Below are 72,089 nucleotides of genomic sequence, written 5' to 3'. Positions count from 1 at the left end.
ATATATATATATATATGTACATACTTATAAGTATATGCAAAAGAGGGAGACAGTCCCTTTGCTCAAATTGCTTACAATCTAATTGGGAAAAGCAACATGCAGAAATTGAAAAGAAGGGGAGGAAGGAGAATGTATCCAATGCAGAGGTATTTGCTGAACTCCAAACATATTAGTTTTAAAGATAAAAAAGACAAAAATGAAAATATTCCCAACTTCTCTCCTCTATAGAAAACAAAACAAAGCAAAGCTTTCTACATACATACTTCATTGAAAAAATTGAGGCTATTTGCCATGAATCTTCCTGATTTCCTGACTCTGTTCTCTATACCTAATTGCCTTTTCCCCTCATTTTACAGATGAAGAAATTGAGGCTCAACTCAATTCTACTTCAAACATTGACTAGCTGTGTTAAATTGGAAACATTACTGCATTATTCACTGCCTGTTTCCTCAATTAGAAATTGAGGAGGATAATATTTCTACCATCTTTCAAAGTTTTCAGTGAAGGAAAGTCCTTGGTTAACCTTCAGCTGCTTTAGAAATGTAAGCTAATATTGATAAACTTATCAGTCATGAATATGAACAATACTCATACTCAAGGTTGTGAAGCTAGATCCTGATTGATGTGAGGGACTTGAAAAACACAGGATTCAATTCTCAGTTCACAACTTTTCACAATTCCTTGCTTCTGAAGATTCAGTTTATCCCTAGCATCAAATTAAATTGGACATTGTTGTTATCCTTCATATTAGAAGAGAAACAAAATAACATCACAATGATGGGGGCAAAATGTCTGACTGATCAGTTTAATATGAGTTCAGAAGGCTCTAATGTAAATAGAGTCGAAACAGTCCATGTGAACATTTAGTCTCTAAATTTATGCAGCTCACATTTTTTTTTGAGCTACTATAATTCTACTTTGCTCATAGAGCACAGCACCTTCTTTGATGCAGGCATACCATTCTGGGCAGTCCTGTGCCAGTGAGTCCAATGTCTCACAATCAATGCCACTGTTCTTCAGAGTATCCTTATTATCTCCTCTTCTGACCTCCTTGTGATAAGTTGCCTTGTGTGAGTTCACTGTAAAATAATTTTTTAAGCAAATCTACATTTGGCATTTGAACCCATTGGAGTTGAACTCTTTGCAGTACAGTTTGAATACATGGCAGTTTAGCTTGAAAAAGGACCTCAGTGTCCAGTATCTTATCTTGCCAGGTGATTTTCAGAATTTTCTGAAGATAATTTAAATGGAAATGACATGGTTTCCTGGTATGGCACTGGCATATTATTCAAGTTTCACAGGCATTGAAGTTTCACAGCCATATAATAATGAGGTCAGCATATGGTTCTATAGACCTTCAATTGGATAGGTAGTCTATTATCTCCTCTCTCCCACTCTTTTGGAGTTTTCCAAATACTGAGCTAGCTTTGGCAATGTGTGTGTGTGTGTCAATCTCATCACTCATGTGTGTGTCCCTGAAAGATATGTTGACAAGATAAATGAACTTATCCATAGCATTCAAAATTTCTCCATTTACTGTAACCAATGGATCCACATATGGATAATGTGGCACTGGTGAGTGGAGAACTTGTGTTTTCTTGATTGTTAATTGTTAGGTCAAATTGAATGCAAGAGGTGATAATCTGATCTATATTCTGTTGCTTTGCAGCCTCAGAAGCTGCACAATCATCTAAGAACAAAGATCATGTACCAACTCTCTTTATACTTTAATCTCAGCTTGTAACCTTTGCAAATTAAATAATTTATCATCAGTAAAACATCAATGTGGTAGCTAATGTTAATGTTATTTTTATCCTCTTTTAAGGTGTCTGACAACATTGCAGAAAGCACCATGCCAAAAAGCATAGGAGCAAGCACATAGACCTGCTGCACTCCATTGTTGATTGAGAACATCATCCTTTATCCAGAATCCATGTAAGCATACCTTCATGAAAGTCATGTACAACACTGATGAACAACTCTGGGCAAGCAAATTTCCCCATGATTTTCCATAAACCGTCATGACTAACAGTATCAAAGGATTTGATCAGATTAATGAAGATTGAATACAGACCTCCATTCTGCTCCTGGCATTTCTCCTGGAGTTATTGGGCAGCAAACACCATATAGACAATCCATTAACCCTTTCTGAAGCTGCACTTGTTCTCAGGGAGGTGATCACTTTCCAAGTGATGGATCAGCTTATGAAGGAGGACTCTGGCAAGCATCTTTCCTGCAACAACTAAAAGAAAGTTCCCATGATTGTCATAGGACAAACTATTTCCTTTTTCTTTACAGAGATTGGACAATGAAAGAATCCTCAATCTCCTAGTGTCATATAACCTGGAATATTTCTGTCAACTTTTGTATGAGCAATGGACCCCTACTTTGTAGATCACTGTTGAAATGAAATCAGCACCAAGTGCTTTGTCACAGGAAAGGACCCTAATGGCATTCAAACTTCTTCAGTTGGAACTTCAGCTGGGAGGGATTGATTTTAACCTGAGGTATATGATTATTGACTTCAGCATTGGTTGATGATGGTCTGCTGAGAACACTGTGGAAGTCTTCAAACTATCTCTCCAGTATCATGTCCTTATCACTGAGCAATGTGATTTCATCAGTGCTGAGGAGTTGAGATATGCCATCAGTCTTTAACCATAAATAGCCTTCAGGATATGATAAAAGCACTTTGGATTGTTACTATCTGTGTAAAACTGAATTTCATTTGGCTTCCAACTGAACCAAGAGTCCTGCTTCTCCTATTTTTTGAGCCTACTGGTAAGCTCTGTGAAGTTTTTATTTGTTTAGTAATTTCTGAACTAACCCAAAGGCCTCAAATCTATTAGTGAGTTAGGGGGTATCTATCCCCAAATATCTGAAGATTTCCCCTGGCATAATAGGCAGATGAAAACAATTTGTTCCAAAAGGCATGAAGGTGGCTGTGATGTGCTTAGAGCTTGGTTAGACATTGAAGATCCCAAGTCATTCACTGCATCCTGGGCAATCACTAGTTATCCTAACTTTTGTCTTTCCATGAGACTTCAATGGCTCTCGAAGAGAGAGTGAGGCTGATGGCTTTGTATCACTTTGCCTCACTTAAATCCAACTCAAGTCATGACATCACCTATGATGTCAATGATCCTCTTCAATTATGAAGGATGAATAACAGCACTCTTAAAAGGGCAGATCAATCAAGTGCTCTATAACACTATTGATTACCTGTGATTTAGCTTGTCTTATTTGGACATCACTTTTTTGGCTTGTTTTTCTCTTCCATTCGACTGTGAATTCCTTGAGGGCCTTTCCGTGTATCTCCAGTAAAGCACTTCCTTTGGTGGAATGGCTGTATGAGAATAATTGGTTCCAATGGTCATAAAGGCACTCTTAAAGGTTGGTTAGCCATCAAAAGATAACTAGAGGGGCGGCTAGGTGGAGTAGTGGATAAAGCACCAGCCCTGGAGTCAGGAGTACCTGGGTTCAAATCCGGTCTCAGATACTTAATAATTACCTAGCTGTGTGGCCTTGGGCAAGCCACTTAACTCTGTTTGCCTTGCAAAAACCTAAATAATAATAATAATAATAATAATAATAATAATAATAATAATAACTAAGTCATTCACTTCTTCTAGAGGCATCACCAGTTTTCTTGACTGTCTTGCCATTGAACTATGATGGGAGGATGATGACTTCATGCAATTCTGTCTCACTTAAATCCAATTTACACACAAAGCAAAAGCCACCATACCATTTTACCACTTTGTCTTGTGGTGACAGACAAGTGATGAAGCAGCAGATGTTGAGACTGGGAACTGGCAGCCCAGGCCTTAGGGTCATCTCACTGGAAGCAGCAATGGGATTCTGCAGTTCCTTAGGTGTCTGAGCCACCTTTTAAGGACCACATTGCTTATCTCCTGGTATGAGGAAGGGGCCAGAAAAGGTTCCCTAAAAATTGTCTGCTTGCCCAACCATGCCCTGATTACTATAGCAGGCAGACATCCTACCCATGGTCAAAACACAAAAAAAGTACAGAAACTTCTGCAAAAATGATTACAATTACCATCAGTACATGGAATGTGCACACACTCATAGATCACACAAGATTCAATAGACACATAAGATGAACAACTCTTATTTGAGAGAATTCAGCTGACATCACATCCAAATAGTAATCCTGAATCAAACAATATTGGCAAATGTAGGTTAACTTATTGATATAGATACAAATTTTTCCGGGGAGATTGCAGTAAAGGGGAGCACTGTAAAGCTAGAGTAGGTTTTACAATCAAGACTAATGCAGTCCAGGCAGAGCCAAGATGGTGGAGTGAAGGCAGCATTTCCCAAAAACTCTGACTCCCCCAAACCCCCAAAAAACAAAGGATGGCTCTAGCCAAAATGTAGAGGGGCAGAACCCACAGAAAGACTGAGTGATACATTTTCCCAATCCAAGATAACTTAGAAGTTCCGTGGGAAAGGTGTGTTTCACCAGGACCAAGGGCTGGGGGAAAAAGCCAAGGTGCAGCCCAGCCCAGCTCAGCCCAGCCCAGAGGTCACCAGCAACAGCTTGAAGGGGCCATGAGAGAACTCTGCTGCACCTGGGTGAATGTGCAGTGAGAAGCCCTGGCTGCAGAATCTGCAGCGAGAATTGGGAGAAAGCAGCCTGCACCCCCAGAGATGGTAAGGGAACTCTGCAGAGGTTTCTCTGCTCTCCCTGGGGTAGGACTCTGCAGTTTGCCTACACTCAGATATTGCAGTTTGGGCTTCCATACTAAATAACCAAGCTGGATCCCTCCTTATAGCTCCAGGGCAGAGTTAAGTCCCAGGGCCATCTACATATCAAAGCACAGACTAGAGAACATAAAACCTTGGAGGAATAAAGGTCCCAGTGGGGTGACCAAAAAGAAAAAAATCCCAAAGCCTTGGAAGTACTATAAATTAGTCTTGGGCTGAGGAAATGAGTAAACAACAGTAAAAGAAGAATCTGACCATAAAGAATTACTTTAGTCGCATGGAAGATCAAAACACATACTCAGATGATGACAAAATTGAAGCTTCCATATCCAAAACCTCCAAGAGAAATAGAAAATGGGCTCAGACTATGGATGAGCTCAAAACAGACTTTGAAAAGCAATTAAGGGAGATGGGGGAAAAACTGGGAGGAGAAATGAGAGCAATGCAGAAAAATCATGAAAACCAAATCAAAAGCTTGGTGAAAGATATACAAAAAAAATACTAAAGAAAATAATATGTTAAAAACCAGTTTAGGCCTAATGGAAAAAGCAAAACAAAAGGCAAATGAGGAGAAGAATGCCTTAAAAAAGCAGAATTGCCCAGCTGGAAAAGGAGATAAAAAAGCTCTTTGGAGAAAATAACTCCTTCAAATGCAGAATGGAACTAAAGGAAACTGATGACTTTGCAAGAAAGCAAGGAAGAAATAAAACTCTTCAAAAAAATCCAAAAATTAGAAGAAAATGTGAAATATCTCATTGGAAAAACAACTGACCTCGAAAACAGATCTAGAAGAAATAATTTAAAAATCATTGGGCTATCTGAAAGCCACAATCAGGAGAATAGCCTAGATTTCATTTTTTCAAGAAATAATACAGCAAAATTGCCCTGAGATCCTAGAAGCTGAGGGTAAAAATAGAAATCAAGAGAATTCACTAGTCAGCTCCTGAAAGAGATCCCCAAAGAAAAACTTCCAGGAATATTATAGCCAAATTCCAAAATTCCCAAATCAAAGTGAAAATTCTAAAAGCTGCCAGAAACAAACAATTCAACTACTGAGGCTCCATAGTCAGGATTACACAGGATCTAGTAGCATCTACATTAAGGGCTTGTAGGGATTGGAATATGATATTCTGGAAAGCAAAAGATCTTGGTTTACAACCAAGAATCAACTACCCAGCAAAAATGTACATCCTCTTTCAGGGGGAAAAGATGGACTTTCAATGAAACAACCAGAACTGAACAGAAAGTTTGATCTCCAAGTACAGGACTCTGGTGAACCATAGAGGGAGTGGAAGAGAAAGACTAATTATGAGGAACTTAATGATATTGAACTGTTTGTATTCCTGCAAGGGAAGAAGATACTGATAACTCATATGAACTTTCTCATTTATAAGAGCTGTTAGAAAAAGCATATATAGACAGGACATAGGAAAGAGCAGAATATAATGTTATGATATGGTAAAGGGATGGAGTCAATGGGTGATGGAGGAAGGAAACAGAGATGAAGAAGAAGATAAGAAATTTCACATAAGAGTCAAGAAAAAGCTTTTTCAATGGAGTGAGGTGGGGAGGCAAGGGGGAATGAGTGAGCCTTCATTCTCATCAGAAATGGCTCAGGGAAGAAATGACATACACACTTAATAGGGTGAGGAAATCTGTCTTGCCCTGAAGAAAGATGGGAGGAAAAGGATGGAATAAGGAGGGAATGGGGGGAGGGGAAAGGGGAATAGGTGATAGAAGAGAGGGAAGGCCAAGGAAGAGGATACTCAGATTCAACACACTTTTGGACAGGGCCAGGGTGAAAGAAGAGAGAGAGAGAGAATAGAATAAATGAGAGTAGGGAGAAATAGAGTGGAGGTACAGCTAGTAATTTCAACTGAGGGAAAAATATTGAAGCAACTTCTCTGGTGGACTTATGATAAAGAAAACAACTCACTCCAGAGACAGAGCCATTGAAATATGAACACAGACAAGTACATTTCTCTCTCTCTCTCTCTCTCTCTCTCTCTCTCTCTCTCTCTCTCCCCCCCCCCCCTCTCCTTGAGGTTTCTCATCTTCTTGGGGGGAGGGGGTCTATGTTTATTCTTATGTTTACTCTTATAACATTCAATTTACATCAATGTCTGACATGGAAACAATGTAGAGACTGTCAGACAGCCTTCTGGGGGGATGGAAGGGAGGAGGGGGTAAAATTGTAGTATTCAGAGCCTTGCAAAAAATGATGGGGTACATATTACTATTATATATAATTGGAAAACAAATAAAATGTCAAAAGTAAAAAAAAAGACTAATGCAGTCCAGGATAGCTAGGCAGTGCAGTGGATAGAGCACCTAGAGCAGGGCCCTAAAGTCAGGAGGACCTGAGTTCAAATCCGGTCTCAGACACTTAATAGTTACCTAGCTGTGTGACCTTCAGCAAGCCACTTAATCCCATAGAGTGCAAAAAAAGAAGATTAATGCAATCAACAGGGTGTGTGGCTATTGAAAGAAGAGAACAACAGGCTCTTGACACTTGTAGGAAAATACCACACCTATGCTCCTGTCATAACAAACTCTGATGAAGCCACAGAAAAGTTTTATGAAAACCTGGAGACCCTTATCATCCAAAAGATGATAAAAAGAGACAAGCTCATAATTCTGAGTAACTTTAATGCTAAAGTAGGTTCAGACCACCAGACATGACAAGGAGTCCTTGGGGAAAATGGAACTGTAAATAGAAACAGCAGTGGCACTTTCTACTGAAGACTTATGCAATTAATGACCTTCTCATCATCAATACTGTCTTCAATTTACCTAAAAGCAATAAAATTTTGTAGATGCCCCTTGTAGCTAACATTGGCATTTAATAGATTATGTGATTGTAAGGAGAAAAGATACAAGATGTGAGGGTGATAAAGGCAATGTGTGGTGCAGAGGACTGGACTGACCACAGATTTATCTTCTCTAAGCTAAATATGCACACTCAATATTTTGCCCCATGGCAAAATGACTACCACAAGAATTAATGTCAACAGATTAGAGTGCTTCTCTGAGCAGAAAATTTATTGTTAACTTGGAGGGAAATAGTTGACAACGGTGGAATATAAAAAGAGTGGACAGTTTTTTAGAGATTTGATATATAGGATTGCATTTACTCATCTGAAATATCAAGACTGATTTACCAAAAATGATGACAAAATTCAGAAACTGCTAAACAAAAACACAGGAACTTCACAAGGGTTTATCAATAGGATAGTCCATCCAACTCTAAGAAAGCAGAATTTAATTCCTAGAGAAAGCAACATTTAATTCCATCAAAAGTAAAGTGCAAGGGAACTTAGAGAGATGTAGGATTCTTGACTCTGTAAGAAGGAAGATGAAATGTCAGTTTTACACTAATAGTAACTTTTATGACACCCTGAAGGCTATTTATGGGCCAAAGACATATGGTACATCTTAGTGCTAATGGAGCCACATTGATTGGTGATAGGAAGATGATCCTAGAAAGACTGAACCCTTCCTATTATCTGCTGTTTTCAGCAGTCCATCATCTAAACAGACCAATGGCAGAAGCCATTGACCACATACCTCTGACTGAAGTCGATCCCTCCCTAGCTAAAGTTCCAAGTGAAGCAGAAATTTTGAATGCAAATAGACTCTTTTTGTGTGGCAATGGTGCTTATTCTATTCCAACTGTTACATACAAGGAGGGAGAGTACATTGCTCTTATTGAAAATTTCCAGGTTATATGACAAGTAGAGGTTGTCCCCTAGGAGTTCAAGGATGCTTCCATTGTCCATCTCTATAAAGGTAAAGGGAATAGATTGTCCTGTGACAATCACAGGGGTTTTTATCTCTTAGCCATTGAGAGCAAGATTCTCATCAGAGTCCTCCTTAATAGACCAATCTTTCACTTGGCAGGTGGTCCTCTTCCTGAGAGCCAGTGTGACTTCAGAAAGAGTCAAAGAATGGTCAAATTGGTGTTTGCTGCCTCACAATTCCAGGAAAAATAGCAGGAGTAGACCAGAGATCTGTACATAACATTTGTAGATCTGACCAAGGCTTTTGATATTGTCAGTCATGAGGCCTTATGGAAAATATCAAAATCTGATTTCCCAGAAAACTTCATCACTATTGCACATCCATTTCAGAATGGCATACTTGCCCAAGTTCTGGATAACGACAGATGCTTTTGTGCTTTCCCAGGCACCAGTGGAGTGAATCAAGGCTATGTCCTTGTTCCCATCCTTTTTAGTATGATATTTTCTGTCATGTTGTGAAAGTCTTCGATGAGGATGAATATGGCATCAAAGTCATCTATTACATTGATGACAAATTCTTCAATCAAAAAGGGCTACATCCAAGACCAAAGTGGAAAGAATGTTGGTGCATCATTTTCTGTATTCACAAATGATTGTGCACTCAATGCACTCTCTCTGAAACTGAGATGCAACCAAGTATGGACAGATTTTGAAAATCTGCTGATTGTGCTAATTTTGGCCTAACAATCAACACCAAGAAAATATAGGGGCTCTATCCATATGTGGAACCATCAATTATAGCAAATGGAGAAGTTTTGAATATAATGGATAAAGCCTCTTATCCTGGAAGTATGACAATGAGGTTGGAACATGCATTGTCAGAACTAGCTCAGGGTTTGGGAGGCTCTGAAAGAAAGTGTGGTGGAGTGGAGGTATTGGAATGACTGCCAAACTGAAAGTCTACAGGGCCATTGTGCTGACTTCATTGCTATATGCCTGTGAAACCTGGAAGCCTACCAGAGCCATGTCGAGGAACAAAATCACTTCCATTTGAATTGTCTTAGAAAGATTCTGAAGATCACCTGGCAGGCTAAAGTAACAGGCAATGAGGTCCTTTTTTGGAAGTAAACTGCCAAGCATTCAAATACTACTATAGAAAGCACAATTCTGATGGGCCGGACACATTGTTTGAATGCCAAATGTGCCCATGCCAAAAAGACTGTTGACTTTATGGAGAACTCCACAGGGCAAGTGTTTACATGTGGTCAGAAAAAGTGATACAAGGTTTCTCTTAAGAACTTTGGAATTGGAGGCGGGTAGGTGGCACAGTGGGGTGGGAGGTTAGGTGGCACAGTGGATAGAGCACTGGCCCTGGAGTCAGGAGTACCTGGGTTCAAATCTGGTCTCAGACATTTAATAATTACCTAGCTGTGTGGCCTTGGGCAAGCCACTTAACCCCGTTTGCCTTGCAAAAACCTAAAAGAAAAGAACTTTGGAATTGGGGGTGGCTAGGTGGCACAGTGGGGGGGGGGGTTAGGTGGCACAGTGGATAGAGCCCTAGAGTCAGGAATACCTGAATTCAAATCTGGCTTCAGACACTTAATAATGACCTAGCTGTGTGGCCTTGGGCAAGCCATTTAATCCCCAATGCCTTGCAAAAACTAAAAAAAGCACAAAACAAAACCCACAACTTTGGAATTCATTATGGAACATGGGAGACACTGGTGCAAGACTTCTCCTCATGGCATAACCTCATTAGAGAGGGTGCTGTGCTCTATGAAGAAAACAGAATTGTAGTACCTTAAAAGAAATAAAAGATGTGCATATTTAGAGAATCCACCCCAAATGTTCAATTGGCCAATTTGTGCCCAATCTGTGTTAGAGCATTATTCTGATCAGCAACAGGGGAACACATTGCAACTTGACCTAACATAGTGATGTCATTTTGGTCCTGTGAAAACAAAGGACAACAACCAACCAACCAACCAACCAACTCCAATGCACAGTTCCTAGAATATAGTAGGAGTTCAATAAATTATTATTGACTGACTCCACTCATCATCCTTGTGGCTTCCCTAACCAAAACTTTCTTCCTCCCCACTTGATTATATATGTTGTCTTCCTCTATTAAATCAACTTTGAGAACCTGAGAAGTCTGTTTATGAGAGAAAGGGGATGATGTATAAGGGAAAAATAGACTGTGGAAAATGTGTAGACATCCTCTAACTGCTTTCTGTTGACCAACCATGTGCTGAAAGGATAGCTCTTTAATTGACTTTTGGAAACATTTGAAAAGGGCTGCCATTTCAGTTACTGCTTCAGCACCTTTTGAGATAACTTGGTGACTCGTAAAGGGAGAGATGTTTCTAATCTTAGGAGTTCAGAAGGAGAACTCCTTTTCACCACAATCAAGATCAGCAACCAGGGCATCATTGATGCCTTGAGGGGCAAGCAATCATCTTTGAGACCCAGTCCAGTGGGAACTGAAGTGAGGCTTCATCTTAATCATGTCACCTATGCACATATACTTGGTGGGACTAAGGCTATGTAGGAAATGAACTAAGGATGTTCCTGAGCTGTTGGGGAAAATATTAATTCTTTGTTCTTGCTATACCTTTGAAAATAAATGTCTCTTTGTGAGAGCTAATTGATCTTAGGATGTTAACTGCTAATCATAGACTCCTCCCATTAGGAAGAATTAGGAAAAAAGTGAATGAGGCTTGACTTGATGGTTGTAGAGAGACACCCCAAGCCTGGAGAGTCATCCTCCAGCAACCTGGCTCTGGGAGAAACCTGGAGAAACACACCAAAGAACTGTCGGTCTGTAGCTGGAAGAGACCTCAGAGGCTGAATGAGCCAATTCCTTCTTTTTCATTTTTACAGAGGAGAGGCCCCAAGTGGAATGGATCTGCCCAAGTTCTCTTGTGTATTAAGTATGAGAACCCATAATTTAAACTCATTCTCTGACTAAATTGTACAATTTGTAATATTGTAAACTCAAAAATTCTTTTTCTGTTATTTTAAAAGTTTGATCCCAAGATATGCATTTTCTCTTACAGCAGGTTATCTATAGTATCATTATCTAGGGGGTTAGGGAAATGTTTAGACATTTTAAAGTCATCTATGTCTAATGCGTCTACTTTATCCATAAGGAAACTAAGGCTTGTTGATAATAAGCAACATGCCCAACTCATCACATAACTCATCAGTTAAACTAGAAACAGTTTTCCTGACCACCACGACCACCTGACCACCACGAATGTGAATTTCCCACTTCACTGGGGTACTCACCGCACACACCCCCCCCCACAGGCTCTAGACCCTTTTCAGAACACTCTAATGCATGATGTGTAGAGAGACCCAGCACTTTCATTGCCAAATTTCCTGTATCAAAATGCAACTGGCAGAGGTGGAGGTATAGGGTCACCAACAGAAAAACTGTTTTCTTTCAACTTTATTAACTTTTGAGCCATTTCCTGTTTTCCTGTTGGGGCCAAAATCACCCTCCTGGCTGATTGGAAAACCTGAAAACTTGAATTAGATTCCTGACTATGGAGTCATCCAGATCCATGTCTCAGCAAAGGAAATGCTCCAGTGGCAGTCAGAGCAGAATGATCTGGAAATAAACTGGAGAGGAAGCTATCTAATGCACATCCTAATTCTAGTCTGATCCCAGGATATTCGAGTATCTCCCTTCCTCCACATCACTGACTTTTTGAATCCTTTTTGTCCTTCATGGCTCAACCCAAATATATCTGATTTCTTGATTCTCTCTTGATCCCTGAAAAGTCTCTGTTTCTCTATATCTCTTTCTGTCTCTCTTTTTCTCTGTCACTGTCAGTCTCTCCTTATCTTTCTATCTGCCTCCCTCATTTTCTGTGTCTCCCTCTCTGCTTCTATCTCTATTTTCCTGTATTTGTATCTCAACTCCTTCTCTCCCTCTCCCTCTCCCTCTCCCTCTCCCTCTCCCTCTCCCTCTCCCTCTCCCTCTCCCTCTCCCTCTCCCTCTATCTCCATCCATCTCTGTTTCTGACTATCTCTCTCTTTACCTTTCTATCGCTGTCTTTTTGTCTGTCTTCCTCCTTCTGTCTCTCTCCCTTTCTGCTTTTCTGAGTGTGTCTGTCACCTTCCCTCCCTGGCTTGCCTCTCTTTCAGCATATCTCTCTCTCTCTCTCTCTCTCTCTCTCTCTCTCTCTCTCTCTCTCTCTCTCTCTCTCTCCCTCCCTCCCTCCCTCCCTCTTTCCCTATCTTTTGTCACGATCCTTCTAGTGAGAGATAGATGCCCATTGTACAGACATGGAAACTCAAACTCTTGGAGATTGAGTAATTTGTCCTGACTTACCAACTTACCAAGTAGTCTTAGAGCCCTCAGCCTGACTCTTTTCTTTAGCTTTCACTCCATCTCTAGCTTAATGATTTTCTAGGTCCGTTCCATACCCCTTTTAGTACAACGAGAGCTCCTTGAGAGCAAAGACTTTTTATCTTTCTCTCTCCAGACCCTGGCACGGTGGCTGACATACATAGTCACTTAATAAATGACTGATGAATTGAATTGGGGCTAAACATTAGACCAGAAGGATGATCTTAAGCTGCTATCAGCTCTAGGGAGTTTTTATCATTGGGATCATTTTGTCTCATTATGAGACAGGTTAACTTTGCCATAAAATACATACTGATGCTCTGCCCAATGTTACTATGACACTTCAGTTCCTCAGTGACATGGAAAAACCCTTTATCTATGGGACCAAGGTCTCCCACTGTATCCAGACTGAGACCAGAAGTCCTGTTTTCTATATTATCAGATCACTGTGTTAAGACAGTTCTGGAAGAGGCAGTTGAGAAAGATGTCTTTGTACAATATTCCCCTCACTTTAATCAACATAATGTGCATATCATAGCACCATTCACTTGATGTCTTGGTCTTCTTTAATTACAAAAGACAACACTCAGTCCCAACTTCTGCCTGACCCAAATTTCATATTTTTTTAAACAAACCAAAATATTTATTGAGAAAAAAATTTGCCAGAGACTGGAGTGGTTGGTTGGATGGATATAGGGAGAGGAGGAAATGTTTACTATGATGCTTGTCCTTTATTCTCAAAGAAGACCATGACATCAAGGAGGTGATGCCATGACAAGCAAGTAGATTGGATTTGAGTGAGGGGGTACAGTGTGGTTATCAGTCTCACTTTCTCCTCTGAAACCATCTGGGTTCAGAGGCCAGATATGAATCAGGATGACTGGAGATGGCCCTGGATGCCAGGCAGTCAGGGTTACGTGATTCACCCAAGGTCTTACATCTAATAAGTCTTAGGCCAGATTTGAAATCAGTATTCCAGCTTCAAAATAGGTGACACAAATGTACAAGAATGACTGTGTGGGCAGGAAAAAGACAACTAACATGGCTAAGGACAAATTCCAGGAGAAGAAACTTGTGACAAAGTCCTCTCAGAAATCATTGGTTTTAAGGTCAGGAACTGAGGGAGGGTAAGAACCCAAGATCATCAATCAGCTCTGGCTGGAGGGCCAGGCAGGCCAAGCGGCTCCGTTCTAAGGCCATGACCTCCACCGAGTGTTTGAATTTTTCAGAACCACATTGACAGGTGAAATACTTGTTCTTAGTGTCCCAGAACCAGTCACCATAGTCACACCCTATCTCCTCGCTCATTCAGATTGTCTTGAGAACTGAAGCAGGTGATTTGCGGAACATGAGATCTTGGAGCAGCATGAAGATTCAAATTTCAAACAATTTCATGTGTTTTTTTTTTTCAAAACACCAATTCCCTAGCATATATACACAAAATATGAAGTCATATAATAATGGTTATTGACCAGATTTTTCAGTTCTAGCACAGGCATCATGTTTAGAGATCACCTATCCTTCCTCCCTATGCCCACCCCCCAACTCTAGAGCCAGGAGGACTCAAGTCATTCCTCTGGTATATAGCAGCCATGTGATCCTGGGCAAGTCACTTAACTTTTCAATGCTGCAGAAATATTCTCAGATTCTAAATGACAGACAAGTTATCAACCTGCTCTGGTGGAGGGAATTTTCCCCTCCTAGAAGTTCTCCATACCAGTGAGAGCCTAGATCCAGTCCCTCTCCTGAATACCAGTGATCTACTACAACATACATGTATACACATACACACACACACACACACCACACACACACACACACACACACACACACACACACGAATAAGTTGAGGTCCAATAATGTTTTCAAGGTCATAGTACCCTCATTGCAAGATGGAAGGCTAGGTTGTTTGGCCTCCTCATTTCAGGTGTAAATCTTTCTCTGTCTGTCTGTCTGTCTGTCTGTCTGTCTGTCTCTCTCTCTCTTTCTGTCTCTCTCTCTCTCTCTCTCTCTCTCTCTCTCTCTCTCTCTCTCTCTCACTTTCCCTCTCTGTCCCTACTTGACTTTTCAAAGCTCCTTCCACACTGAACAGCATTCATTCAGATTGTTTTCTGAGGCAGAAGGCTGGGTCTTCCTAATGAAGGGGTTTTCTGAAAACACCCATGAAAGGACCCTTCTGTGTGCAGTGGGGCCTCCATGGCTTAACTTGAGAAAAAGAGCCACCTCCCCCAACCTTGGTTTATCCATTTAATGCTTGACCTGGATAAAAATGATTCCCCAGCTACTCGGCCCCTTTGAGGCCTAGGGCCCCTGGTAGGTGTCACCGTTTGCATGAGTTGACCCAAACAATAGTCCATTTGGTGGTAGAGAAAACCAGAATGATCTCATGTCACATCAACAAAGTGATTTCAATAGACCCAGGGCCTTAGAAATATGAGCCCTGACCCCCCCCCCCCCATCCCTTATACTAGTTCAGAAATGACCCTGGGTGAGAAAAGTCTGTTCCAGCAGACCCCAGTCCCTCACACCATAGTCAACCAAGCTGAAAGTCTTCAAATACAGACTGGTGACAGATGGTGGCTATCAATGGTAGACAAATTTAAATAATAATTTTTTGTAAACCCACATTATGTGATCTTGGACTATAATTGCTTCTACTCTGGGCCTTAGTTTTCTCAATTGTAGGATAGGTGGCCTAGATTAAATGGCCTAGGTCCCTTTCCAAAAGCTAGGATTCTATTATTTTTTTATTACCTTTCTTTCAATTGAACCAGTATTTACTGAATGATTGTTATGGGCCAGATATGATACTAGACTCCCGAGACACAAATAAGATTCAAACAATCTTTGACTTCAGTGAGGTGATTTGTGATTCAGAAAATACTTCAGCTATCTTATCTCATTAATGATCACAACTCAATAAGATATGTATCGATGACATTATCACCCCCATTTTACAGATGATGAAACTGAGGGTCAAATAGGTTAAGTCACTAACTTTGTTCAGTAACTCATCTCCCCTCACCTGGACTATTTATATAGTGTCTCCCGTTCCAGTGTCTTCATCCTCCATTCAGCTATCAGTAGCTAAAACACAGGACTGACCATCCCCACTTCAAAAATCCTTAGTAGCTATCTAATACTCCTAGAATAAAATGCCAACTCCTTAGCCTGGATCTTAAAGCTTTCCCCAATTTGGTTTCAATCTGTCTTTTTAGCCTTATTTTATCTTATTCCCTTGTTGTACTCCATGTCACAACCAAGCTAGATTATTAGAAAGCACTGAATTTGGAGCCAAGGGATCTGAGTTTGAATCCTGGCTCTGTCACTTACTACCTCTTGAAAAGTAGGTGGTGCCAATGGATAGAGTGCTGGACCAGGAGTCAGGAAGACCTGAGTTCAAATCCAGTCTCAGACACTTATTAACTGTGTGACCTTGGGCAAGTCACTTCATCCTATTTGCCTCAGTTTCCTCATCTGAAAAAGGAGCTGGAGAAGGATATGGGAAAAAAAAGTCTTTGCCAAGAAGACTCCAGAGTTAGCCACAACTGAAATGACTAAATAACTCTGTGATCTAGGATAAGTCTTTTGATTCTCTCTCTCTCTCTCTCTCTCTCTCTCTCTCTCTCTCTCTCTGTCTCTCTCTCTCTCTCTATATATATATATATGTGTGTGTGTGTGTGTGTGTGTATACACACATGTATATATACATGCATACATATAAATACCAGCATCCAGAAAATGAGGGATTTCTAATAGATAACCTCTAACATCCCTTCCAGCTCAAAAATCAATGGTCCTGTTATCCCAATCCCTCCCATCATTCACGGTACTGTATTTGTAGGAGACAGTGCATTTGGTAGGGAAGAGACACACACTCTCTATATGGACTCTGATACAAAGAGCAACATTCAAGAAACTCCAGAGTGAGATCTCTGGTAGCAAAGAAGAAAAGCAGTTCAAGAGGGAGCTGGAATATACATTTAGCAAGGAGCAGATTCTGAAAGCCCTACTGAGTAAACCGTTCTGCAGAGAACCTTAATGAAGACTTCAATAAAAGATAAAAAGGTCCTGGATACAAAGTGATGAGTTGCTTTGTTCATATGTAACATATATATGTATTAGCTTTGCTATCATTGAACTATCTGTACTATTCTTTTCATGGATGCTGTGTGTAATTGTAGAAAAATCTACCCCAATATCTTGATGGGAATGATTTGTAGCTACTGTCCTGACTATGATATTTTAGTAAATATTTTTTAACATGAATTAAATGTGCTCACTGGCATAACTATCAATGGGAAACATACTAGTGGGGGCTTATGACTTATCATTTAGGAGTATATCTTCATAGACTATACTTTGAATCCAAGGAAGTAGAAATGACCCTCTAAAAACTCAACCTGTAAGTATGAGAGCAAATTGAGAGAGAAAATACAAAGGGTCACTGTCAGAATGCCTGAATACACAATCCATAGGTAAATACTAACTCTATCTATACATATGGCCATCTCTGCTGCTTATGTAATGAGTATCTAATCAATGAAAATAGCTTCAGAGGTAACTGGATGGGATGGTCAAGAATGTTCCAAGAAGCATGCCACTGTGGGACACAGGACAGACTCCTGAGGCAAGAGTCATACACCTGAGTTCTAGACCTAACTCTGCTCTGATTAACCTAGGATTAGACCCTACCCCAGGTTTCAGTTTCCTAATCTGTAAAAGAAAAGAATTGAGCTAGATGCTCACAGGTTTTTGATCTAAAAGGCATCTCAAAGACAAATCTATTTTATAGATGAAGAAACTGAGACCCTCAAGAAATGAAACCAAGTCAACAAGCATTTATTAAATGTACCATTCACTATGCTAAGTGTTGGGTTACAAAGAAAGGTTTAAAACAGTCCCTCCTATCAAGGATTTCATGGTCTAATGGGGGGGGGGGAGACAGCACACAGATGACTATTGGCAAACTAGCTATATACAGAATAAATTGAAAATGAGAGAGAAGGCAATAACATTAACATGGATCCTACAGAAAGGACTTAGATGGGACTTGAAGGAAGCTAAAGAAACCAGGAGGTAGAGAAAAGGAGGAAAATCATTCCAGTCATTGGGGACATCCAGAGAAAATGCCCAGAGTTGGGTGATAGAGGGTCATAAAGATGAAAAGTAGGAGAGACTGAATTCAAACCCAGATATTCTGGGTTCAAATCCAAATCTCTTCCTACCAAACTACTGAATTTTCCATGGGAAAAAACCTTGTGCCCAGATACCCTCGTGACTAGGGGTTTGATCATGTAGTCTAGTTCTAGGTCTGATCGACACAGGACTGGAATGCATACTGAATTTGAAGTCACATGTGAGACAGCTTTGATTCTAAGGAAACATATTCCCAACAAGCTGAAGAGGACGGACCCAGTCAAAGATTTTTATGTCTGTCATCCGAGGATTAACAACAAGTCTGTCAAGGTCTATCACCACATTGGGTTCCAGGTGAGAGATTTGGTGACCCAATGTTATTCCTTTTTTTTTTTTTTGAATAATACTTTCATTTCCCAAGGCACAGCTAAATAAAGGAGGCCACTAGGTGGCTCAGTGAAAAAAGCACGAATTCTGGAGTTCAAAAGACCTGAATTCAAATCTAGACTTAGACCCTTCTTAACTGTGAGATCCAGGGAAGTCATATAAGTTCTGTTGCCTCAGTTTCCTCATATTGGAATAATAATAGTATCTATCTCCCAAGGATGCCGTGAAGATCAAATGAGATAATGTTGGAACCTGATAAGTATAATGCCTGGCTCCTCCATAAATGTTAACCATTATGGTTATGAACCTGTAGTCCCCCACCTCTAAACTGAAAAGAAGAATGTATATGATTATTGTTCTTTCACTGAAGCCATAATAAGTTGCTGAATTTATCAAAATACTAATACCCTTTAATGTCCACAGCAACACTCAACAATCTTCTATTGTCATAAGGTAAGAAAGTGGCACAGTGGATAGAGTAGAACCAGAATCAGGAAGACTTGAATGTAAAACCTGCCTCCATCACTTACTAGCTGTGCGACTCTGGGCAAGTCATGTAACCTCTGTTTACCTCAACTTCCTCATCTGTAAAATAGGAATATTGAGAGCACCTCTATTCAAGGATTATACCTATAAATATTTATATACCCATTTATTAAAAAAAGCATTTTACAGCATTACAGAAACCCTAGCTATTGCTGTTATCATTATCAATAGCTTACATTGATGGAAAGAGAATCATACTGACAAAAATCAGAATGTTGAAGTCAGTACCTTCTTATCAGGCTAGTTGCAAAACTCAAATGAGATAATAATAGACATGAAATCCATGGTCCAAGGCTGCCCTTATCCAAAACTCTGGTGTCACATGAACCAGATTAAGTCCTGGGCAATGTTTCAAAAGGTCAATTTATCTCTGCCTCCTTGTCTCTGCTCAGAGCTTACTCTCAAGAAATTTCCAGAATTGCTTGCGTCTACATTTCCACAAATGTCTAAAGCAAGGGTTTCTATCTCTCATCCAAGCACGCAAGATAGCAAAAGGGGATAAGTGAAGAAGAGCCTTTATTTTTACAAATGCTGAAGATCAAAAAGATTCACAGAAGTCCAATAAATAGAAACAGAAAACTCATGAGGGGTTCAGAATAACTTCCTTCAACAGAATCTGGGCTTGCCTTTAACATTCTGGTGAAAACCTCTCATTTACATTCCTTCTGAGACTTGAAGACAAACCCACTACGGATAAGCAATCCCCTTCACATCAGACCCATATTGTTCAGATAAAACCTCTTCAACAACAGGGGATAAGAAAGTCCTGATCTCTTTCCCAATGTCACCCTTCCCTACCCCATCCCCCAAGTTATGACTTGAGCCTTTAATGCTATTCCTCTGATTGCAGGAGGAAAGGAAATAAACATTTTTAAAGTGCTTCACAAATATTCTCTCATTTAATCCTCACCACAATCCTGAGAAATAGATGCTATTATTATCCTCATTATACATCTGAAGAAACTGAGGCAAAAAAAAGAGCTAAATGGCTTGCCCAGGATCACACAGCTAGTAAAGTGTCTGAAACCAGATTTGGACCCAGATCTTCTTGATTCCAGGCCTATTTCTCCAATAGGCAAATTGCTTCTATTGATTGATTGATTGATCCCTGAATACTTTGTAAGACAATTCTAGGCTAACCCTGCTTAAGAGGTCTTTCAGCTCTAGTTAAAAGGATAGATTCTGGGATTCCATCGCCTGAAAAAAATCAAAGAATATCTACCTTTTGCTCTTGAGGTTGGAATTCAGACCATTCAGAAAGTTCCCTCTTAACAGGGGATTCATAACAGGATCTCATAACCTGGCAACAGTAATAAAGGCAGTAAGTAGACCATTTCCCCTTTATTTCTTTTTCCCCCTTCACTTTTTTTTGTAACTGGATTTCTTTTGCATATAGCATATGGGAGGAATACACATCTGGCTTTTGCCATGTATTTTTATAGAAACTAACTTTACGGGATGGCTAGGTGGTGTAGTGGATAAAGCACCAGCCCTGGAGTCAGGAGTACCTGGGTTCAAATCCGGTCTCAGACACTTAATAATTACCTAGCTGTGTGGCCTTGGGCAAGCCACTTAACCCTGTTTGACTTGCAAAAAAGAAAAAAAAAGAAACTACCTTTTACTCAGACTGCTTCTATCTTCTGGGTTTGAAAAATTTGTTAACAGGATCTCATAAACAATGTAAAGACTAATAGACTGCCTTCTGTGGAGGGGGGAGTGAGATTAGGGGAAAAATTGTAAAACTCAAAATAAATAAATTAAAGATAAAAAAAACCTAGGGTCTCATAGCAACAGTAACAGTGGTAATAATGGCTAAAACTCAAACAAAGCTTTATATGTGATCTCATTTGGTCTTTAACAACCTGGGAAGTAAACTCGATTCTTATACCCATTTTACAGATGAGGAAACTGAAATGGAGAGAGGATATATTACTTACCCAAGGACATACAGCTAGTCAGTGTCTGTGGTAGGACTCCAGCTCCAATACTATCCTCTAGGCCATCTTTGCTATGAGCTAGCACTTATTTCCATCACATGCATTTTCCTCAATATTCTTATTGATGGTCCATGGGTTGGGGTTCAGGATCCAGGGAGAAAAATGAACACATGTATGTTAGTGCAGCTTCGCTCCAGTCTGACTCTGAATAGGGAAATGGAAGGGAGAGAAAGCAGAATTGGATCTATGATTATATTAGTCTAGGGAACTCCCAGGTGGGGAAATTCCTTCTACCAGTGCAAAGTGGCACCTTCTTTAGAGTCAGAGATTTATCAGAGCATCAAAAGGCTAAATAATTTTAGGGACCACACAGGAGGTAATGAGGGGCAAGATTGGGGCCCAGATTTTAGACTATGCCAGAGAGGAAAAGGGAAAAAAAAAGAGTGAGGAAAGTGATCAGGTCTGTCTCCTCTCTTTTATAGGCCAACAGAGAGAGCCACTTCTGTTGCTCACATTTTCCCTCAAGATCCCAGCAAACCAATCATTTTAGAAGAAGCACTGATTCCTAAAACCTAATTAGATGATTCGCCTGTCCTTTCCATGAAAGCCATCATCTTGTAAATGGGTAAGCCTTCACACTCTGTCCATCTGATGCCTCCAGAGACTTGCCACTCCAGGAGCTCAGTCAATGGATGGAGGTTCTTTAGATCACTATCCTCTTCTAGAAAGATAGCTATTTTCAAAGTGTAAAACTCTATCAATGCCGGTTATTATCTAGTCTGATCCCCTCAATTTTTCGGAAAAGGAAACAGAGGCAATAGGATATGGTGAAATGAGTTTCGTTTTTGAATTCCAGGATGTACTTCTGATATTTACTATTTGGGTGATTTTGTGCCAGTGGCATAACCTCTCTGAGTCTCAGTTTCTTCCCCACCCCCACCGTAAGATGAAGGTCTTTGACATCTCTAGATTTAGGATCCTATGAAGCTCAGAAAGGAAAAATAACCTGACAACAGTAATAAAGGCAGTAAGTAGACCATTTTCCCTTTATTTCTTTTTCTCCCTTCACTTTTTTTTTGTAACTGGAATTCTTTTGCACATAACATATATTTTCTTTTTTCTTTTTTAATTAATTAATTTTTATTCATATGCACATGTATGTTTTTAAATTACAAAAGTACCTTCCTCCCTCCCTTTCCCCCAGTCAGATTAGCATTTTATGTACATATTTTAATAAACATGTTTACAGATTAGTCATTTTTGGTATGAGAATTAGGATTAAGGGAAAGAGATCATTTTTATAAGGTGTTCATCAGATTCTGAAGAGTTTGTTTTGTTTTGTTTTTCTTCCTCTGGATGGGGATAGCATTGTCCATAGCTGGTCTAATATGGTTGTTCTAGCTCTCTGAGCTGCTGAGAGGAGCTGCTTCCATCAAGGTTGTTCATCTTACAATGTTGTTGTTAATGTGTACATTGTTCTCTTGGTTCTACTCCCTTCGCTCAGCATCAGATCCCATAAGTCATTCGATGCTTCTCTAGAGTCCAACCATTTATGGTGTCTTAAAGAACAATAGTATTTCATAGTATTCATGTACCATAACTTGTTTAGCCATTCCCCAATTGAAGGGCATCCTCTCAATTTCTAGTTCGTTGTCACTACATAAAGAACTGCTATGAATATTTGGAAACATAAAAGACTTTTCCCATTTTTTATAATTTCTTCTGATACAGACCTAGAATTGGAGTTGCTGGGTCAAAGGGTATGAACAGTTTTATTGCTCTTTGGGCATAGTTCCATATTGCCCTCCAGAAAGGTTGGATCATTCACAACTCCACTAGTAATGCATTAATGTCCCAATCCCCATAACCTCTCCAACACTGATCATTTTCCCTTTTTCTCATCTTGGCCAGTCTAATGGGGGTGAAGTGACACTTCGTTGTTATTTTAATTTGCATTTCTCTAATCAATAATGATTCCCCCCCTTCACTTTGGCCATGTGTTTTCATATACCCCATCCCTGCCCCATACTCTGTAATTTTGACACTGATTGGCTGCCTTCCCTTTCCCCAATAATTGCCTACAAATCTGCTCTCAGAAAAGACTCTGCTATGTCATTTACAACTTAGTATGAATTTTTGGTTCATCTGAAAGCCAGCCCCTAATTCCCACCGCTTTATCAGGTAAAGATGGCTTACCATTGGAATTATAGGATCTCATAAATAGAAGGACCACTGCAATTTTAGGGTTTGTCCCATCAACAGGACAAAGAAGGCTGATGACTCTTTTAAAGCTCTGACCATCATAGAACCTAGGAGCTTTTCTGAACTCTTTAGAGCTGATTCTAAGAATGAGTCCTTGCCAGAACTCAACTATACTTAATTAGAACGTTAAGGTCTGGCAGCTTTTCCATGGGCCCACCCAAATGTTCAGAGCAAACAAATCCAAATTTTAAAATAACCCCAAAAATATATGACATTTACAAGGAAAAATAAATGCCAAATTTAAAAAATTGTCTTCATGGGATCCAGTGAACCTAATTAGGGATCCTATCGAGTAAGTCTCTCATTTTGAAAATGAGGAAACTGAGGCTTAGAGAAGTTCAGAACTGGCCAAAAGCCACTCAGATAACAAGCATCAGAGTTAAGAGGTGAAGCAGCCCTCTTCCTCTGTACCCACCACCCATCCACGGCCATGGTAATGCCCATTTTCCCTAGGGCCAATCCCTGAAAAACAAAATCAGAATTTCAATCTTAGCCTCCGGTTGGTCATCTGTAAAATCTCGGGGGGGCAGACATGTGATATCATTGCTCTAGTGAAAATCCCTCCACCAAACCTTAGTCTTAAACAGAGGAGTGCGACAGACTTCCTAAGGCAAGACCTTGCCCGGCCCACACCACTGGCCCAGACACCGGCAGACAAAAGCAGATCAAATCCTCCTCAATCTAAGGGCCCTCGGCTCCCTTCAGACCCACGCAGTGCAGCTGCAGCCCTGTAACTTTAAACCTGCTCTGAGCTCATAGTTTTTCCACACTGGCCAAACAGAAGAGAGGGCGGTCCTAGTGTTCCTCCCTCCCAGAGACCACCTTACGCACCATTGCTCCCTCCCCTAGCTGGAAAGGGGCTCCGAGCGCCTTGTTGATTGCTACAACTTTGGAAAGTTTGGGCCCCGGGCCGATCGGCCCCCACTCTCTCTTTATCTCTCTCTCTCTCTTTCTGGGAGGCAGAGACCCACCCATCAGGGGAATCCTCGGAGGCTGGACGCCCTCTGACTCCCCTCCCTCTTCCCACTCTCTCCTTCCCTCCTCTCAGCTGGTAGGATTTGGACTAATCCGAACTGGAGACGAGACCCCTTTGGAGTTCTCCCGAAAGTAAGCATCCCCCTGGCCTGCACTACCCAGGCAGAAGAAGATGTGGCAATTTCAAATTCTGCTGTTGGTCTTGGGGAGCTCGCCCCTCTGGGTGATGACAGAAGGTAAGGGTCGCTCAGGAGCAGAGACTTGCCTTTTTGAGGGGGTGCAGGATTGTTTGCTGGCTTTTGTCGCCCTGGCGATCGGGGGGGGGAGTTGGAGGAGGAAATAAGGTTAAGGGTCTGAACACTTTGGAGCGGAGGAAGAAGAGCTCGGGGTCAGGGAGAAGCTCGTTCCGGAGAGAGGGTGGATAAACCGTACAAAGGCTTTGTATCCTCCGAATCCCGCAGAGAAGAGACAGCTGGGAGTGGTGAGAGGGTGGGAGGGAAGGGTAGCCTTGGGGGAGCATCTCTTCAGGCACCTTGTGTGACCTCTCTCCGCTGTTGGGTGAACAAAACGGTTTGGAATTTGCTAATAAGATGTTGGCCTCCTCATTGACCCAGGCAGCCTAGCTCTCCCAGGAGGCAGAGCCTGGAAGATAAACAGTCCCGTTAATAATGATAGGGATGGAGGATGGCAGGTTAGATTTGTGCCAGGATCCATCCAGGGTGCAGAGGTACCAGACACCAGCCTTGACTCTCTCCACCTCCATGAATCTGAAGTCAGAAAAGACAGGTTCAAATCTTGCCTTTGCAGTTGATTGCAATCACTCACTTAAATGAGTGGTCTCTGAGGTCCTTTTTTCTCAAGATCTGTGATCTATGCATCTTCTCAGGGTTCTCCAGATTTCTCACCATCATCATCATCATCATCATCACCACTACCATAAAATAGTCTGTGGAGCAAGCTGTGGAAATGCTAGAAGGTTGCTATCACTGTACAGTAATTATAATTGTAATTGTAAGAGGTAGCTTCTCTTGAGTGAGGGGTCCTTGAAGGGCAAGAAGGATCTAGAAAGGTCAGGGTCTGTGTCTACACTGGCAGAGTAAAGGGAATAATTGAGGTAATGATCCACATAATTGGGATCAAAAGTTGACTTCAGGGGAAAAGAAAGTTCATCTGGGACTTCTTTTCATCCAAGCTGGTTGACTTCAGTGATTGAATAACCACCTAATTCTTCAATGATTTTGTTGAATTTGGAAGCAGTCAGCTGATGGTGGCTTTGTGTGTGTGTGTGTGTGTGTGTGTGTGTGTGTGTGTGTGTGTGTATGTGTTTGGAGATGTGTGCTTGGGGAGAGAGGAGACAGTGTCTTGATAACAAATGAGAGGCATCAGAACTTGTACACAGTGCCAGAAAATTCTCCATTTCAAATCTAGCCCTGGACACGTATTAACTATTCACTTTATTTCCCTGACTCAGTTTCCTCCTCTGTTAAATGAAAGGTTGGCTACCTAGTGGTCTAGATCCCTTCCTACTTCTAGAAGTGGAGGAAATGCTCTTGAATAGAACTGACAACCTAGGTCATTTGAGAAACATTTTTAAATGTGCCAGGCTCCCTACTAAGCTCTGGAAATAAGAAGAAAGATTAAAAAAAAAAAAAAAGCAGTCTTAGTTCTCAAGAAACCCATAGTCTCTGTCCAGGGAGAGATTTGTTTGAGGTTCTCTCCACCTTTTGCCATCATTATCCTTTGTCTCCCCTTTATTTCTTTGGTATAATACTCAGAACTGATCAAGTGTTTTGGAAACCTTAAAAAGTGATTTAGAAAAATCTATTACTACGATCACCTCTTTTTATTCTAATTTCATCAAGGGCATCCTAGGAATGGTCCTGGGACTATAGCAATTATCAGTTAATATAGCACTTTACATAGATTATCTCATGTGATCCTTAACATAGCCATTTAAGGTAGGTGCTGTTATTATTCCCATTTTAGAGATGGGGAACTGAGGCACAGAAATAAAATGACTCACCCAGAGTCATCAAGCTAGCATTTGAACTCAGAGTTCTGACTTCAAGCCAAGCATTCTTTCTACTGAATCACCCACCAGGTTCCTCTCCTGCTCTTATTATTTTATGTTTAACATTTTTGTGGTACAGGATCTTGATTCAAATCTCAATGCTGCTACTTGGTTCTTGGGTAACATTAAACAAATTCCTTCCCCTCTCTGCCCCTCGGTTATCTCATCTGAAAAAAATGAAGGAGTTGCCTTAAATGGTGTCTAAGATTCCACCTAGCTATGGTCCTGCTGGCTGTAAGTTCAAAGAGGGGAGATTCCCTAGGGAGCAACTAAGTGTCCTAGTGGTTAGAGAGCTGGGCCTGGAGTCAGGAAGCTATGACTTCAAATGTGGCTCAGATACCTCCTAGCTGCATGATCCTGGGCAAGTCACTTAACCTCTATCTGCCTCAGTTTCTTCAGCTGTAAAATGCCAATAATTAATGGCACCTAACTCTCAGGGTTGTTGTGAGGCTCAAATGAGACAATATTTGTATCCATCACATAAAGCAGGCACTTTAGAAAGGATTATTCTGCACTGCTGCTCCCATCTAGCCCTATATAAAGTTCTATACATACATGTCTTACTGGACCCTCCCAACCTCTTGAGGCAGGTATTACAGATACCATCTTTCTGTTTAGTTAGAACAGTGATGGAGGCTCAGAAATATGGCAGGTAGGTAGATAGAGCCTTTGATACTCATTTGATAGATGATACTAGACAGGTCTCTTCAATACATAATAAGAGGATCTGGTGCAGTATCATGTGTTGAGTCAGGAGGGCCTGAGTTCAAATCTAGCCTCAGGTGCTTAGTAATTACCTAGTTGTGTGACCTTGGGCAAGTCACTTAACCCCACTGCCTTGTAAAAACAAAAAACAATGTGATTCACTCATGGTCATACATTAAATAAATATCAGAGGCAGGATTTGAAACCAGGTCTTTTTGACTCACTTGTTCCCCTTTTTCCTGCATAGTATAATATGTCAAATGAGGATCAAAGGCCGAATTTGAATTCATGTCTTCCCTATTCCAAATCAAGTCCATTCTCCAAGTTTTATATAAACTTGTTTTTTTTTTCAGAGAAGGAAACTGAGATCTGGCAGGAGGAAGTGACTAGCCCAAGGTCATAGGACTGGTGGGGGCAGAGAGGGGACTCCAATCCTGGCCTCCTGACCACTCCCTAGCCCCTGAGACCCAGTGTTCTCTCCATCCATCAGCTGCTTTGCAGAGACAGGAAACTCATTCATCCCTTTTTAGAAGAGAGACAGCACCCTAGAGGCAGCCACCCTCCCTGCTGGCCAGGCTGGGTGGACACTAGCGGGGAATGACCCAGCCTCGCCTTCACGACACTAATTCTGTGCATAGACAAAAATACTTCGGCTTCAGAAAATTACACCCAGCACCCAGTACAGTGTTCTCCGGCTGCTCAGTTCAAAGGCAGTGTGTCTGACCAGCTCTCTTTAAGGTGCCACATGACTGGCTTTGGAGGCACTATTTTTAGGGACCCTTGCTTCCCCCAGAACGCATACCATTCTCTATTTCAATTATATCTGTTTTTTGGAGGCAAAATGTACAAATTAGTCTGTTCAGTACTCCCTAGAGGAGGGACGTGTAGGTGGCACCCAAATTAACTGACATTCGAGGCTCCACTGAGGAAAGAGAGGGAGAGACATTCTCTGTTCTTCATTGGGGGGGGGGGGAGGGCAGGGAAAGAGCTAACTGTAATGTTGGGAGACCAGGGTAAAATTGCAATTCAAAGGTGGAGTTCAGTCTGGCCTTCTTATAAACAAGCCTCATCCTCCTCCCTCCCAGCCAGTAGCATTCAGCTGCTAAAGAAAGAAACGTGAGAAGACTAATAGAGAGAGTGAGGGTCTGTTCAGCTGCTACAGTGGGGAGCTGGGGGCTTGTCCTGGGAGAATGATTGAGCCAACTTGAATATGGCTGAACAACTCTATTGAACAAAACTGATAGAGGGGAGCCTTGGGTTAGGATAACATTCGTGCCTCTCCTGTATCCTTGTACCCCTGAGCAACTTCCTTGTCCAATTTTATAATGTAGGGGACCTTGTGCCGCCACACTACATGTGAGTAGATTCAGAGCAGGACGACTCTTCCCAAAAGATTGGCTTATTGCCAAATCTGCTGTTTTTCTCCAAATCATTGGGGCCCCACCCTGACCTTGAACTGAAGGACTCTAGAGAGGGGTTACTTATTTCAGTCGATTCTGCAATTCCTTCTTTGCTAGAGAATGAACATGTGTTTTCTCATATCTGTCCATCCAGGATTAATCATCACTGTGACTCCACTTCCCTGTGATTTCCCCCACAGACCCTGCCAATAGTTCATTCCACCCTGGCCCTTGGAGCTCCTGGCTCCTCTTCTGAGTACAGATCTAGCAGATGTGTTAGGTATGGATGGAGGAATGCAGTAGGCCTCGGCGGTCTTCCTCCAGTATCAGAAGCCAAACCTCTATTCCAAATAGAACATTCCGGAGAATTAGAGAGAGGGGAAATAAAATAGGAGAAAAGGGATCTAAAGCACATGGAAGCTAAGTCTAGGAATGGTCAATATTGCTAAACCCTGCTAAACTGAGAATATCCCATTTATTCTGGGTTGGCTCCTTCTTCCTTTGTCACATAATGATATCATTAGCTCACATGCATGGTGTGCTTTAAAGTTGTATTATGTCACAAATATTATTCGATCGATTTTCTCAATAACCCTAGGAGGCAGGTGCTTTTATAACCCCCATTTTACAGATGAGGAAAGTGAGGCAGTAGGCAGTTACGTGACTTGCCCCAGAGTCAGAGAGACAATAAGTGTCTGAGGCTGGATTTGAGCCTGAGTTTTTCTGACTCCAGCTCATTTTATAGGTGAAGCAACTGAGGCAAATGGGATTAAGTGACTTGCCCAAGGTCACACAGCTAGTGTCTGAGGCCAGATTTAAACTTAGGAAGATGAATCTTCCTGATTACAAACTTGATGCTCTATCCACTGCACTGCCTAGCTGCCTGCTACATCACATAGCTGTCTTGTCTTTCCCTAGAGCAGGAGGGATATTAGGAACATAAGATCTCATCAGTAGTTTCTGTTTCAATGCCTCCCAAGGACCCAGAATTCTGCTGTTAAGGTGGGGAAATAGTCCTGATTTTCCTTGAGGAGAAAACAATACTAAACTAACCCCTCTGCACAATTTCTTTTCTTTTTCTTTTTTTAATTAGTATTTTATTTTTTCCAATTACACATAAAGATGGTTTTAAACATTCATTTTGATAAGATTTTGAGCTCCAAACTTTTCTCCTTCCTTCCTCCTCCTGCGTCCCCAAATAGTTAGTAATATGTATGCTCATGGTAAACATATTTCCACATTAGCCTGTTTTCACAAACATTTTTTGACTAGAACTTTACCACAAGTCTTTGAGAGAGAAATTATGATTGACACATCCACAGTTGAGAATCAGAAAGGCCTGGACCATACAACAAATGTCTGGGTCTGTGTGGATGTATATAGGTGTCCATGTGTATGTGTGGGCATGCCTGTATTTGTGTGAAGATATATAGGTATAATATTAATATATGTATATATGAGACAGGATTTGAACCTAAGTGCTTGACTCAGTAGTCTTCACCTTGAGGTTAAAGCTCTGCAAAAGATCCTCTATAAGACCTGGGTTCTTAAACTGGAGTCCATGAATAGATTTTGGATAGTCCATAAAGTTGGATGGGAAAAAAAGACATCTTTATTTTGACTAACCACTACCTAAAATTTAACATTTCCTTCAATTATGAATTTTTAAAAATCCCAGTCTGTGAAGGGGGCTATCGGCTTCCCCAAGACTGCCAAGGTCATGACCCTGTGCTTAAAGCAAACTCCATGGATGGAATCCAGATTCCTGTATAAGAGAACTGGAGGAAGAGGGGTTGGGTGGAGCTAGATGGCTCCTCCAATATCATCTAGTCCAACTATTTCATTTGACAGATGAGGAAACTGAGGCACAAAAAGGGACAATGTGCCTACATCACAAAGAGACAGGATTGACCCAAGTCATTTCACTTCAGAGACTTTAAAGTGCCCTTTTTTCACTGTATGATGCTAGGCAGGAAGCATGTGTACATGAGTACATATGTTCTGTATGTTGCATGTGCATAGTATGTGCCTGTGCTGTTTGCATGTATGTATGTTGTGTTGCAAGGTGTGTTGTATGTTGCTATGGGTGTTATGAATGTTACACATGCATCTGTATGTTGTGTGTTGTGACATGTGCCATATAGGTGGGTGCGATGCATGTTGTATGTGCATTATCCATGTGATATAGGAGCATTATGTTGCAGCATGTATACAAGGTATTTCTGTGTTGCATTGCACATATGTATACATGCACATGATATGACAGAATGTTTGTCTATTGTATTGTACATTACACACATGTGAAATGCATGCACTATAGATCCATGTGTATATGTGCGCTTGTGTGTCTCCAGGCATTATATGTATGTGTCTGTGTATTATATGTGTTTGTACATGTAGGGATCATGAAGAGTCAGGTAGACTGAAAAACAACTACAACTGAATGTGATATGGTGGACAGAGCATTAGAACCAGAATCAGGAAGCCCAAGGTTCAAATCCAGCCTCAGACACTATTGACTTGCCCTAGGGCAAGTCATTTAACATCCTTCTGCCTCGGATTCATTTTCATCCTCAAGAACTTTCACACACTAGGTAGTTATCAATTGCTCCTTCGATTGGATTGGATCCAGCTGGAATGAGAGCTCCCCTTATTGTGGAAACCCAGCCTCCCTTGGAATCATCCTTTGCTATCTTCTTACCAGGAGAAGATTTGACTTGACGCCACATTCCACTGATTTATCTCAGAATATTTCTTATATTTGCTCGCTCCATCTCCTGCATGCTGGCATGTCAGGTTATAACTCGTTGTGGGGGAGGGAGCGCCCAGGGAAGGGGAGAGAAGATGCCCAGTGAACCCAGCAGCTGTTGCCCAGACTCCTTGAGGCCCCTGTCTGTCTTAACATACTTGATAGCCTGCTTCATCAGGGTTCTCCAAGTGAGCCATGACTGGTCCCCCAACCAATAGCCTCAGGACGTCTCCAGAATTCCAAGTTACAAGAGTTTGTAGGATCTCAGATCAGAAGGTGGAAGGGACTTCAGAGACCTTCCAATGCAACTGTCTCATTTTACAGATGTGGAAAATCACACTCCAATTCTAGTGTCCTTTCCACTCTCCCACACTATCTTAGTCCAGTTTGAAGTAGACAAGACATTTATAGATGTCCCCCAACTTACAGGATTGCATGCTGCTACATATTTCTGAAATCCTAAAGTTGTTGTTTAGCCAATTTTCAGTCTTTATGACTTTATTTGGGATTTTCTTGGCAAAAGTTCTGGAGTGGTTCACCATTTCCTTCTCCTACTTATTTGACAGATGAGGAAACTGAGGCAAACATGGTTAAGTGATTTTCCCAGGGTCACACAGTTAATAAGTATCTGAGGCTGGATTTGAACTATATAACACAGTCGATAGGTGTGTTGTTATATTATCTATGCTAAATTGTTTGGCATAGACTATACCAAAGTTATGGAGATTTAGAGGACCAGACAGAGCTAGAATGGTCAGGGAAGGGTCCTTGAAGGAGAAGCTATGATGTGGATTTTGAAGGAAGATGGTAATAATAATAATGATGATGACAGCAATAGACATTTATATAGTGACTTAAAGATTGCAAAGTGCTTTCCCTATATTAACTGTACTCTGTCTTTAACAAAAATATGTCAGAATCAAGATTTTTGCTTGGATCGAGTTTCAGAAGGACAGGACTTTACTTACTATAATAATAGCTGATAGTATAAAACTCTTTGAGGTTTACAAAGCATAAATGTTAATTTATTTGATCCTCACAACATCTTTGTGCTGTGATTATCCCTCTTTTACAGATGAGGAAACTGAGGCAGGCAGCAGTTAAGTGGCTTGCTCAGTATCACACAATTAGTAAATGTCTGAGGCAGGAATTGAACTCAGTTCTTTATAAGTCCCTCAGCATACTCCTATGAAGTATCCAGGTCAGAAATTAATGCTCCCATTTGATAGGTGGCTAAGCTAAATTCCAAACAAGGGAAGTGTACCACTTCCAAGTGTCAACCTTTGAAGAAAGTCACCTTATCACTACTGAGTCTTCTCTTCTCCAGTCTAAATATCCTCGGTTCCTTCAAGTTTCCCTCATAGCGTTCCTAAAATGAGCCTTCTAGTACAACTCTCTTCCCTCATTTTGCAAAGGGGGTGACTGAGGTCCAGAGAATAGTATTCGCTACCTAGAAGGTCATGCAAACAATCAATGGCAGAGACATCTTCCAACTGCAAGGTGGCTAGGTGTTGCAATGGAAAGGGTCTGGAGACCTGAGTTTAAATCCAGCCTTATTCACTTACTAATATGTGTAATAATAGGCAAGTCCCTTGATAGGCATGTGGCATAATGGCTAGAGTGTTGGATGGAGAGTTGGGTTGACCTGAGTGCAAATTCCCTCATGGACACATAGACCTTGGGTGTCACTTTGGTAGATCACCTTAGTCAGTCTGTCTTACACTGGGTCTCAATTTTCTCATCAATTCCTTATCAATTGGACTTAAAAAAAAATTTTAGAAGGCAATGGGGTTAAGTGATTTGTCCAAGACTGGATTTGAATTTAGGTCGTGTCCTGTCTCCAGGGCCAGTATTCTGTCCACTGCACCTCTTAATTACTACCCCCCCAACTATGCCACCTAGCTGTGCCTGGATGGTAATTTCTAAGATCTTTTTCAAGTCTAAATCTACGAAGCCCCTGATTGTGTTAATTTTCCCAATTATAATAACGGCACCTGCCTTGCAGAATTTTTGTAAGGATCAAATGTTAACTATTATTAATGTTAACAATAATAGTAATAAATTATGACAGCAATACTAACAACATCCAACCTAGCTTGAAGCACAGGTTTGGCTACTGGCCGAGCTCAGTCCAAGATCACATACTAACATTCTGAACATTCCAAACCATCTTCGTCCTGGATTTACAGCCAGGCTGTCTGTAGGCTAGCTTGTTGGAAAGTAAAATCAGATCAAAAGGGTTTTGCTCTGCCTTCTTGTAAGAGAGGCACTTGCTCTGCCAAAGTACCTGTGAAAGGATCAGTTAAACACTAGGAATTTTGGTTCCTATTCAGTTTTCTCAGAGTTGATATGATCCACATGCAGAGGGTGTGCTGCAACGGAAAGAGTCCTGAATATGGAACAGGAGACAAGGATTCAAATGACTGCCACTTATGACTTAGGTGAAAGCAAGAAATCACTTGGGCCTCAATTTCTCCTTCTGTAAAATATGAGCCAATGGTATCATATAGCAGTTAAGAAAACTACCGTTGCATTAAATGAGAGCATACAATGTCCAGAATAAGGGAATGCATGGTTCCCTTGTCTTCTTCCTTCATTAGATCATATTGGATTGTTGTGTTCAGTTTTTGGTGTGACATTTTAGAAAAGACATTGATAAATTCGAGAAAGGTAGCCAGGAATGGTGAAAGAACTCAACTTCATACAATTGAAAGATCAGTTGAAGAGACTGGGGATGTTAGCCTGGAACAGAGAAGGCATAAGGAGGACTTGACTTTTCTCTTCAAGTGTATAAAGGGCTACCATGGGGAAGAGGGAATAGGCTTTTTCTGTTAGGCTCCAGTGGACAGAGTTAGGTGTAAAAGGTGAAAGTTTTAGAGAAGCATATTTGGACTTGATATGAGTAAAACATTGGCCCCAAAGTGGCCTCAAAGTGGAATGGAATGGAAAGGTAGAGGATTTCCCCTCCTCGGGAGATCTCCAGCAGAGCCTAGGTAAGCATGTCCCTTCCAACTGAAAATTCTGTGATTTAAATCAAAGACTGGGGGAAAGATGCCATATTGGTAATCTAAGTTACTAGCTATTTGATCTTATCAAGTCAGGACAAATCCTAAGCCTCCTTAGTGAGGTATTTTCCAGGCCTCACCTTACACATTTTTTCAAAACATTCTCTAGAATATAAGAGAGTTTCAAGTGAATTCCAGTAATTCCCAAGTCACATCCTGTTAACAGAGCAACATATTTTTTCCTTGTTATAGTGTGTATACTTAAGCAAAGTAACAGTAAAAAAAATTCACCCAAGTATCGAGTGATCTTACATGTTTCTTTCCTGGTGGGAATATAATTTCTAATTCAGAAGCTCCCCAAATCTCTAGAAAGTGTTTCATTGAAATTCTGCCACTGTCATGACTCACTTCCTTGACTTAGAAGTAGTGTAGTTCCATGAGGAGGACATTGATCTGAAAGGCCAAAGATCTGAAATCTATTCTCAACTGCGCAGTGTCAAGGCAATTATTACATTAGTTGATGTCTAAGGGCTGGCCCCTCCAGCTCTGACATTCTATGCTTAAAAAGCATGAGACCTGAGAGAATGTTATAGTGGAATGGATTTTTTTTGCTTTTTGCAAGGCAATGGAGTTAAGTGACTTGCCTAAGGTCATACAGCTAGCTAGGTAAGTATTATGTGTCTGAGGTCAAACCTGATCTCAGGTCCTCCTGACTTCAGGGTCAGTGCTCTATCCACTGCACCACCTAGCTGCTCCTAGTGAAATGGATTCTTAACCTAACACATTAATCCTGCTCATTGTACACATGGCTCCCTTATGGAGGGGCTCTTCATATGTCCTAAGTTTGACTCTGTTTGTTGATACCATTGGGCATGTCATGTGTCCCTAAATGGATTTAGCTGCTTGGTAGGTATTTTGTTCTCCCTTGGAGAAATGACTATCCACTTGTCAGAAATATTTTAAAAGGGATTCTTTTTTGCTTTTTTTTTCAGTTGTTCAACATTTATCCATTTGCAAAATTATAAGTTACACATTTTCCTACTACCCCCCCTTCCCTCCCCCCTTCCCCTTGGTAAAGTCTGGTAAAGTTAAACATGTACAACTTTGTGTTTCACATATTTACATATTAATCATTTTGTGTAAGAGGAATTAGTATTAAGGGAAAAGAAAGAAAACCAGGAGATAAGAGAAGGTTTTTAAAAATGAACATAGTATGCATTCAAATTCTTTGATATTTTTCCCCCCTGAATGTGAATGGCATTATCCATAATACCTCTCAGAGCTGTCCTTGATCTCTGAACTGCTGAGAGGCACTACATCCACCATAGTTATCAGCTCACAATGTTGTTGTTAATGTGTACAATGTTCTCTTAGCTGTGCTCCCTTTACTCAGCATCAGTTCATGTAATTCTTTCTATGCTTCTCTAAAGTCTTATCACCCATGGTTTTTTAATAAGACAATAGGACAATAGTACTCCATAACATTTATCTACCGTAATTTGTTCAGATATTCCCCAACTGATGGGTATCCCCTCAATTTCCAATTCTTTGCCACTACATAAAATATTTTAAAGGGGATTCTTGATCATGGAAGCGTGGTGCAAGAATACATTGGAGCTCCCTTCCCTCTCTGAGATTCTTAAATTCTAAGATCACTCAGCTAATAGGTAGCAGAGCTGAGCTGTTCAATGAATAATTTAATATAAATCCAGATTCTTATTCTTTGACACCATCTGACACATTTCTCTTTATTCCCCATGACAGATAACAGATAGTTTAGGAATATCATAGAATCATATTCCTAGAGTTGGGAAGGGCCTTCAAGGTCATTTATCCCTTTCGTTTTATAGATGGGAACCCTGAAGCATGGAGAGATTAAGGGATCTATCCAATGTCACAAAGAGGTGGGATTCAAATACAGATCCCCTGACCCCAAATCCAGTGCTCTTTGCCACTGTACTCCCACTGACAATTCCCACGAGAAACACTTCTTAGCCATAGACAAGTAAGACAAGTTAGTTTCATTTTTCTCATCTGTAAAATGAGAACAATCAGTATTTATGAAATGCTCATTGTAGGCACTATACATGTGCAGAGGATACAATGACAAATTCATGATAATAATAATTGTGATAATAAAAATAGTAGCTAGCACACAATGCTTTAACTTACAAGCTGCTTTATGTCTATTATCTCCTTTATATGTATATTTTCTCCTTTAATCCTCTCATTTACTCTCTGAGGTATTTGTTTTTATCTCCATTTTATAAGTGACCTAGGGGCAGCTAGGTGCAGTAGATAGAGCACCACTGGCCCTGGAATCAGGAGGACCTGAGTTCAAATCCGACCTCAGACACTTAAAATTACCTAACTGTGTGGCCTTGGGCAAGCTACTTAACCCCATTGCCTTGCTAAAAACCAAAAAAACAAAATGTGGCCTGCCTGGGGTCTCACAGTTCTTGCCCCCAATAATCTTGCATTTTGTTGGGAGAAATGACATGTACATATAGAGCTATAAGCAAAATAAGTGCAAAACAATTTGAAAATTAGGGCTAACTGGTAACTAGGACATTAGAACATTAGGAATTTCTTATAGAAGATAGTACTTGAGTTAAATTTTGAAGGAAACTAGAAATTATAATCATCATCATCATCATCATCATCATCATTGAGGAAGCTAGGTGGATCAGAAAACCTGAGTTCAAATCCAGCCTTAGATACTTACTAGTTGTATGACCCTGCGTAAGTCACTTAACCTCCGTTTTCCTAATCCACTGGAGAAGGTATGGCAAACCACCCCAATATTTTTGCCAAGAAAACCCCACAAAGGATCATGAAGAGTTGGACATGACTGAATAACAACAACAAAGTAATAATAATAGTTAATGTTTGTATAGTACTTTATCACCTACAAAATTTTCTCCATATGTTATTTTATTTGTGCCATACAACCACCCTGGGAGAAAGGCTATGCCATTCTCTAATTTTATAGAAAATGAAATTGAAAGTGGAAGAAATATAATGACTAGCCCAAGGTATCATAGCTAGAAGAGATTTGAACTTGGGTTTCCACAACTGCAGAGACAGATGGTTCAGTGGAAAGAGTGCTGGGTCTAGAGTTCAAATTTGACCCCAGATAGTTACTAGTTGTATGACTCTGGGCAAGCCACTTTAACCTGTGTTTGCCTTAATCCACTGGAAAGGGAACTGACAAATCACTGTACAATCTTTGCCCAGAAAACTATATGGATGAGATATGGTCCACAGAGTCACAAAGTGTCAGACGTGATTCAGCAACAAGAACTGTCCAACTGCAAACTTAATGTTCTATCTACTACAGTACAACTCAGACGATGATGCCGATGAGAGTATTAGTAGTAGTAATAATAATAATAATAATATTGATAATAGTAATAATAGTTTTTCGAGTACCTACCTCACGTGGTCTTTGTGAGATTCAAAAAAAAAGACAATAGATATGAAATAAAGTTGAAGAGGTTACTCCTACATTTAAACAAAATGTTCAAAGTCAATGGAATTGTTCTCAGAACAACACTCCCTCAGGGCTTTCTGCATGGCCGCTTCCAGCCCTGGACCCTTACAAGAGGCTTCATCAAATTCGAACATGTAGATACTAGAAAAACCAGTGTCATGTCCAGAAATCAACGTTGCCTTATCTGTGTCCTTAGCTCTGAAATGGTGACATTTGAATTTTCCAAGGGCGTTAAAATGGAAATAGTGTACACATTCCATCAGGTCTTCTGACCTGACTGGACAAATGGAGGGTTGATTGATCTTGACACAACGTTTGGGGCATATTACTTCCTATTACCAAAAAGTTGGGAAAGAAAGTGAATTTCCAGGGTTCTCCTTTTATACAGAATCAAAGGTATTCCAAGTTGGAAGGATCCAAAAGTCAAATACTTGAATCTATGCATCTACTTGAAAAATAGTCCCCTTTATGAAAAATCCAACAAGTAGTCATCTAACCTCTGTTTGAGACCTCCATTGAGGGAGAAATGAAAGCCAGAGGACTTTGTTACTTATTATATGACCTTGAGCAAGTTCCTTCTTTTTTTAAATTTTTTAAAAAAATATATAAATATTTTATCTGTTTTTCTAATTACATACAATGGTAGTTTCTACCAATCACTTTTTTTTTGCAAGGTTTTGAATTTTTCTTTCTCCTTCCCTCCCTTCCCTCCTTCCTCCCTCTAGCATAAGGCACTCTGATATATTCCTTACATTTGCTTCCATGATATGAATAGATCCAAATTGAATGTGCTGATGGAAGAAACAGATTCAAAAGGAAGAAAGAAAACATTAGAGATAGCAAAATTACATAATACATATGGCAACTTTTAGAAATCAAAGATAATAATCTTTGGTCTTCATTTAAACTCCACAGTTCTTTCTCTGGATACAGATGGTATTCTCCATCACAGATCCCCTAAAATTGTCCCTGATTATTGCACTGATGGAGTAAGCAAGTCCATCAGAGTTGATCAACACCCCATGTTTTTGTTAAGGGATATAATGTTCTTCTGGTTCTGCTCATCTCACTCAGCAACAGCTCTTTCAAATCTTTCCAGGCTTTTCTGAAATCCCATCCCTCACGATTTCTTAAACTGTTCCATCACATATGTATTCCACAATTTGTTCATCCATTTCCCAATTGATGGGCATCCCCTCAATTTCCAGCTTTTTTCCACTAGAAACAGAGCTGCTGTGAACTTTGGGCAAGTTTCTTAACTTCAATTGCCTCATCTGCAAAAAAGGACGGGTTGATTTAGATAACTTCCAATGTCCTATCTTGTTTCAAATCTATGTTTCTCTGGGTTCTACTCAGAGACAGCATTAATTGCAAGACAGTTTTTCTTTCTATCAAGTCCAATTTTGTCATCAATCGATCCTTGTTCTGCCTTTCCAGACCATATAGAACAGGCTGATGCCCTCTTTCCATGTGATAGCTCTCTAAGGAACTGAAGGCAGCTACCAGTTTTCCCTTGAACCTTCTCTTTTACAGACTGAACATTTTAACATCCTTCAGTTGTTTGAACTAGACAGCCTTCCCCATCCTATTTGTCTTTCTCTGGAGGATTTTAGACTCATCTGTCTAGAGTTTAAAGGGATCTTATAGTTCATCTAGTCCCAACCATGGGGTATTTGGAAGTACTTGGAATGGGGGTGAGGTAAACATTGGCTTATCATTAACTCTAGAATATCAAATTCAGTATGAAAAACTTTTGGTGGGGACATAGGAAGAGACAAAGCATATGATTGACTGGTTTGTCCCTTGATGGATTTGAGGTGACAGCATTACAGATCCTAGATAAAGGCATCAATGTCCTAGGCTTTTACAGATGGGGAAGTTGAGGTCCAGTAAGATAGATTTACTTGCCCAAGGTCACATCATAGTAAGCAGAATAAGGATTTAAATCTAGATCCTGTGATTTCAAAGCCAGCACTCTTTAGCTTCTATCAGTGTCATTTCCAAAATGTGATCCCCAGAATTAAACACAATACTAGAGCTGTGACCTGACCAGGATTCTGCTTTTTCAACATTGTTTGTTAAACTAATTCTGGGAAAGCAATCTAGTCATTTCTCACCTATTCATACTCCTTAAGGAACAGTATCAAAGGAGATATTGAGAACGGAAAACAATCCAAATGATAAGAGAGATTCTCAACCTTTTTGAATATGACAATCCCTGTTTACACATCAACAAATTTCATATATATCTCTACATGGTAATAGCTGTTTTATTAGTAAACCTATACAGTCTACCAGCAACATGCCAGGCAAATGAATCTCTTCCATCTTAATTGTCTTAGGAAAATTCTGAAAATCATTTGGTGAGTTAAGATAGTGGACATCGAGTTCCTCTCTTAAGTTGAACTTCTCTTGATGTGCCCATATCAAAGAAGGTGTTCTGCTCTCTTAGTAGAGAATTACAATATTCAAAAGAAATGTGAAATACACCCATTTAGAGCCATCTCCATTTCAAAATTTTTATATGAACTATTTATGCTTAAACTGTGGTAGAGCCTTCCAAGCTCACATTGGTCTGATCAGCCACAGTTGGACATACTGTCCCCTGACCTCAGCATTCTGATGTCATTTTGGCCCTCTTTGAGCGTGAAGGACAACAACCACCATTTTGACCTCAAGATTCTTTTCAAGTGTGAAGGATGAACAGCAATAGTATCCATCAATATCAAATCATTATCACTATTTATTAGCTAAGAAAATACATCATGAGAACATGATTCAGTGGATAAAATTTAGGGATTGGAGTCAGAAGGAGCTGAGTTAAAATCTGGCCTTGCTACTGTCTTGTTATAAGGACTTTAAGTGAATCACTTAATCTTTGTAAGTCTTAGTTTCTTCATCTGGCTATTAGGAGACTTAAATGAGATAAGGCATGTAGAGCATTTATAAATCTTAAAAACTATATGCTTGGTATCAATAATTACTAATTTTGATAACAATTACTATTATATTTATAATGAAATTATATATTGACAACACAGTTTAAAAGTAGAAAGAGTATAGAACTTGGAACCTGAAGAAATGAGACTGAATTTGATTTCAGCCACTCTCTCATTGTGTGAACCTGGGCAAATCACTCAACCTGTCAGTTAACTCATCTGAAAAATGGGGATGCTATCTGTACCATCTACTTCTTAGGGCTATTGGAAGGCTCAACTGAAAGAATATATAATAAAGAGTTTTGTCATTTTTAGAAAGTCCCATAAATGTCTTTTTGTAGTTTTTATTATTATCCTGACAAAGCTATAAATTCAGCAATGATCAAAATGTATTTGTCTTTTACTTATTACAGCAGTAAAAACACATTTGAAAAATAAGGTTTGCTTCATGTGTAAGGCATATTGTGTATTCAGTCTATATAAGGGTTATTTACTAAATAAAGATCAAAAAGGAACTTCTTGGCATTATATACATCGGTACACTCCTTGCAATACCTTCTCAGGAGCCCACAGGTGGGCAACCACTGCCCTTGGGTTGGACTTCATGTCCTCTGAGGTCCCTTCCAACTTTGAAATGCTATGAATCTGTGAATGCAACATATTGTGTGATTTGAAGGAACAGAAAGTTTACTGGGGCCAAAAATCAAAACTAGTTTATATTCCCAGAGATTCACCAAATGGTTAGCCAGTCCAGGGCTAAATTTTCCATAATCCCTAATGTCCATTGTCTCCATGCTGCAATTTGAAAGTTGTCTGTATTAGCCATAGGAGTACTTTGGATTCATGTGGTCATTTACCTAAAATCTGTGGAAAGACTTTAAAGGTGAAGCCATTAGCATCCACAACTCCAGGTCTGGAGACAGTGGTCAAATTGGCAGCCATCATCAAAGAAGGGTGTTCCTTGAACCAAGACTCTAGGGGACTCTGTACCAACCCATCAGAGAGCAATGACAGACCTCTGTGGTGTGGCTGGTCCAGCCTATGAGGTAGAGTTAATGGTGCAGAAGATTTGTCATTTAGCATCAAGTCACATATCTTCCAACTTCCAAAAACATCTTTAACATTATGTGAATTGGGGCGACTAGGTGGTGCAGTGGATAGAGCACTGGCCCTGGAGTCAGGAGGACCTGGGTTCAAATTCGGCCTCAGTCACTTAATCATTACCTAGTTGTGTGACCTTGGGCAAACCACTTAATCCCATTGCCTTGCAAAAAAACCAACAAAACCTAAAAACCTAAAAACATTATGTGAATTCTCCTGTAGAACTCTACTTTGGGCTCCTCATTATTGGAAATCTTGAAGCAAAGGCTAATTGGTGGTCTCTAAATTTATTCTTTTTGAAGCACCTCTATTAGTAAAAAATAAAATTTGATTATGGATTCTAATAGATATGTTTATTTTAAATTATATATATGTACTTATCATATAATTGTACTAATTATATAATTAATTATAAATTATATTAATAAATTATAGGGGCAGCTAGGTGGCACAGTGGATAAAGCACCAGCCCTGGAGTCAGGAGTACCTGGGTTCAAATCCAGTCTCAGACACTTAATAATTACCTAGCTGTGTGGCCTTGGGCAAGCCACTTAACCCCATTTGCCTTGCAAAAACCTAAAAAAAAATTATAAAACTTTCACAAAAAATAAAATTAAAAAATGATGGAATAAAGATAAAATAATATTTGATCTTGGAGGTGGCAGGAAGCCAATGGGGTTTATTGAATAAAGAAATGACATAACCAAACCTGGACTTTGACAGCTGTGCAGAAGATGTATTTGAGAGAGGGAGAGACTTAAGGCAGGGAGCTTATAGGAAGCTATAGTAATAGTCTGGACAAGGAGTGATGAAGCTCTGTGAATAGAGACAAGGGGAAAATCTCAAATACATAAGGATAGAAGTGATTAGTCTTAGCAAGAGACTGTCTATGTGAGCTGAGAGTGAGTAAGGAATTAAGGATGACACATAGATTGTCCAGAAGAGTACCTAGAGGACTGGAAGGATGTTGGTAGCCTCAATAGTTATAGAGAAGTTTGAAAGGGGAGAAAAGATAATATCTTGAGCTCTTTGATCCAGACCACAAGCCATTCACACACCTGTTGATTCTGTGAAACTCACTCTGTCCCATCCAAAATGAAAAAAAGGAGCAACCAAGACTCCTACTCACTGACTCACCTCTCTCTGAGGAATATTGATAGCTATTTCACCACCAAACATGCATACCTGGGAAAGCAGCTAGATGGTGCAATGGATAGAGCACTAGCTTGGAGTCAGAAGGACAGGAGTTCAAATCCAGTCTCAGACACTTGCCACTTACTGGCTGTGTGACCTTGGGCAATTAACTTAACCCTGACTACCTCACATCCAGGGTCATCCCCAGTCATCCTGATTCATATCGGGCCACTGGACCCAGTTGACTCTGGAGGAGAAAGTAAAGCTGGGGACTTAGCACAACCCCCTCACTCAAATTCAATTCACATGCTTTTCATGGCATCAACTCCCTGATGTCGAAAATGAAGGACAAATATTATGCCTCAGAATTCAGTTTTAAAGAATAACTTGGGAATTAGATCATTGACAATCAAATCATTCAACAAGCTATTGATGAATGTTGGCTATATAAGGACAAGAGTGAAAATCTTTCCCCTCAAGAAGTTTGTAACCGAGGGGAAAGATAATAGATTTAAAACTATACAAAATATATATATACAGATACAATATAAATGCAATATAATTTGGGATTTGGTGAGGATGGGAAGGAACTGGCATCTAGGAAAGGCCTCATGTGAGGAGGCGTCCTTTGATTCCATGCTCTTGACCTTTCTCCAACATTTAATCCTGGAGGGAATGAGGAAGTCAATGAATATTGTTTTTGTTTGTCATCCTGAATCCAGATAAACAACCAGAATAAGCCAGAGATAATCAAAAGCCTTTTAAAGGAAACAAACCCAAATCTATTTTATTTCACGAAAATTCTTAAATGGTTTCTGGGCTGTTTGATCCATCATCGTCACAGTCTGATTTGTTGTAGTTGGAAAGACTGAAGAGGACAGCAGATGTAGCATTTCAGTAACCTAAAAATCACTGCCTTGATCTGCTGATGAACCAACAGGTCTGCTTCCTTAACTTCCAGGATGCCTTATTACATGGAAAAATGACACATTTAGGTTGGCACAGAGCTTAGAGATTCCCCCCCCCCTTTTTTTGTAAGTTTAACCACAAGATGTTTAAATATTCAAAATAGTTTCAGAATAACATCCACATTGCACAGACATAAAAACATGTCCTGCTGCTGTTCCATTATGAAGTAGGGGGTCTAACAGCAATGGGATTGGAATTCAGACACTCACCCTCATGTGATGATCCAAAATGAGGTCAGGGCCAGCTGCCCAGATGCTAAAAAAGGGGTTCTAAACCTATGATCTATCATGGATGCCTCTGGAAGCCAAGTAAAGACTATGGCCTTTAGAATAATGTTTTATGGGCTTCAGAATCATATTTAATACACAAAAAATTAAAGTGCATTGTATTACAAAGGAAACCAGTTAAAATGAAATAGAGTTATTAAAGTTGTTTTTATTTAAACAAGTTAGAAATCTATCCATGGACCCCAGGTTAAGAACTCCTGGCCTAAAGAGATTGAGGGAATATCAGGAAAATGAAAGGCAAGTATCTTGATGAGAACAATGGCCAGAAACCAATTGTCAATAAACAAGTATTAAGCGTCTATGTGTGAGATACTACCTTCACTAAAGCAGGGCAACTTGGGATAATGAATACCATTGTATCTCTATACACAGATCTGAATTTGAATGCCTATCTGGGACAAATCCCTTCCCCAGTTTGGACCTGAGTTTTCTCATCTATAAAATAAGGAGTTTAGATTAACTGACCTTGAAGATTTCTCCCAGGTGTTCTAGTCTCTGTGTCCAACTCTGCCTACCTTGCTTATATGAAATGGATTAAAAAATTTTCCTGTCTACAGTTTATATTTTTCTTAAAATCAAATATTCACATCTGAGACATAGTTTATTGAGAGTACAAAGAGTGTTGGACTTTTTAAGACAGAAGGCACTTGGAATCAAATCTTACTTCTGGCACCTTTTAGGGATGTGACCATCAATGAGTAATTTTCACATATCTGATCCTCAGTTTTCCTGTATATGAAATGCAAAATAACAGTTCCCAGAATACCTACCTCACTGGGTCATTTTGATGCTCAAATGGGTTACTGTGTGTCACATTTTATATTACATTTTATAAATGTCAGCTATTATTTTCTGACTCCTAATCCTTGAATCATTTCCTTGCCCTCACTCCCAGAGTTTCCATCAGGGATTTATGATCTTCAGGAAAACTCTTTAGAAACAACAGTATAAAGGGCCTCAGTGACACATTCCTTTTTTAAAAACAAAAGGCTTTTCTGGCTTCCACGTTGCTGGTTCTTGTTAAATTGGATTTTCAATGATTCGATTTCCCTGAAATTCCCACCCTATATGAGTCCATCCAGCTTCAAACTCTTCATTTTACAGGTGAGGTAAGTAAAGAGCGAGAGGGAAGGCACACTCATCTAATAGTCATATCTTCTTGAGTGCAGTTAATAATATTAAGCATGGGGAATGGGTTACAGACAGCATTTGGAGAAAAAGTTGAGCCATATGAAGCAGCTGGAAGAAGAATGATGAATCTGTCTGGAGTATCCGGATCCTGTCGAAATTCTTGTTTGCCAGTCATTGGGAAGGTGGACTAAGATGGGAATAGACACAACTGCCTCAGGCATTACCTTAGAGAAGAGGCTGAAGAAAGAAATCATTCTGGGAGGCACTGGTCTGCTTCTCAGAACTACCAGAGTGACATTCTTAGATACTTAGAAACTGAATCAAAGAGTGTCAGGTTGGGAGGGCCCTTAGAACCTAATGTCTGAGCTGGGAGGGCCCTTAGAACACGGAATATCAGAACTTACAGAGACCTTAGAAACCTTCTGTTCCAACCTGTCCTACCTGATTTTAAACTGTAGACCAGAGAATGTAGCAATCAAGTTATTACTCATCCCAGATCTCAATGGCAAAGACCCAGCTCCTTTGATTCCCAGAATAGCTCTTTCCTATGATACCACCTAGCTCTTTGCCTATTTTTGTTGAGCCTTTGGAAATACTTACTGTGCCAACTTTGAGATATGCATGCTCTGAGCCACCCAGAAAAGATTTAGGGTCCTGCCTGGTTGACCTTGTCCTTGCACCCCTCTCCCCTATGTTCTCTTCATGGGTTGCTGGGAGCCCTGCAGCCACTCCTCACTGATCCCACCAACGGTCAAGCTATGAGAGGCACAAGAAAAGAGGTCTGTATTGAGGAAAGACCAGAGATGCTGGAAGCAACCCAGGCAGAGGATGACAAAGAGAGTTCTGTTGTGGACAAGGAGCCATTCCTAGCATCCTGGATAAAGTCAACTTCAGCTTAATCCTCAGCCTGAATGATATCTCCTGTGTCAGGAGGACTGGTTCTTGGGAGATGAAGGCAGGCCCTCATTCAGACCAAGTTTGTTTCAAAAACAACAGCTGGCTGCAGCAGTGACTTCGTACAATCTCCAGGCAAGTTGGAGAACTTCTAGACATGAAAAGGGAACATGGCCCAGACAGCAAGGGGAATTCTTAAAGTATTCATCCAAGAAGAGGGTTTAGATCTGAAAGAGATCCCAGAGGCTATCTGGCCCAGCTCCATTTTACAGATGGAGAAACTGAGGCCAGAAGAAATGCATTGACTTATAGACTCATAGATTTAGATTTAGAAGAGATCTCAGAGACCAGTTAGGCAAGTCCTTTCATTTTATAGATAAAGAAACTAAGGCTGGAAAGATTAATTGGTTTACATGATTATAGAATTTGAGTTACAAGGGACCCCAGAAGCTATTTTATAGAACTTAGTCCCAGAGTGAATTAACAAGTTGTTTGTGATCACATGACAAAGGTAGGTTTCAAAATCCAGTTTCCTGACTCCAAATCCAATGGTCTTTCCCACTGTGCTGGTTTTTGTTTCTCTAGTAGCAAGAGTTCTTAATCTGGGATCCACAAACTTAAAAAAAAGTTTTATAAGAATTTTCCAATAAAGTTGGTTTCCTTGTAACTCTATGTATTTTTATGCATTTAAAAAGATTGTTCTGAGAGGAGAACCCTCCGGACATTCAAAGGGGTTCATAACACAGAAAAGGTTAAGAACCTCTGCCTTTGAGATTGAATTCCTTGTAAGTGTCTAAAACCCTCTTTAAGGATCAAAGATTTACAGCTGAAAGGGACCTGAGGTGTCACCTAATCTAAGTCCTTCATTTTACAGAAGTAGGAACTGAGGTCCAGGATCCCTCAAGGAAGAAGCATCTCGTCTGGGAGTGAAACCCCAGATCTTCTGGAACCCAAGTGCAGTGCTGTATTTGCTCTATCAGGATGCATTTTCTCATCTCAGAACCAGGAAGAACATTATACATCATCTAAATCCATCTTCATCATTTTCTTTTTTTTTTTAATTTAAGGCAATGGGCTTAAGTGACTTGCCCAAGGTCACACAGCTAGGCAATTATTAAATGTCTGAGATCGGATTTGAATTCAGGTCCTCCTGACTCCGGGGCCAGTGCTCTATCCACTGTGCCACCTAACTATCCCTCATCTTCATCATTTTCTCAAGAAATTGGTATAGTGAGTGAGGAAGTAATTGGCCTAAATCATATAGAAAGTTAGTGGAAGAGCTGAGAACAAGTGCTTCCTTCATAACAGAACTATGAGATGGGTAATACCAATACTATGATCTCTATTTTACAGATGAAGAGACTTAGGGTCAGAGTGCTTCAGGGGTTTGTCTAGAGTACACAATCAGTAAGAACCAGAGCTTGGCCTCACATCTAGATCTTCTGACTCAGTTTAGCATGATTTTTCAGTACTGTAGAAGTCTAGTCTGAATTAGTAAGCATCCTGGATTGCAGAAAATATTCAAGAAATGTCATTACTTTCAAGGACATATACTAATGTAAACTTGGATAATAGGGATTCCAAGCAGAGGTCTTCAGGGACCTATGTTAGTGAACAGATCAGTTATTCTTTTTTTTTTAAGGTTTTTTTTTTCCGCAAGGCAATGGGGTTAAGTGACTTGCCCAAGGCCACACAGTTAGGTAATTAAGTGTCTGAGGCTGGATTTGAACTCAGGTACTCCTGACTCCAAGGCCAGTGCTCTATCCACTGCGCCACCTAGCTGCCCCAGATCAATTATTCTCAAGTAAGATTTTCAGGCAAATAAATTTTGCTAAGATATTAGAAAAGTTTATTCTCAAATGACTCCTCCCTGTACAATCATATTCACTTCTAATGCTTTTCTCATTAAAATTATTTCACATTTAATTCAACAAAAGGGGTAGCATAGTGGAAAATGTGTTAAATTGGGGTTTAAAAAGTTTGGGTTGGAATTATGACTATCATACCCCTATTTGACTTGGCTATATGTTTTTGTCTTCCTTAACCCCAGATTCTTCATTTTCAAAATGAGGGGGTTGGATTAGATGATTTCTGAGACAATTCAGCTATAGATCTAAGACTCTGAGATCTCATGATCCTAAATCAAGACATTGGAAACTCAAATCAGAAAAAGGACTTGGAATTTTAGAGAGACCAAAAAAGAACGTTGGTCTGAAACTCATTAAAATAATCAACAGTTCAAAATTAGAACTTTAGGAAAGAATATTGGACTCAAACTGGAAAATTTCCATGAGATATCACCTATATACAAAGACTGAATGGGGCATGGGGGGCTGGAATGACTGGATGGACCTTGGATGCTAACATGTGTGTCCAAGGTTTATTTGGGTGTTGATGTTCTTGGAAGCATCTAGGGTACTTGTTTTGTTTTGCTTTGTTTTGTTTTAATGAAGAAAAATGGTTTTGAGCATGAAAGCTCCACTGTACAATCCAAAATACACACTGGTGAGGAAAAAGATGGAAAGGCAGACTGAAATCTGGCAGCTGTGGCTCAGTAGGAACCTCTAATGCCAAGACAACAGGGACTATTGTCTTTGAGGGATGGGTTGGGATCTCTCATTAAGTGCAACTTTCCCATGAAGCCAAGAGAAAGGGAGGGCAAGGAAACAAAAGGAACACCCCCTAATCCTGTCTGTCATTCAGCAACTTGCCTTTGTCTATCCAGAGTTGAAGTTTTTTACTGAATGTGTTACAGGAGGTGAAAGAGCAGAGAGAGTAAAAACCAGACCTCCCAGCAGAGTTTCCTAGGCTGGTATTTTTAACCTACTCCATCCTATATCTGAATTGAAAACAATGGATATATGTATGTGTTTATGATTGCCTACATGTGTTATATCATATGCATATATATATAGTTTTGTGGAATATGCATATATTTAGATATAGATGTGTATGTGTTCTATAGGTATATTGTGTAAATTTGCACACATATGTAGGTATGTAGTGTGTGCATACATTTATGGGTAGTGTATACATGTGCATGTGTGTGAGTGTGTATGCATTTGTGTTCACTGCTTTTAGGTATGTGGATAGTATGTGATATGCTCTAGATATGAGAGGCAATATGGTATAATAATAATTCATATTTATTTAGCACTAAAAGGTTTGCAAAGTATTTTACATTTCACATTTATTATCTTAGGAACCTAGATTTAGAGGACAAAAGACCCTTAGAGATCATATGGTCCCCCTCATTTTCACAGATAAAGAATCTAAGTTCCAGAAAGGCTAAGCCACCTCCTAACCTAGGTCTCCAGGATTCAGACATAGATTCTCTGAATACACACTCAGTGGTCATTGCACACTGCCTACTTTGAGGAAACTGATGAATGAAAGTTAAAGTAATATTTTTGTGTTCATATAACTAGCAGGCATCAGAGACAACATACTTTGTTTTTTTCCCCAAGATTTTAATTTTTTTCTTTTTATTCCAAACTTGACAAATTCCAACAAGCACGAACACTTCCAAATACAAAGAAGAGAAAAAATAGAATTGTAATTTGGAACTTCATATGTGTTGATCTGTTGTGTACAGCTTGTAGTTAAGTAGGTAACAAATTCAACCAACCCCAGGTTTTCCTGACTGTGAGTCCATCATTTCATCAAGCAGGGCTCATAGGATTCTAGGATCATAGTCTGGAAGGGAAGTCCAAGGTCCTCAATTCTCTCATTTTTCAGATTAAGAAACTGAGGACCCAGGGAGGCAAAGGAACTTTCTCAAACTCACACAGGGAATAAGTGACAAGAACCAGGATTTAAACTTGAGCCTGGAGATCCAAGTTCAAGGGCTTTTTTTTTGCATGGCATTTCCATATATCTATGCCCATTTATCTGTGTATATTTCTATAAATTTGCATTTTTCTATTGATGTTTCTGTGCTATTTGGGAGCTGACAAGTCACCACAGAATAGCTCCAGAAAATACTTTTAAAAATTCATTGTTTGGAATGACAACCTCAGAACTCTAGTTCTGAAAAGGAGGGCAACAAGATGCTTGGCTTCTTAATAAAGGGTCCTTGTCTGCCAAGGAGCTATTCTGCTCCCCTCCTCCCCCCAGCCCACAGCTCGACTAGACATTTGTCTTCAATAGGCCCCATCAATCCCTCCAGCAGTCAAACCTTGACCTCCAGTGAATGGGGATGGGGGGGAGGGAAGAGGAGGGAAGCCATCCCTGGGGCCTAACAATTATTTGACTATGGCTTCTGGTGAAACCCTTCCCCTCAGAGACTACAAATAAACCCACACTCCCAGATGTCTTATCCCATGCCATCCATCTTCAGGGATGGGGATTTAGAGCATCGAATGCAAAATGAAAAGCAGTGACAGGGAGGAAGGACTCCAGAGACTTTGTTCCTTCATACGCTGCCAGAAAAGTTCCAATCAAATATTTATTAGTTCTTGTCTTGGGCTTGGCTGTCTGCGAGCATATTTATAAGGGAAGCGGGTGGGGGGGGAGATGTCTTTCAATGGACAGAGGTGCTAACAGTCTCAGAGTCCAGCTGTCCTTCCATGACTCATTGAGATCTCCAAACAGCCCCTTCCCCTCCCCCTCAAGGCACGTGGTTTCTCTCCTATTTTGCAAGATGCTTTGGTCATGGGATTTCGGGAACCTGCCCCATGCTGGGGAGGGGGCTGGGGCTCATGAGTCCGACTGTTAACTCTTCAAGTGGATACATGTTGTGTGAGTTTTGAAATTGTAAAATGATTCTTCTTTCACAACATGATTAATCCGAATCTCTGTTCAGCCTGGTTATACGTGTATAGCCTCCATCAGATGGCTTTCTCTCTCAGAGGGAGAGGAGACAAAAGGAAGGAGGGAGAAAAATGTAAAACTCAAAACCTTGCCAAAAAATGATTGTGGAAAACTACCATTATATATAGTTGGAAAATAAAGTATTAAAAAGAAAATGTAAAATCAGTCATTTAACATAGGAAGGGATGTTGGAAGTCATTAAGTCTAAATCCCTCATTATACTGATAAGGACACTGGAGTGACTTACCCAGGATCATGTCAGGGGGAAGTGAGATTTTTAACTCAGACCTTGATTCCAAGGCTATATGCCATGCTATCTTTCAAAGACCTGGGAAAGTCATCTGTCATTATATATAAGGGATCAACAGACTTGCCTGTAATTTCTAAGAACAGTCACTGACTCTATGGTTAGGGTCTCATTTTTCTCTCCCATGTGTGGGAGGAGAATGACAAGAGGATTCAAGCCTTCCATGCCAGGAATCAGGGTAGTGACCAAATGGAGCCAGTGAAAAGCTAAGGCCAAAGAGTAATTTTTGTTTTCTCCCAGTAAAATATTAATTCTTGAGGACATGTACTATTTAATTTTTGTCTGCATCCCCAGAGCTTAGCACATAGTTGATACTTAATAAATAGGGGCAACTAGATGGTGCAGTGGATAGAGCACTGACCTTGAAGTCAGGAAAATAGGAGTTCGAATCCAGGCTCAGAAACTTACTACCTGTGTGACCTTGGACAAGTCACTTAACCCCGATTGCCTCACATCCAAGGTCCATCTCCGGTTGTCCTGGTTCATATCTGGCCACTGGGCAGCCCATACTAGCACAGCGACCCCCCCCCCCCAAACCATGTTGTCATGGTCTTCAAAAATGAAGGATAAACATTATGTATTGAATTTCATTGATCTGAAGGTAGAGCTATTAGCTAGGAATTTCAGTTGATATGAGCAAGATGTTGGGATGCAATGTGGAATTGTGGGTGACAGTTGGAAAAGAGATGGGGTGGGAATCCAAGATAGTAAGTTGCAAAACAATTGAGTCAGAAGGCAATGTAGCCCACTGGTTTTAAGTAAGCTGAGAGGAGGGAAAGGCAATTCCCACCCACCCTTGTTCCTTCATATACTTCCAGAAAAGTTCCAAGCAAATATTTATTAGTTCTTGTCTTGGGCTTGGTTGAGTGCAAGCATATTTATAAGGGAAGCAGAGAGGGGAAAAAGATGTCTTTCAATGAACAGAGGGAGAGAAGGAAGCAACAGTAGGCAGTCAAATAAAATTCATTAAGCAATTATTCTGTATTAGAAATTGTGCTAAGAGCTGAGAATATAAAAACAAAAGATTAAAACAGCCCCTTCCCTGAAGAAGCTGACTTTAGGTAGGCCCAGGAGATGAGTGTCAATAATGCTGATGGACTCTTAGTGAAGGACAACTGAGACTGGACGAGGTAACTCAGAGTTGGTAGAGAACCAAGAAGCTTTAAGACTTTGGATTGGGGAACCTTCATAGGGAAGAAGCACACCTCATACCAATCTGAAGCCCTGGGAAAAGCTCAAGTCACTCCACCCTGATTATGGCTCCATCTGAGATGGAGATTGGAACAGATGGGGCCAGTAGGAATGAAGGAAGAAGACTGGTACTGGTAGAGCAAGGCAGATTCCTTGCTCAGATGGGCAGGGAACCAAGAGTGCTTAGCTCTGGTATGTGGGAGGGAATGAGGAGTGTGTACAGGTCAAGCACTGGTGAATGGAGCCAAAGTGTGGGGACAAGTGCAGGAAACCAGGGTCACAAAACTGCAGGGTGGGAATTGTCTTTTAGGATATTACAATTCCATTTCACTCAATGTTCTGCTCTGGGAAATGGGATGCTACAGTCATAGGTAGTGTGAATGGATGCTGGGTTTGGAGTTAAGAGGACCAACATGTGTGACTTTGAGCATGGTATCTGACTTCTCACTATCTCAGTTTCCTCCTCTGTAAAAAAAGTGAATTGGTCTCTGAAGTTTTTTCTAGTTCTTAGTCTATGATCTTGTGACTTCCTTAGAAAGAGGAAAAAGAAGAAATATAAAAGAGACAAAGAAAAGAAGTAATGAAGGATAGAGGGAGGAAAGAGGAAAGAAGAAAGAAAGAAAAAGTGAGGAAAGAAGGAATGGAACAAAGCAAAAGAAGCAAGGAAAGAAAAATAAAGGAGGAAGGAATGGAGGACAGAAGGAAAGGAGGGGGGAAAGGAAGGAAGGGAAGAAAGAATGAAAGAAGGGAGGAAGGAGAAAAAGACATAGAGCCAGTGGGTATGCAGGTCATAGTAACAAATCTGTAACCTAGTAGAAAAGTCTCATGGGAAATGCCTTAAACACAGAGAAGCTTAGGAGACTTGCCCAGGGTCATATAACTAATAAGCATCATGGGGAAAATTTGAACCAAGTTTAATATATAATATATATAAATAAATGAACATAAATAGACTGACAAATGAATGAGTGAAAGAATGAGTATTATCTGAATGGTTTTATAGCATAGAGAGTGAACCCTAGAGTCAGGAAGACCAGACTAAGATTCTGCCCCTGCAAATTACTAAATGTGTGTGGTCCTCAGTAAATCACCCTTTCTGAGCCTCAAGCACCATTCTAAGACTGTAAATTACAGTTGGGTTGGAAGTTTGCATTGTTAGAGAGATCCTTTCATTGAGGAAATTATTTTGTAATATTGATATATTATTATCCTGTCCAGGTAAGTCCTCTCCAGCTCTCCAGGTCTCTGAATAATGTTGGAGAAAATGATTTGAGGAAATGGTGATCAGGTCCTCAGAGCAGTAGAAAGACAAAGAAATGACTGGAGAGAAATGAAGCGCCCCACAGAGGGAGGATGGGGAACCCCGTAGCTGAAGCCAAACTGTGGCTTACAAGGTTTCCAGTTTGGAGTTCTGACTCAGTCTTTCTTTTTCAGCCAGCACAACCTTACCAGAAGATGATATGACCACAGTAGCCTCCAGTGATGGGAATTCTTATCACTCTGAGGACGGACCAACTCTGGTAGGAATCTTAGCCTTACACCATCTCATTTTTCATGCTAGGCTCACTTATAAGAACTAATGACTGAACTGAGGTACAACAGAAAGCAAGGAAATTGGATCACTCTCTAAGTTGGCTTACATAAGGGGAGAGGATGGTTGTCTTCAATATCCAGAGTGCCAACATAGCCTAGTGGCTAGGGCATGGGACTTAAAGTCAGGATGGATTATCTGGCATCAAATCTTACCTCACGGAAATTGCTCTATCTGTGTGACTCTGGTAAGTCTCTTTACCTGTAATCTCTCTACCTCATTTTCTTCATCTGTAAAATGAGGAAGTTGAACTCTATGGCCTCTAAGTATCCTCCAAATCTAATTCTATCATGTGATACAGAAAGAGGAAAATATATATTCCTTCCAGCCAGAAGGACAGAACTACAGAGGGAAGAAGAGAGTTGCAAGAAGGAAGTTTAGATTTGATGCCGGGGGAAAAAAACTTCTCAATGATTGATCATCATTTATGTCATTTACTTATATCACCTTTTTTTTAACGTCACCTATATCATACAATGAGGTATTAGCAATGCAAATAAAAAGAATGAATCAATCCATTTGTACAAAGAACTGACATTTTACAAAGGGAGCCAACAAGGATACACGTACACACAGATGCACACATATTTATATATATATATATATATATATATATGTGTGTGTGTGTGTGTGTGTGTGTGTGTGTATGTATATGTTTTGTGTATATATATATATTGAATATAAACACATACACATATATATCTATACATATGTGTGTATATTTTTATCTATATCTATATCTATCTATATGAGATATCCAAGCTGTCACCTTTTCAAAATCTCCCACTTAAATATGTCTACTTCTTCCCTCTGACCCTGCCACCAACCTGGTATAGACCCTCACTTTACATCTGGATCATTGCAATAGGTGCTTGTGATTCTGCCTACCTCACATCTCTTCTCTCTTTCTGATCCATCCTTCATTGAGTTAATAAAGTAATTTCTCTTTTATATTCTTTTATTAATTTATTTTTTTACATTACAATAGTCTTGTTGTATAAGTAAATGTAATCTTTCTTCCCCCACAAAGATTGCATTTGTTCATTCAATCAAAAGACATTTATTGAATGCTTACTCTTTATCAGACCTGTCTTAAAGAGAGGGCCTATCAAAAAAAAAAAAAAGGCAAAAGATAACCCTGCTCAAAGAGCTTATGATCTAATGGGGGAGACAATATGCAAACAAAGCAGAAAGAATAAATAAGAAATGAAAGAAAAGAAAAATAAAGTGAGGAAAAAAAAGTGTGCTTCAGTCTGTAATCCAATAGTATCCACTCTGTCTTTGGGATAGATTGAATTCTTTACCATAAGTCCATCAGAGAAGTGGTTTCAATATTTCCCCCCCTTAGTTTGCTATTGCTAGCTGTAGTTCCCTCCATCCTATTCCTCCCCATTCCCATTTTTCTCTCTCTCTCTCTCCTTTCACCATGTCCCCCCCCCTCAAAAGTGTGTTGTATCTGACTATCCTCTCCCATCACCTAAACTTCCCTTCCCTTCCTCCTGTACCCTTTCTCCCATCCCTTTCCTCTCTTTTCCTGGAGGGTAAGATAGATTTCTATACCCTATTGAGTATGTATGTTATTTCCTCTCTGAGCCACTTCCAATGAGAATAAAGACTCACTTATTCCCCCTCATAAAGTGATTTTCCTAAAACAGGTCTGATCATGTCACCCACTCTACTGTAAACCCCATTTACTTTTTGTTACCTCCAGAAGCAAGTACAAAATGCTCCATTTGGTATTCAAAGCCCTTACTATCCTATTCCACTTCCTTCCTTCCTTTTTTACTCCTTATTCCTCAATACATACTCTTTGATCCAGTGGCACTCTTTTTTTTCTTTTTTTTAGGTTTTTGCAAGGCAAATGGGCTTAAGTGGCTTGCTCAAGGCCACACAGCTAGGTAATTATTAAGTGTCTGAGATTGGATTTGAACCCAGGTACTCCTGACTCCAAGGCCGGTGCTTTATCCACTACGCCACCTAGCTGCCCCCCAGTGGCACTCTCTTGACTGTTCCACAGACAAAACACTCCATCCCTTGATTCAACATTGTCTCTGGTTGTCTTCCACTCCTTGAATGATTTCCAGGACTTTCTTAAAGTCCCAATTAAATCACCACATTCTGGAAGCATTCTCCAAACTTCTTAATTCTACTGCCTTCCCTTTGTTAATCATCTCTTAATTATCCTCTCTGCTTTGTTTGTATGTTGTCTCCCATTAGATTATAAACTCTTTGAGGGCAGGGTTATCTTTTGCCTTTTTTTTTTGGTATCCCCTCTTTTTAATACAGTGTCTGATAAAGAGTAAGCATTCAATAAATGTCTTTTGATTAAATGAATATATATATATATATATATATATATATATATATGCAAAGTAGTTTGGGAAGGAGGGTCTGGCAGTTGGGAGGTAGACCAGGAAAGACTTCATGTGATAGATGATGCCTCCACTTCATCTTTTTTTTTTTTTTTTAGTTTCTGCAAGGCAATGGGGTTAAGTGGCTTGCCCAAGGCCACACAGCTAGGTAATTATTAAGTGTCTGAGGTCGGATTTGAACTCAGGGACTTCTGACTCCAGGGCCGGTACTTTACCCACTGTGTCACCTAGCTGCCCCTCCTCCACTTCATCTTAAAAGATGAGAGGAACTTTGAGGCTTAGGAAAGGAGAGAGTACATTCCAGGCTTGGGGACAACCTGAGTAAAGGCCCTGAGGGTGGACATAAGGACTGTTCCAAAGTAGAATGAGCTGCCTCAGAGTAGGAGACTGTGTTGTAGTTGGGCTTCTTTTCAGACAGAGTGAAATAGATGACCACTAAGATTCCTTCTGATTCTGAAATCCTGGGATAACTAACTGCAAAGATCTCAGAGGAGTTCCAGACTTGGAAGGGATTTTCCACAGACTGTGATTTTTCTTCCTGCTTATAATTATTCATTGGCTTTGAACATCAGGGAACCAAATAAAGTTTAATTGAAAATCCAGGACTCTTACACTTCTCCCATCCTCAAGTTGATATAACATAGGACCTGAGGATATTGCCCTTCAATAACTTTCAGTGCTTCCATTTGATGATTTGTTGGCTGGGGCCAACTGGGAGAAGGAGGCTCTCAACTGTTCATGTATAACATTATCCTGAGCTACTGTGCACTTTGGCGTGGCTGCAAAACTGGAACCCCTCTTGAATTCTACAACATCTCAAGTTGGCTCAAAGCCCTCTGACCTCACCATGGAACTGATGGAGCAATAAGAGAGAACAACTTTTATGAAGCGGACATTCTCATTGTCTTCCAAACTGAACAATCCTGACCAGAACCTTTCTATTTCTCAATAGAGAGAACCTTGACTTTGGAGTCAACAGATCTAGGTGCAAATCTCAGTTCTGCCTTTTCCTAGCTGTGTGACCATGGACAAAACACTATACCTCTCTGGGGGTTCAGATTTTCTTAACTTTAAATAGAAGATTGGACAGACTGGTTTGTGAGGACCCTTTCAGCTTGAAATTTGTGATCCAGGACCTGGGTACTAAAACCAGTTCTTTCATATATTGTGTGACCTTAGAGAAGTCATTTTTTTCTTTGGATTCCCTCATCTGGAAATGGAGGGAACAAATTACCTGAACTTTTAAGTTTCTTGCCAGTCCTACATTCCTATTCCTATAAGCTGGGTTAGAATTTTAGCTCTGCCTCTTATTACTTATGTGATCTTGGGGGAGTCAGCTTTCTGGACTTCAAAGTTTCGTCATTCATAAAATAAGGAAATTGGATTAAATGATCCTCAAAGGTCCCTTCCAACTCTGACCTCAATTCTTATAATTTCTCCTTCCTACCCCTTTCAAATGCCAACAAATATTTGAGCCCTGCTCTATACAAAGCACTGTGCCATGCTGGATATTCCAGAGAAGAGCAAATATAAAATCTTCTGCTTAGGGGCAGTTAGGTGGTACAGTACCCTGGAGTCAGGAGTACCTGAGTTTAAATCTGACCTCAGACACTTAATAATTACCTAGCTGTGTGACCTTGGGCAAGCCACTTAACCCCATTGTCTTGCAAAAAACAAAAAAAAATCTTCTTCTTGGTGTTCAAAGCCCTTCTTAATTAATCTGTTCCCTCCTCATCTCCACCTTCTGGCTTCCCTGGCTTCCTTCAGGACTCAACTAAATTCCAGTCTTCTACAGGAAGCCTTCTTCAATCCCTCCTAATTCCAGTGCCTTTCTCTATTATCTCCCATTTATCCTGCATGTAGCTTGTTTGTACATAATCATTTGGATATTGTCTCCCCCCTTAAACTGGAAACTCCTTGAGGGTAAGAACTGGGTTTTTTTTTCCTTCTTTGTATCCCTAGAAGTTAACATAGCACCTGGATCATAGGAAGTCCAATTTTTGTTGACCAGACATTTTATATAATGCCTCAGTTTACCTTTATTTCTCACAGAACATGACCAAGATTAGAGATCTGAGTTTTCTCAAACAAGATTAACTTTTTCAAAGACCAAGCTTGAGGCAACTGAAAAGCTATCACATATTCTGGATCATGCTGCAAATATCTTATCTTCTAAGTATTATGAGACTAAATGTATTTCCTTAGAGAGCAAGCCTGTAGTAATATGTAAACTAGCAGAGACTATTTCCTCTGACTTGATATTTTCAGAATTTAAATATATAAACCCTGTCCTCGGGGAACTTACAATCTAGTTGAGGAAGAGCATCATGAAAAGAAAATAAATTGATCCTGTGCTAATAGTTTTTTTGGTTTTGGTTTTGTTTCTTTTGCAAGGCAAGGGATTAAGTGACTTGCCCAAGTTCACAGAATTATTAAGTGTCTGAGTTTGGATTTGAACTCAGGTCCTCCTGATTCCAGGGTTGATGCTCTATCTATTGCACCATCTAGCTGTTTCCTAATACTTCTAATAATTTGTTAGAATTGTTACATCACCTCTCACCCAGAGACAGAATCATGATACAGATGATAAATACCTTAGAAAATTCTGTTTTAGGGAGTACTGTCATGAAACACAAGTTCCAAGAATGAAAAGCATTACAAACAAGTCTCCTTATTTTCTGTCAATTACTTACCTGCGCTTTTCCTGTGTTTTTTCACTTACCTGCCCCACAGCTGCCCACAAGAACTACAAGAATTCATCATACCACAGGAAAAATTGAGGATGAACCCAGTCCAATGCCCACAGTCAGCAGCAGAGAGAACTCTACAAACTCCAGGGTCATAACTGACCATTCCAATGGTAAGGAGTCAATTTATTTGTATAAAAAAGTACCAATTATGTACTTGCTATAATCTGTAAAGGGGAGTTAAGTGGAACAATGGATGGAGCACCAGACCTGAAGTCAAATCTGGACTATATGCCCCTGGGCAAGTCATTTAACCCTATTTGCCTTGGTTTCCTCATTTGTAAAAATGAGCTAGAGAAAGAAATAGAAAATTACTCCAGTTTCTTTGTCAAAATAACTCCAACATGGGATCTCAAAGAGTTGGACACAGCTAGAGTAATTGAGTAATAATAATAATAATAATAAAATAATAATAAACACTGCTAGGTTCTGAGCATGCAAAAACAAAAACAAAATATCTCTATCATTGTTCCAATAGGATAGACCTCAGGCTGCTCATTTGTAAAAATTTGCCTCCCACCATTTTGTCCTCATTATAGTCCAGTGAGGTAGGCAATTCGGGTGTTAAATAATATCATTCTTTATATTTGTGTCAGCACATAGTAGTTGTTCTTTGATTGATTGACCATTCCCATTTTATAGAAGAACAGACCAAAGTCCAAGAATCATTAAATAAGAATCAGAAGGGACCTTTGAGGTCATCTAATTCAATGCTCTCATTTTACAGATGAGTAAACTGAGGCTCAGAGAGGTTAAATGATTTGTCTAAAGTCATACAATTAATAAGGAGTTGGTCTTTAAACTCAGATTGTCTAATTCCAGAGACAGTGTTTTTCATTTTTTTAATAGCATCAAGCTGCCTTCCATATTCTATGATTTTTCCCAAGGTCTCAGTTAGAAAATGGTAGAGCTGAGAATGAAACTAAAGTTATACAGTCCTAAGATTGTAGTTTCAGAATTGGAAGGGGCCTCACTGTCTGTCTGGTCTAAAGATCTTTCTCGCTCCACCCTCACTCTTTCTCTTCCCTTTCTCTTCCAGTGGAAATTTTCTCACTGGAAATTCCCGAGACTAGGCATCAGCAAATTACAACATGATTTGAGGGCCAAATCCAGCTATCTTCTCTTTTGGTTTGAGAATTGAGAATGACTAAACAAACCATTAAAAAAATAAAACTTTATTTTAAAATATAAAACCCATTCTAAAATAGAGAGGACAGATTTGCCCTATGGGCAGAAGTTTGCCAACTCCTACATAGACCAATCAAATGCAAAAAGTCTAACAATTTGAAAAAAGAACACCACCAACAACTTGGAGTAAGCCATGTCAGGAAAGGCTTCCTGAAAAAAATACACCTGGTATTTATAGAGAGCTTTAAAATCTATAAGGCACTTTACATAAACTCTCCCATTTGGACCTCTCAACAGCCCTGGGAAGTCAGCACAACAGATACTATTTATACCCCTAATTTTGTAATTGACAAAATTGAAGTTCAGAATCTTTGCAATTTCTCCAGGACCAGACAACTGGTGTCAGAAACTGATCTTTGAACCCAGGTCTGATTTCAAGTCTGTCATAATCCACTGTTCAGCAGGGGATGGCACATGGGCTGAAACTTACAGGGACCTAGGGGTTTCTCAAGAGGAAGAACTGAAGGAGGTATGTGTTCAAAACATAGAGAACAATCCGTGCAATGGCCCTGCGGTGATCGACTGAATGCTGAGTTTGAAGAATACTAACTACTCCATATTCATTATATTCCTCTAAAATGGGAATGGGAACATTTGTACTACCTACTCCACAGGTTTGTTGCAAAGAAAGCAACCAAACAAAAAAGTCTATAGAAATAGACAGCTACTCTTAGGTCCATGGGGGTTGTCCCATTTTGACTCTGATTTTTTTAATGTTGATTGGCCACATCTTTACTGAAGTACAAATAGAATAATGATACTTCAGGGTCTCTGCCAGTTATTCAGATGGACCACACCCCTCATCTAGTGAAGATTCTGGAGGAAACAGGTCTGTTGTCATCCATGTAAAGATATCCTAAATCTAAATTATACTTGCTTTCTGTCTTTCATAGGCAACAGGATCTAAATTCATGGATTTGCATTGACTTAAGAGAAGGCAGAAATCTTGTCTTAGTGAATGATTGCCCTATTTGCATATAAGGCAAAAACTTATCCAGTAGAGATGTTAAGGATTCACTACATGATGAGGCCAAGGGAAAAATCAAAATGATAATGATCAGCCTATTTAAGAAAACAAACAAAATCCATCAAAAGATATATACCAGAAAAATTTTCAGATAGCATAAATGGGGGCTTGAACATCTTTGGGGTTCACCAATTATCAAAAGGAAGGCAACAAAGGAAAACTTTTACCCCTTTCAGAAATCATTGATTAGTTCCAAAGAATATGTCTGTGGAGTAGAATACTGGACTTGGAAAGACTTGGATACAATCCTACCTCTAAGCAGTTGTATGACCATGGGTAAATTCCTTAATGACCTTGACCTCTAAATCCTCTAAGACTATATGTCTAATCTAATAATAGCTAGCTACCATATATTTATATCTCTTTATCTATCTCTATCTATCTATCTATCTATCTATCTATCTATCTATCTATAATTGCTCATGTTTTCCTTATCCTATTTGGGGTTTTCTTGGAAGAGATACTGGAGCAGTTTGCATTTTTTTTTATCTCCACCACTTGACATAGTATGTGATATATTTTGCTGTTGTTCAATCATTTTCAGTTTTGCCTTAACTCTTAGAAGTTTTCTTGGCAAGGCAAGAAATGATTTGCCATTTCCTTCTATGGCTCATTTTACAGATGAGGAAGAGGAGGAAAAACAGGGTTAAATGACTTATCCAGGGTCATACAGTTAGTACATATGTAAGATTGAATTTGAACTTAGGTCTTCCTGACTCCAGTCCAGGCACACTATCTACTGTACCACCTACCTGCCCAACCACTTATATATCACTTTAAAATTTATAAAGTGATTTACAAGTATTATTCATTCTATCTTCACAACAATCCTATTAGACACTTGCTGTTATTATTCCCATTTTACAGAAGAGCAAACTGAGGCAGATAGAAGTTAAGTGACTTATTCAAGGTCAAACAGGTAGACAATGTCTAAAGTGAAATTTGAACTCAGATCTTCTTGAGTCCAGGCCTAGCACTCTGTCCATTGTACTATTGAGTTGTCTAGTGGAGATAGATAAACTTGGGGTCAAGAAAATCTGGTTTTAATCCTACCTGTGACATTAACCAGTTGTAAGACTATGGACAAATCTTTTAACCTCTCAGTTTCCCTGTCTGCAAAATGGGGATAATACAACTCATTGGGCTTTACAGCATTATCGAAGAGCTCAAAAAAGGGAATGTGATATTCTTTGGAAAAATAAAAACTTGTTAAAAATGTCAGGTATCATGTTGTTAAACATTTCAAGGGGAAGGATGAGGTTTTTCTCACCTGTTTCCCTTATTGCCCACCAGGCAAGCTCGGAACCAAATACTGCAAACAATGGGAATTCTATTATAGATACTTTTTATCTATAATTTTTATCTATAATAGTGATGAGTCCTAGTCAAGAGGCCTAGTTTCTAGGTCCTATTTATCAATACCATATGACCTTGGAAAATAAATGATCACTCCTGTGTCTTTTTTCCTCAACTCTAAGAAATAATAATAAGACATCCGCTAGATTGATTTTCCTACCTTCTAAAACAGTTTCGTAAGTTAAAGGAAAGGGTAATCAACTTTTAAAAGGAAAGTCATGGGGCAACTGGGTTAGAGCACTGGTCCTGGAGTAAGGAGGACATAAAAGGAAAGGAATCTTAAAAAAGTAAAATGATGGGATTAAGCTAGTTAGCTAAGGTTCCTCCCTGCTGGGACATTTTATGTTTTAATATAGAACAGTTCTAACATTATGTATTCTTAGGTCCCCTTGAGTTCTGACATCCTATGTTTTCACATTCTGTATTTTTAGGTCCCTCCCATCTTTGATATTCTATGTTCTATAGTCCCTTCTAAGCTCTGATGTTTCATGATCAAAGGACCCTCCCAACTCTTTCACCTTTGAGTATCCTTTCTACCTTTGTCCACCTTCCCACCTTTGTGTTCTAATTCTAACATTCATGTTCTAATAATGCCCTTCCCATGTTCTAAGGTTCATTCAAAACTAATAAAGATCAATATTGAATGTTAACATATATAAAAATTTTTACTGTTGCATTTTTCTTAGCAAATGTTTTCCTCACTGCTGTTTTTGTTGTCTCCTACTTAATCTGGGGTCTATCTGAAGCAAATTTCTCCTCTAATTATGAGCAAATCCCTGTTACTAAATTTTCTAACACCACTTTGTTGTTGCATCTCTCTTTTTACAGAGAAAGTGGGTGGAGAGACAAATACAACAACTGAGAAAGGTAGGCTAGAAAGAGTTGCCCAAAGATCCCACTGTTCTTGTCATCACCTGTATTCATAAGCTATACTTACCAGCATGAGCACCCGTAGAAAGAAAGTTTCAAACTCAGAAAGATCAATTGAATGGCAGCCAAGAAATAAAATAAAGTCTAGGTAATTAACTTTTTAATCAAAAGACTAATCAGGAAATTTTAAAATTTCTGTTTTAGGGTAACTCTTGTGAATTCAGTAATTCAATTCCAACCAAACCAATAAGGACTAGTCAAGCAGTACAAGACTTTGTACTAAGTAAGGGGGACAAAAAAGACCAACAACAAAAAAAAAAGATCCTGTCTTCCAGGAGCTTATATTCTATCAGGAGATGCAACATTTGCACAGATAGGTAAATACAAAATCATTTCTGTAAAAAAAAAATATCAAAAACCAAAAAAGACTTCCTGTAAGAACTGGTACCTCTGATGAGCCTTAAAATAAGTTTAGGATTTTAGGAGGTTGAGGTAAGGAGAGAGTGCATTCAAGGCATAGGTTAGCCTGAGCAAAAGTACAGGAGTCAGATAGAGACGAGGAACAATGGTTAGGGCCATTTGACAGGATTAGGAAATTGGCATAAAAGGGAATAATGTGAAATAAGTTTGGAAGGCTAGGCTAAAGCCAGAGAGGAAATGACTTTAAATGCCCCAAGATGGTGATTTATGGTTAATAGAAAATTAGGATTATTATAATATCCCCATAGAAATTCTTTCTAATAATTAATAGCAAAGTTGAGATGTTGTTCTTAAATTCAATTGGACAAAAGCCTATTTCATAAGAATCTTGTTTATATCCAGGTAGTCTAGAATACTTCAAGGTAATCATTATATCATGCCCCAAGTCTAAATCTGTACATGGGTGATGAAAGGGCAATAACACATCTTGGAAATTTACTGCTGCAATCAACCAGGGTCATCTGTACTATACAAATCCATCCACATTGTGAACTAAAACAATGATTCAGAGTAGAGAGAGACACTACTACTTGTCTATGGGTGTTATCCTTCTCGATCTTCTTGTGGATGAAAACTAATATTGCTGCTTTCTTACTTCTTTTACTCTATATTAGGAGGATTGGAGACTGTAACATTGGTGGGAATCATCTTAGGAATCGTGATCGCCATTGGGATCATTGCTGGAATTGTCATTGCAGTTGTGAGGAAAATGTCGGGCAGGTACTCGTAAGTAAATACTTATATACTGACAGGATATATGGGTGACTAGTGTAATTATCAGAAGACGTTTGAGCTAGAATAGAAAGAATATTGGGCTTGGACTTGGAAGAGACCTGCTTTTAAATCCTGCCCCTCAGAGGCAACTAGGTGGTGCAGTGGATATTGCATCAGCCTTGGAGTCAGGAGGACCTGAGTTCAAATCCAAACTCTAACACTTAATAATTGCCTAGTTGTGTGACTTTGGGCAAGTCACTTAATCCCATTGCCTTAAATAAATAAAATTTAAAAAAAATAAATGTGCCCTTCCCATTTTCTAGTTATATGACCTTGGGCAAATCCCAAAGTTTCTCTAAACCTTGGTTTTCTAATTTATTAAAAAGTATAAGTAAATAAACAAGTAAGTAGGTAAATAAATAAATAAATAAAACAAATGAATGAATGAATAAAAATAAGACCTTAAGTAATTCTCTTCCCTTGGAGGGTTGCCATGAAGAGAAAATCAAATTTTATATAAATGATTCCTTTGAAAACCTTAAAGGCAAAATAGATATTGGTCATCATCATCATCATCCTCATCCTCAGTCTTTGGAAGTCATTTGAACCATCCCTCTGCCTTCGACTGGAATGTGTCTAGATTTTTTTCATATTAGAATATATATATTCTCAGTCACTTTAAATATCTAGGAAGAGATTCAGCTCAGGAAATAGGCATTTTATGAACACCCATGTTTGTTCAATTTTGAGGTCCTGCTTTAGGCTAAAACTTGAAAGGAATTAGGCTACCTCTATATGCCCTTAAACCATTAGACTTAAATGAGATAATGGATATGAAATGCCTTTCAAATTTTAATGTACTGTGTAAAGGCCAGGTAGTCTATAGGCACCAAGCCTCCAGTCTGGTAATTACTCCTTTCTTTGAGCTAAACTCTTGCTAAGCTCAAACATTGTTTATAAGGTAATGCAGACCTGCGCTAATAAAGGTTTAATAATAATTAGGCTCTCTGGAGGGAAAAAAATGTATGCATAAACACTTTTAAATTTAATCTGCATTATTAACACTTTCTTAAGTCTAGAAATCAACAAAACAACAAATCAAGCCCTGATTTTCAGTCATTCCCGGATTCCTTAGATATAAAATCTCACAATGAAAAATTTGACAATTAATTATAAGCCTATTTAGAGGTTTTTCTAGCACATATCTACTTGTCTAATATGTTGGTTCAGTCATGTCTGACTCTCCATGACCCCATTTGGGGTTTTCTTGGCAAAGATACAGGAAAGATTTGCTATTTCCTTCTCCATCTCATTTTACAGAGCAGGAAACTGAGGCAAATAGGGTGAAGTGACTTGCCTGGGGTCATGTAGCTAGTTATTGTCTGAGGTCAGATCTGAACTCAGGAAGATGAGTTTTCCTCACATTCTATCCACTTAGCTGCCCTGTAATAATAGTAATAATAACTAATATTTATATAGTGCTTACTGTGTGGTAGATGCTCTCTGAAGCACTATAGAATTTTTAAGTCACTTATCCTCACAATAACTCTATGAAGTAGGTGCTACTATTATTCCTATTTTACAGATGAGGAAAACAAGGGCAAATAGAAGTGAAGTGACTTATTCAGCATCACACAGCTAGTAAGTCTCTGAGGCAAGATTTGAACTTAGGTCTTCTTGAATCCAGCTGCCCAATTTTCCTCTGAATTTACTCTTTTGGGTACCAAGAAACTTGTCACTGGTTGTGTATATGAGCAGTCACTAGAAATAATGGGGAGGGGGTAGTATCAGGCAACAGATACTTGGTAAGGAAAGAGACCTCCTGGATGATAAAATTAGAGATTTATAACTGAAAGTGACTATACTGATAATCTAGTTAAATCTCTTCATTTTATAAATAAGGAAACTGAGGCCTAGGGAAGGTAGGAGACTTGCCCAGGGTCTCTTAGTTAGTAACTACCAGAGATAAGATTTGAACCCAAGTCTTTCTGATTCCAACCTTCTATTTATATTTGACAATAAGTCAAATAATTGACAGTCTCCTTTTTCTTATTTTTCCACAGGCCATAGAAGCTGGAGAATTGTGTCCTTCTGCCAACTATTTTATTTTTTTTAAGAGAGCTCCAATTTTAACTTCCTGTGCCCATGTGAGAAGATGATCTATGGAAGAGCTGCTCCCCCAGTTTTAAATCCATGGTGATCCTGAAACTCTCCAAAGGGTTCTTGAACTGAAAATGAGAAGGCTCCTCCAGCCTGTGACTCCAAACCTATGTTATTTTTAAATCTTTTTTTTTTATTTTTATATGTACACATTGTAAAAGTAGGTGACATGACTAAAAGAAAAAGGCTAACAGTGTATAGGAAACAAAGAAACAACGACTGGTGAGCCCATATGCAACCAAAATGGCAACAACAGAATCCCATTGGTGCTGGAAAGTTCTTAATGTGCTCAGTTGCTATTGAAAGTAAAAAGGAATGTGGAAATATTGACGTTGACTCTTCTTGAGTTGTGCTGCTGTTAAATGGGTCATGGAGTCATAATTTTAGAAATGAAGGGACACTTGTAGGTCCAGTGGGACAGAATGGATAGAGTTCTGTGTTCATCCTGTTGCCTCTGATACTTACTAGCTAGGTACTTTCTAAACCTCATTTCCCTTGTTCAAATAGGACAATAGAGCCATAAAATTATGAAAGAAGGGGCAGAGAGGTCACTCAGTCCCACTCACTCATTTTACAGATGAGGAAACTGAGTCACGGAGAGGTTAAAGGGACTTAATAAATTAGTGACAGTGCTGGGATTTGAACCCAGGTCTTCTGATTCCAAATTCTGTTTTCATAGTACCATGCTGTTTCCTAAGAGATGGTTTTACATACACTGATGAGCTGAGATACACAAAGGCTCCATATTCTTTAGAATTTGGAATGAGTGGTGATCAAAACGCATCTTACACTTTTGTGATGCTGTGAACAGCTGTTTCTACTTGGTTGGGACAGAGTACTTCAAAGACTTCCTTATGGAGTAACCATTGGAGTTAGTAAACAGGAAATCCAGGATTCTGGGAAGAGAGTCCTTCTCCCCCCACCCCATCCCAGACCTCCTGTGCTGCTTAAGAAGCTTCTCCAGAAAGGATTTGCTGACTCAATATTTTTGAGCTGATGGCCTCCCACCTCTGAATCTTTGAAGTGAATGGGTCAAGGTGGTTCTACAGTTAAAGTAAGGTTGGTTTCTGACCAACTGCCAATACCACATCATTATTCCCCTTCTGATCCTTAGCATGTGGCCATATTAGATCATACATTGCAGCCACAAAGCTGCCAGTAACTAACATGACCCAGACATAAAAGCATTTTGCTACATATCTCTAAAACATTAAGGTCCCTTGTACTGGGATACACCGTAAACAGCAGAATGTGCCAGGTTTCCTACTTTTATTTGCCTCCTTGACCTTTGTCACAAAGGAGAGATGCTTGAAATGGACAGTGAGTATAGCTAGAGTTGAATTTTAAACAGCAGCAAGATTTTAAAGCACATAAAACTCAAAGAAAAAACTTACCCAGTCCTTTATTTGTTGATCTCACAAATTGAGAAACGGGTCGAATTTCCTCATTAGAGTTCATCATCCCAGGACTGTCAAATGCAACACACTCTTTTCTGCAGGTCAATTGAGTTATTTTTTTTAAAGATATTTTCCTTTATTGACATTCATCCTGGAATGACTGGGTATAATTTCAAACCAAAACTCTTTCAAATTATTCAATTAGTTGGTGTCGGATGGGAAGCCAATGCCTGAGAAATACAACTTGTTCCTCTCCCAAGCGTCTTATCTCGTATCAGTTTTTGGATGTTATTTTATATGATCTACTCTAGGGTGAACCTAGCCATCAGCAACATATAACAAATTAAATGCACAAGAGATAGAAACAGATACTCTAACAAAGTGTGATTGAAAGAAGAACTTATAAACACTATGTCTTTCAATTTATCTCTCCTTTCCTCAAGCCTTCAAATTTCTGGTTAGTGATTTATAACAATTTCCTTAAAGATTTTGCTTCCTACTACTTCTCCCTTCTTCTTTTCCCCACTCCATGAAAAAAATAAAAGAGTTCACTCCAAATTATACACTGGACCAAATGCCTGCTGGGACAGGACAGTGGGTTTCTTAACATGGTTTAATACAGTGGAGACATTTTCAAATAAAGCAGACAGTTACGTATACTAGAGATTGGTGTATTTATTGTGAATCTCCATGGAGTTTGGGTTGGGGAAGTCACCTTGGGAACATCTCAAAACTAACTTATGAATTGAACTGAAACTTGCCTTTTGAGGTCCCAAATCAAACATTTGTAATCATGGAATGGGATCAGTTTATATGCCCATAAGAAGCCAAAACAATCTCAAAGAATATTGCACTAAGCCAATTGTCTAGGTCTCTCTGTACTGAGCAATGAAAGCAGGGTAAGTGGGAAGTTTTGCATCATGCCTACCAATCTAACAATGTTCCAGGATACGAGCCATAACCCATATTCAGGACTGATGAAAAGAGAAGAGAATGGCAGCAATTTGGACACATCTTCATTTGGTAGAAAAGTTAGAAACATTTGATAAGCAAGTTTGCTATTTTGACAAACAGTTTTTGTTAGCTAATGTACAAGTGATTCTGTACCAGTGATATGAGTACACTCTAAAAGTCATTACCTTGAGTCAAAGCTCCGGTTATCCTGTCCTCATTTTATCTCCATCAGAAAGGTGGTCCAGCACAGACAATAAATTTCTTCTCAGTAGAATGTAATTTACTTTAGGACACATTATGTTATGTTTGATTAGCTCATAGTAGGTCCTTATTGCTTGTGGAATTGACTGACTTTGGAAACCATAGCATGAAGTGACCTTCCATAGCTCCATGAATTCCTTGACCTCTCTGAGACACCTAATACAAATCCTCTATCCTCAATTACATTTTAATATCAATTTACTCATCGAAATATCAGTATGGTCATGGTTCATTTTTTTGGCTATTCATTTTCATAAAAAAGTTGTCATAAAAAGTTGGGAAATATAGAATTTTGGTCCTAAATGCCAGCTCTTCCATATCCTTGATACCATGTATATGTGTGTATATATTTGTGAATATGTTTGTGTGTGTGTGTTCATAGATGGAGAGAGAGAGATGATAGATGGAAAGATGGACCGAATAGATAGACACAGAGAGAGAGACATGATAGATGGATAGATGGACTGGATAGATAGATGGAGAGAGAAAGAGAGAGATGATAAATGGATAGATGGACTGGATAGATAGATAGATAGATGGAGAGAGAGAAAGAATGAGAGAGAGAGAGAGAGAGAGAGAGAGAGAGAGAGAGAGAGAGAGAGAGAGAGAGAGAGAGAATAGATAGTTTCATTCTAGGGACCACAATTTGGGAAAATCATTGAAAACCTGGTGAGCCTTAGAGAAGGGCATTGATTGGTTGAAGATCTTAATTCTACAATATATGAGAAAAAGTGAAAGGAAATAGGAGTGTCTGATTTGGGGAAGAAGAGACTAAGGGTTCTTGTGGGGGAAACCTATTTCAAAGAGAGAGAGAGACATGATAAATATCTTCAAATATTTGAAAGGTTTTTCCTGTGAAAGGAAAATCAGACTTTTTCTGTTTAGCCTCAGAGAGAAGAACTTCAACTAACCAAAAGAAGTTGGAAAGAGATGAATTTTAGGGTTGATATCAAATAAAATGCCCTAACAATGAGAAACATTCAAAAGTAAAGTGAACTGCCCTGGGAGGGATGGGGTGTTTTCTTCACTGGAGTTCATCAAACAGTCTGTAGAGAGAATTTTTGTCCAAATACGATTTGTAGTAGGTGAATTTTGAGGTTTCCCCACCACCATACCCTCCTCCCCTCCCTCCCCAAATCCTGGGGTTCTGTGATTTTACATCCTAAGGAGAGTTCTTTAAACAGAATCTCCCCTTCCAGGTCAATGTTTTGTTTTGATTTGGTTTGTTTTCCAAGTAAAATAGCTCATTTTCCTTTGGATGATCCTAGAACATCGAGCCTTTCAATCCCATGACTGGGATTTCTACAAAGTTCTGCATGTGTCATATCAGAAGATTTATGATATTTAGAAAAACCTGAGCAAAGGTGGAAATAGGCACTCAGAGAGGATGTTGGGATAGAGATCAGCTTCCTGGTGAAATTTTTCCATCCTTTTGGCAGAGCGGAAGCAAGCATATGCACAACCAATGTAGGGTTCAGAAGTCATACCCCTAGGTTTGACAAGGGATTAGTTTTACTCTGCTTGTCCCAGAGAGTAAAACTAGGAGCAAAGAGGGGGGAAAGCTATAAAATATTTGGTATAGTATGTATTATATATAATATATATATATATTATTTAGTATAATATGATATACAGAAGGATGGCACTATGTTAGAAAGGGTGGAGAAGATTTCCTGTCCAAGATAGGATTTTAGCTGACACTTGAAAGAAGTCAAGAAAAACAGTAGATGGAGCTGAGGAGGAAGAGCATTCCATGAGTGGGGGCATAACTGAATAATATTAAAAAGGGCTAGTACCTAGGACCAAAAGGATGACTCTCCTAATTGTCCTCTGTCCTTGTCACATCTCATCTGTGATTGATTCTGAACAGCACAGTTGAAGGGCATCAATAGGCTGAAGAATGTCCAGAGGAGAGGATGCTATCAGCATGATGAAGGAACCTTGAGTCCATACCATATAAGGAATGCTATAAGGAACTGGGGATGTTGAGCCTGGAGAAGAGGAGAATCAGTGTAAACATGTCTTGGAAATATTTGAAGAGCTGTCATATTAAAGAGAGATTAGATTTGTCTTGCTTGATCTCATAAGAAAGAATCAGGAATAATGGATGGATGCTATAAAAAGGCAAAGTTTAGACTTGTTTGTCAGGAGAACTTCCTAACAATGAAAGTTGTTCCAAAGTGCAATGGGATTCTCTCCCTTGGGAGGTAATGTGTTCCCCCATCAGTGGAAGAATACAAACAAAGGCTAGATGACCACTTCTTTGATATATTGTCATGGGAATTTTTAAAAGATTTCAGTTGGATTAGAGGGGTTCTGAGGCTCCTTCCAACTGTGAAATTCCCTAAAATCAAATTGATTATAAAGTGTTTTGTAAACCTCGAAGCTCCCTCTGTCAACTATAATTAAGTATTCTTATGATTAGATGATTCATTGTTTCTTATTGAAAAGAATGAATATAAATGCCCCTACTTTCCAAGAGGAAATTTGTCTAGAGAAATTGTTAAAAGCCTTCCTTCTCAGGTCCTCTTTTGGGAGAGAGACTTTTTCAATCTCCTTTAAATTCTAAAGAATCAAATAAAGTTATTGGAAATTCAACTCAATCCCACAAACATTTATTATTGTACAGTAGGTGACATACACTGTGAATAATAAGTGTTAGGGAGGTCCTGCCCCCAAAGATTTACATTCAGGGATGAATTGTAGA

At 39.5% G+C, this 72,089-nt stretch overlaps 1 protein-coding gene across 3 annotated transcripts; it reads left to right on the top strand.

Annotated features, from left to right (window-relative positions):
- Positions 1–23,906: 23,906 nt before the first annotated feature.
- PDPN (podoplanin) lies at positions 23,907–67,098 on the top strand. Of its 3 annotated transcripts, none has more exons than XM_074218399.1 (6): positions 23,907–24,313; positions 53,700–53,785; positions 58,962–59,088; positions 63,375–63,413; positions 64,511–64,622; positions 66,674–67,098. In XM_074218399.1, the coding sequence occupies exons 1-6, from the start codon at positions 24,250–24,252 to the stop codon at positions 66,678–66,680; spliced, it is 435 nt and encodes a 144-aa protein (XP_074074500.1). In that variant the 5' UTR covers positions 23,907–24,249; the 3' UTR covers positions 66,681–67,098. The 3 variants fall into 3 exon arrangements, with proteins under 3 accessions (XP_074074500.1, XP_074074501.1, XP_074074502.1); XM_074218400.1 differs by having other exon boundaries at positions 23,909–24,313; positions 64,511–64,616; XM_074218401.1 differs by lacking the exon at positions 63,375–63,413 and having other exon boundaries at positions 23,916–24,313.
- The last annotated feature ends 4,991 nt before the right edge of the window (positions 67,099–72,089 follow it).

This window comes from Macrotis lagotis, chromosome 1 (genome assembly GCF_037893015.1).
Source record: "Macrotis lagotis isolate mMagLag1 chromosome 1, bilby.v1.9.chrom.fasta, whole genome shotgun sequence".
NCBI classification, from domain to species: Eukaryota; Metazoa; Chordata; class Mammalia; order Peramelemorphia; family Peramelidae; genus Macrotis; species Macrotis lagotis.
Note: the sequence above shows the minus strand (reverse complement) of the source record. Positions and strands in the feature narration are given on the sequence as shown.

Excerpts from the sequence above, each read along its gene's own strand:
- PDPN (XM_074218399.1), top strand. The coding sequence starts at position 24,250 with ATGTGGCAATTTCAAATTCTGCTGTTGGTCTTGGGGAGCTCGCCCCTC. Across the intron at positions 24,314-53,699 it reads CCTCTGGGTGATGACAGAAG|CCAGCACAACCTTACCAGAA; the intron begins GTAAGGGTCGCT and ends TTTCTTTTTCAG. Across the intron at positions 53,786-58,961 it reads CTGAGGACGGACCAACTCTG|CTGCCCACAAGAACTACAAG; the intron begins GTAGGAATCTTA and ends CCTGCCCCACAG.